The sequence below is a fragment of the Phalacrocorax carbo genome, chromosome 1, assembly GCF_963921805.1.
Source record: "Phalacrocorax carbo chromosome 1, bPhaCar2.1, whole genome shotgun sequence".
NCBI lineage: Eukaryota > Metazoa > Chordata > Aves > Suliformes > Phalacrocoracidae > Phalacrocorax > Phalacrocorax carbo.
The window spans coordinates 12,573,631-12,642,100 of record NC_087513.1 but is presented as its reverse complement, the minus strand read 5'-3'; the positions used below and the strand labels follow the sequence as shown (position 1 = coordinate 12,642,100).

At 38.7% G+C, this 68,470-nt stretch overlaps 1 protein-coding gene across 1 annotated transcript; it reads left to right on the top strand.

Moving 5' to 3' along the window:
• The first annotated feature begins 11,488 nt into the window (after window positions 1–11,488).
• Window positions 11,489–47,849, top strand: GNAI1 (G protein subunit alpha i1). Its single transcript, XM_064444063.1, has 8 exons — window positions 11,489–12,021; window positions 31,075–31,117; window positions 31,196–31,337; window positions 35,737–35,894; window positions 37,699–37,827; window positions 44,038–44,167; window positions 45,375–45,528; window positions 47,052–47,849. The coding sequence occupies exons 1-8, from the start codon at window positions 11,904–11,906 to the stop codon at window positions 47,240–47,242; spliced, it is 1,065 nt and encodes a 354-aa protein (XP_064300133.1). The 5' UTR covers window positions 11,489–11,903; the 3' UTR covers window positions 47,243–47,849.
• Window positions 47,850–68,470: the final 20,621 nt, after the last annotated feature.

The following is a 68,470-nucleotide window of genomic DNA, read 5'->3' as shown; positions in this document are numbered from 1 at the left end:
TGTATTTTTTCAGATACATTGTTGATATTTTTCTGTGAAATTATTGTTTTGGTGTAAGAAAGAGCAAATAAGTATTAACACAAAGCACTAAGCAACATTTTTTGCAGTGGGTAAAGCAGGAAGAAAAGCAGAAGCAGCAGGATGCTAGCAGTGAGATAAATTATTTGGATTTGTGAATTCTGGAATTCATTTCTGTAACTAAATTTGCCTATAGCTATTTTAAAGGCATAGTAAAATATTTCTAAATAAATAAATAAAAATACCTGTATTCCATGTAAATCAATAGCATATATGATTGCTAATCTGTAGTTTCATAAACCATTTAAAATATATTACACATTGTTTTTGCAAACAGGTGTGTCAAAGTTTGAAGACCCGCCCAGATTTCTTATTTCAGCCTTTTCCAATCTTCCTATTAGTATTTTGCTTTCAGACTACAAATAAATATTTCTAAATGTGAATTATTAATTAAGAAAATTGATCAGCATACTGAAAATGAAAGCTTTTTTGTCTGTCTTTTTTTTTTCAGTTTCAACTTTGCTAAATGTGATTCTCGTTTTGCACAATGCTGAACATTCCTGTGCTGGCTGATCATGACCCATCTGCATTATGTAACTGTCAAAAGCTGTCTTGGCCTTGGATCATGTTGAAAGCAACTATTGTACAGAGGGTCGCTTGCCATTTTAATGTAATTGTCCAGAGAATGTCCTAGTTCACATTTAAATGACTCTATGATACAAAATTTCTCCCAGCATTCAATCAGGCTTTTGTCTTGCTCTGAATAGATCCTATTAAAAAGCAGAAATGTATGAATAGAGAGATACCCCACTGCCTGCTTCAACCCACTAGAAGCTGTAACATGCTTGTGAATAAACAATGTATGTACATGTATAAAGAGGAAGTTAAAATAAAAAAAGTTTGGTGTGAAAAATAACATTTATATTTGGATAGGCTAGGCTGGTGTGGCCAAGTCGGTGCTGTAGCACCTATTCCTGAGAAAACTGCTATGTTTCTATGATACCTTTATTGTTCCTCGCCCCTGAAATCTGGGTTATTTGCTCTCTTATTATGTTATTAAATAGGGCATAGCAAGCAGTGGACACTAGCAGAGGGTGTCTGGGTCACACAGACACTTTCAAACTGCACTGAGGAGCCAGCAGAGCTGGGGAGCCAACTCTGCGGTTTAGGCAAGGTACTGCAGTATGCCTGGCCTTACAAGCCCTCCTTGAAGCACAGTAAACGCAAAGAGTTTTTCATGCATGGCTCTGCTAGCTCAGAAACTGCCATGCCCCTGACCACTGCGCAGTGTGGGCATTCCCTGCGTAAAATCAACTCGCTGTCAGTGCTGTCACACAAACTGCTACAGTGTCCTTTGTCTCTGTAATCTCCATGGTCAAGTCACATATTCACATCACATGTTCACCCATGATGCCATAACTGGAAAGCACCATCTGTTCTCTCCCCAGTTCTCTTTGTCATATTTATCAGTTAAATATATTCTATCCTGTTTAGATATCAGATGAGAGACTGAAGAGTCAGACTACTCTGTGCAATAACTACAGAGGTGACTTTTTAATGCCAAGACCAGCTTCTTTTTTCTGAAGATCAGAAACTTCAATAAGAATCAAAATTCAGCAGCCAGATCCAGTAAAAGGCTTGGTAAACCCGGTAGATGGACCCGTACCGCATACTCACATGCCCATACTTTTCTTTCCAGCAGCTTTTAGATGACTTTTAATCAGTAACATAAATCAGGCTTTGAGCTGTAACTGTAAGGCCTAGCAGCCATTAGGCTAGCAATGAGCTAAAAAGGAGTTCAAAGGAACATGAAAGTTGCCAGGTATCTCCACCATGTTTCATAATGAATTAAAAGGTTCCTTTTATTCAAATTACAGAAATCTGTATCACAGCTATCAGTGGCAAGTCACACAGCTTTAATTTAACTAAAGGACAATTGTGCTGTTTTGAGAATCCACTTCACTTGTGGGATCTTTCACAAGATCACACTGAGGCAATTTGTCATCTCTGATTAGAAAAGATTTGCTAGAGCTCATTCCTAAATTATTTTATCATTGGTATACTGACGTTAAGGAAGTATAAATACCAGATTATCTAGTTTGATTTTCCATCTATCACCGACCCTTAAATTATGCACTTGTTATTTGAGAGAGGAAGTTTCAACCGTCTCCTCAGTGCATTGCCCGGCATGAGGCGACTGCTCTGAACCCCCGCCTTCGTCTCAGTACAGCACAGACGCGCCATGCTGTCGGAAGGGACTGTCCAAGTCGCTGCCAGACATGGTGCAGCCAAGCTCCTTCTGTCGCTGCTCACGTGCCTCATCCTTTTTATTAGCGAATTTTCCCTGGGCATTTTTTATGATGATTTATACATTGACTGCAGATTGTCAACTTCCTTTTTTTGGTGCGTCCACACTAGGTCTGTAAGTAGTACTTCAATATTGGCCTCATTAAAACTTCAAGAAGAGGTAAAATTGCCTCCTCATACACTTATTCTTTGTTTAGCCGTATAAACATCTTCCCCCTGCCAGTGTCCAGTAATAGAGTCATTCTAGGTCACTCTCTATAACTGCCTCAGCATCATCATTACTTAATGTTTTGTTGGCCTGTGTGTCATATGCAAGTTTGATCAGATATGGTATGATAATTAATTCAAAGTTATCAAACACAGTGTTGAACAAAACAGAAACGTGTCCTGTTTTCTGCAGAACCCTTCTACAAAGGTTAAAATCTGGACATAATATTTACATAAATGTCACAAATGACAAAAATACATATCTATATAAAGATACAAAATTCTATGTATATCTTTAAAAAATCCTCCAGCTTACTTCTCATAAATCCCTCTAAGGTCTGAATCATGGATAAAGCATATTGCTACATTTTCAATCTGAATGTCATGGAATACTTAGTCAAAAACCTTACAGGTTTTCATAAAAAAATAAACATTTATTTTTGGAAAATAAAATTCAGTAAAATGTTGATCGGAAATTATTTTATTCCTACCTTTTAATTCATAAGGAAGTGAATTGTATATCTGTTTTCTGTTACCCTGTCTCAGGCTGACCAGCCTACTGGAGCAGGGCATATCTCAGCAGCACTATTTCAATGTTAATATCGTACTTATTTTTTATAATATTTCTGTATGCATAAACTCCTTACTACTTTTTAATAAATAATACAATAACATCAGATCCATTTTTGTAGGAACAGAAACTTGTTGTAGGAACCTAGTCTTTATACATTACTTGAACATACATCAGAATACCTCTGGAAGTGATACAATACAGCCCAAACTCGTGCCAACTTTGCCTGGCAAAACCAAAGGTTGTGATGGGACTTACTCTTACTTTGCTCCAATATGCAATGGAAGCTTAGACCAGTGAGAGAGAAGGCTTATTTAAGGTGAAGGAAACCTACCAAATGGATCCGTTTAGAACGTATGCGAATGTTAGATGGTTTTTGGTTGGTTGTGTTTTGTTTTTGCAAAAATGGAATTTGTGGATCCCAAACTGTTTTGCTCACTATCTATCTGGTTTCAGTCCAAGGCAAAGTTCTGGGGGAAAACTGCCCATTGCTTGCCGGTCTGCTCTGAAACCGGAGCTCGGGCTCCCTCCCAGCCCACGCAGCCTGCCTTGCCACACCCCGGGGAAGGGCAGCTCTTGAGTCACGCCATAAGGCACGCTACCATGACGCATTGAAACCATTGCCGCATCGAAACCATTGCCGCATCTTCCTTTTTTTCAAGGCTTTCTGCCCTGCAGACAACGACCCATTCTGTGTGCCAGCCCCGTACCTGCTTGTACCTCCATTTGTGATCAGCTCCCGATTACTGTATCTGTGGTACTGTATTACTCTGTGCCAGCTGGAGCTCACTGCTTGTCTGGACTTCGCAGCTTGCCTCTGGCTTCTCTGACCCTAGCTGCAGTACTTTGCTTTTAGAGTGCCCCAGATCTTCTTCTGATCCTAATTCTTGTTTGCAACTTGGTCCTACTAACTTAGGGGATAGTTTGACTTCTGACTCCCTTGCCTCTGTTTCCATTTTCAGCTTTTTTAAGCAGCAAAGTCCCTTGCGGACCACTTCGTGCTGCTGACCTGGATTGCCTGACCTTGGACTGAGTTTCTGTTAAAGCTCTAATCATTAGGGCAATGGTCATTCTGCACACAGCATTAGCATTCTGCAGTAACAAACTGTACTCAGCCTTTCCTGTTTAAATTCCTGACAGCAGTTTCTCATCTAAAAACATTTCCTGTTTTTGTTCCCTTAGACAGTTTTATCAAGACATAGTTTTCTTAATCTGGGTTCCTCAAGTTCTTGCAGCAAAGGCTCACAACTCAGTTTTATAGTGCTGTTTCAGTTAGGGAACTATCTGGATCTTCCAAATGCCTCTCATGAGAGAAGCTGAAAACAGCATCTACTTTCCTGGGAATAAAGCCTAGATACACTAGCCAAAACTCAACATGACGGAATAAACTGCATAGAACAGTCTGCCAGATTATCTAATCAGGTGATCTCATGACACAGACAAGGAAAAATTATTTTTGCATACTGGAGAGGATAAAAAAATTATTTTGTAAAGCAAGGCTTTTATTTCTGCAGTCTTTTAACACTTCCTTCAGCACTGTGGAATCCAAAGTTACAACCAAGTCTTAGAGATATTGATGACAGCATTCTTCTTTCATTGCAGTGGATCCAGGATTTGGTATTAATAATGTTGACAGTATTTAGCTAACATATATTACTTCTATTGCTAACAAATAACAATTTTAACACAAAATATTACTGAAAATATTTTCTTGTTATTTTACAAATAGATTTTATGCCTGTTTCAACATTGCATTTTTATAAAAAAACATTGTGTTACTTGATTTTATTCTGTTAACACAATTGATTTTACAAACTTTATTAAAGAAAAAATCTCCCTCTGTCAGAATCCTCCTCTGGTACATGTGATTGCAGTTTTTTTGTGAGATTTAAACAGCTCAACAAAATACTCCAAGGTGAAATGTCTTAGCTTTCAAAAGGAAGATTATATTCAAAATTAATTTATAATACCAGGCACCATTAGACGTAATGTATTATTCACCTAAACACCATAACGGTATTCAATTCATGATGAAAATTAAAAATTAATAACTTTGCAACCATTGATTTTCTGTATTCTGCACAGATACTGAGAAAAGTGAAGTAATCTATTCGAAGAAAGTAGCAGCCCATCATTACTACAAGGTATAAGGGCATTGGACACGCAACCGAACAACATTCAGTCACAGTAATAGAATCCCAAGGTCTTGTATTAAGCTTTATGTCATCATGCCTGGCAAAGAGACGGAAAGTCCACTTCAATATATATATATTTCAAAGTAGTTTTACTTGGTATTATTGGTCAGTACTCACAGTTATGCAACATTCTAATCTAAACATTCTAATCTAAAATCGAAAGACTACTGTCATAAGCCACATGTAAATGTTTGCAAAAATGAAAAGGTCCACTTGTTAAGAAATTATTTTTTCATTTACATGTAATTTTCCAGAATATCTCATTTAGTATATCATCTTACATAGTTGCTTCACTCACTATACTTTTACAAACCTTGACTAAAGACGTTTATCTTTAATTTAAAAAGACATCAACTTACAATGACCTCGCATTTCAAGAGTAAACATTATACTTTTTGCATAAACACTGATGCTTACTTCCTACAATTCAAAATTGAAACAGTCACTACAAAAATGGTTTACTAAAGCTTTACACAAATAGAATGATATCCACCCTGCAATTTTTGTCGACAACTGCACATGAATATACATATTCATGTATCTAATTTTTACTCATATGAAATAACATTTATAAACACAACACTGAGTGGTTCACAGTGCTGTTTCACACTTACTGTGAAAGAATTTAAATTTATCCATACCTACAAAGGAACAAAAAATAACTGCCCAGACCATGTCCCAAAGAGGCATGTATTTCATAATATTACATGTTTACCTGATTTTTTGTTGTTTATTTTACATGTAATTTGTTTCTACAATAATAAAGGCATAATGTTCTGAAGTTCTAGATTTTGTGCTGGCCTCTTAGCACTATGGAAACAAATGTGTATCTGTGTGTGTGTGTCTCTCTCTCTCTTACAAATTAATATAACCTTTATTAATAGCATGCTCAGTTTTTCAAGGAGTTCTTCTTTTGTTTATTTATACTACAAAGTCCATATCATGATGAGTTCATTTGCAGCTCAAGGCTAGAATGGAGAGTAGATTATATAGTTTCTTTTGCCACAACTATTCAGAAACAAATCTAAGGTAATCATTCAAAAACATGCAGACTGCACAAAAAGAAATCCGCCTTGCTAAACATTTGCTTCAGGCTCTATCATATTCTAGCAGAGGACTTATTGACAGTGTTTTGAACATTAAAATAATCAATTTACAGACTTGCACAACTTGCTGGAAACCTGATCTTTCGGAAAGGTTAACATAATATGAATGAGATGTCAAATTCCCCTCTGCCCCATTGCTGAGCCTCTTCCTAGCAGAACACATGCAGTCCACCTTCAAGGACCTCTGGATTACACTGTATGCATACACAAAGCTGATTCTCCTCCCACATCACTGTAATTAGCACTGCCTTCATTAAAATTAACAGAATCCTCACTGTGTATTTCAGGCCAGCAGTGAGTACTGGGTCATGCCCAGCACTCACTGACTTACATGACATACATCTCCCCTCCCTCCCAACAGCACCATCCTCACACAATACACACCTTGGAACCTCCCAAGGGACTGACATTAATTGCTTACATCCACCTGAACAAGCAGTATTGGTGTCAACATGCTGCACAGTTACAGCTTAATCTATTCAGTATTGTTCAGCTATGGTGTTAGGAAATTTTAAACCTGAACTTGTTTTGTTTCCAATAAAAATTTCATTTTGAATTAAAACATACAAAATCTCTTATTCAGGAAGGCCCATCACAGAGGTGTTGCACATGACATCTGAGGTCTGCCCTGTCATTAGTGACACTGCTGAACAAAGACATTATTATAGCTAATTAACACTTAAAGTATCCACTGCCTATTAATTAATCACACTAACATGAGAAGAGATCAACTTTGGGTATGCGTACAGTGTAATCCACAGGTCCTTGAAGGTGGACTGCACATATTTCACCAAGAGGAGACTCAGCAGTGGGGCAGAGAAGCAGCTGACGTTTAATTCATATCATGGATTTGTATTCGCTAACTACCTTTGATGTCTCTTTTACCATTTGCTCACCTCTTTAAATTTCAAATAGTGTAGTACAGCTTCTTACCATTGGTAATGATTTAGATATGGTGCCACATGGGACGATGACATCGCATGGGAGGACCCTAGTTAACCTGGGAAAAAATGGGCGTTACTAGAATTGTAAAAAATTCAAGAAGCTGGCTAAAGGGAAAACTGCAATATACACACTCTAAAAGTGAAGGAGTAATATGGAAGAAGATGCCTTGCATTGAATCTTGGTAACATCTTGTTTTCTTAGCACAAAAACAAATTAAATATATTAGATAAAATTTTAGCTTAGGCATTGAGTTATAATTATGCATATAGTTACATGCTTCATTCAGAAACTATTTCACTTTGCTCTATTCACTTTTTCAAAGACAGAAATTAAAATTCTTTCCATGATCCTCTATTTATTTCATAACAATTACATTTAATTTCTCATATGTGATTTTGTGTACTGTGTCTAGTTAAAGACGAGAGCAAGTAAGGAGGCTGAATCAGATGATTTAAATTAAAAACTGGAGAACAACAAACTAGAAAGGTGAAGGGTGATAATTATCTGCACACAACACTGTCTATTCCACACCAAACACAAGAAATTTTATCTATTAAGCCGATGCAACAGCAGCTAAAGATAATCTTGCAGAGAAATGAGCCCAAGAGCAGGTGCTGGGGACTCAAAAAGAGGTCATATCAACCAACAGCTATTTGTTGTTAAAGCAAGCAAAACCACAAAATCTAAACAATCCTCTCTCGGGAATGAGGCCGCAAAACAGACACACAGTTTCTGAGCAACCTCCCAGCTTGTCAGATGAAGGGAAAAGCTGTATAATTCTAACTATAGGGATGAAATACACTATTTTATATAACCATACTATTGTGAAGCAACTCGGACCAATGAGTTAGAGCAAACATAATTCCTGACATTCTGGAATAAAATCGATAGATGGTGTACTGCCCAAATATGGGCTATATTTAACTATTTAACTACAGTTTCTTTTACTATGGAGTAGAACATTTTAGGTTATAAGAAAATACTTTTAAGATAGCAGAAGTGAATGTCTGCTCCCACGTACAGATCTATACTAGCTCCGGATGTAGATTCAGGCCTCCACTGCTCTACAACTTCACATCATGTAAGACATTATTTATTGTAAAGCACTGTACTGACAAACTTTGTTTTGAATATTGCGAGTTTCTTGGCCACAATAGTTAGCACGATCATTCTTCAGCCTTCCTGAGCACTGTGAAAAGAGTATGCATTATTCCATGATCCTGAGAACTTCTACTGATGTGAAGTAACTATAGAATATAAACATTAATCACCTGGGCCATTATTCCATAAGTAAACTAAACAGCTGACATTGGTGAATACAATTGAAAAGCTCTTGTTATTTCAAAGCAGACTGCATAAGGAAATAATATTGGTGAATCATATATAACCTGTAACAAGTATTTCCTGTAAAATTAAAAATCAATACAAATTGCCTGCATATTTCAACACAAGTAACATACATGTCAGAGAGAAGATATGCAAGCATGTCTTCAGGACTAGCCCTGTTTTTGATATTGTTGTCTGTGTACAAAAAGGCACACCTTATCCACAGGATTGTAATAGGGAAAAGGTAGTAGAAAAGTCCCTAATTATGAAAGAAAGTGGTTTTAAGATAAACACGGCTAAAAAGAGAAACAGATCTGTTTATGCTGAAAACTAGCTAAATGTGTAAAAAACCCCAGACACTACACAGTTCTGTTTTCCTGCTACAGGGTGATAAAAAGGAAAGGAATTCAGGCCTATTTCATGTTTTATACCTCTGGGTGTAGTGACAGCGTTAAAACGGCAAGGACAGAGACAGAACCATAGCAGACACTCTTAGTTAAAAGTATAAAAATGCGTGTGCTAGACAAGATTAAATGAAACAAAATCCATGGAAAGTTGGAGCGTCCTACTCGCAGTATCTCCATCCTTATAACATCTACATCTCATTATCACTTATTTCCATCCACCCTAATCTCTGTTTACCTCTTTCTTATCCCTTAATCCACACACTTTCACTTGCCAATATCCAAACGACGTGTTCATTCTTTATCATTCTTTATCCTTTATTTCTAAACCAGAAAACTACCCCTAAGCTTACTGATCTTCCTCTCCCCTCACTCCATTCCCTCCCAAGTAGCAGTCTACATCACTATGTCTGCCACTTTGTCCCAGGAGACGCCAGGTACCCTAAAACAAGACTAGGCTCCCATATGTGAGCTGAACTGTTTTGTAAAAGCTCTTATCCCATGGTACCAGTGTGGGAGTCTGCACAAGAGAACATCAAATGGACTGTGTACACGAACCATGCAGGAGGGTGAATGGCTGGTGGCAGAGCAGCGAGTCGCACCTCTCAGCTGCCACCAGCCATGCTCCATAGCGGCAGCACGATGAAGACGGCCAAATAAAGTGTCTCAGGGGTCTTATGAAGCATTAAGAGTTGATGTTGTTTGGGGTTCCTTTAAGAAAGGATTTTATACCATACTTTGCTAGTGTTAAGTGCATGCTTACCAACCAGAAAATGTTAAAATTATTTAAATCACAGTTTAATTGAGCGCTTTCTACTTCATTTTATAGCATTATGGTTTATTCAGCATCAGCATTCAAAGACCCCTGTAAAGAAGAAAAATCCAACATGTCCAATAAAAATTGAACATTTGATACACTTTTCCTTCAAGATTAAGTATTACAGGAAAAAACTTTTAATTTAGAAAGTATAGTAATAGCTGAGTCTAACTTAAAGTATTCATACTCAAATGCTAAAACATCTCCTGTATCATAAAACCCTGCTCTTTTTGAGCTCATGCTGGGGGCAGAAATTCTTGACATCCCATAGAAACCAAATGTCCTGAAGACTCCCTGAGGAAGACGAACCTTAATTTAACAATTTGCCTCGTAGATCCTTGTGTCATGTGACATTTTGACTGAAACTTTTCCTGAGACTCACAAAGTGTTATCTCCTGTCCAGGCTGTTCATCTAATAAATTCTGAGAAATGTACTGTTTCAAAGTGACTGTGCTTACATCCATTGCTCTCTCACCCCCTTCCACCCCCCCCAACTTGTAAAGTCACGCAGAAGCTCAGCTAATCCTGCTTTGAGCAGGAGGTTGGACCAGGTGAACCTCTGAGGTCTCTTCCAACCCAATTTTTTGCCATTCTTTTGTAAGGTACTAGGATCTTGCTTTTGGAATCCAAACAGCTCAACAGGGGGAAAGAGTTGGAGACTGTGCATGTAGTTTTCTTAGGGTTTTATGTTGAAGAACAGGCAACAACCCACGGATAGGACATGGATATGCAGGCAGCCCGACACTTGAGCTCTGGGAGGGCATGCCAGCGACACGACGAGAAAGTTGACTGAGTAGTCTTGAGCCGCGGGGTGGGATCACGTCGCCCGGCTTTCCTTTCATAGGGGAAAAAACACCGCTGCCCCGCGAGTCTCGGGAGGGCAGAGAGCCCCGCTGCGGCCCCGGGTCCCCTCCCGGCACCCCGCTCCTGAGCGGACGATCGCCCGCAGCCGCCAGCCCCAGCGCCGCGGGAGGAGCCGGACCCGAGGCCCTCTGAAAGACCGCGGCAGGGGGCGAGCACAGGGCGGGCGGGGGCGGCGAGGGATGAGCACCGGGCGTACCGGGGCGGCGAAGAGGAGCGAGCATCGGGAGAGCGGGGGCGGCGAAGGGGAGTGGCTGGGACGAGCACCGGGCGGGCGGGGGCGGCGAGCGGGAGCGGCTGGGGGCGAGCACCGGGATGGCGGCCGCTCGGTGGGGCCGTGACTGAAGCGGACGCTCCTCCCCGCCGGCCGCCCTCCCCGCCACGCCCCGGGCGACCTCAGCCCCCGGCACCCGCCCCACCCCGTGATGGGACCTCCCGCACAGGACCGTTTAAATTCGAACCCTCAACAGCTGCCTCCGCGCCACCGGCGGGTGTCCGCGGCTCGCGCGTGATGGCGTCACACAGATACAGCCCGAACCAAGGGAACTATCGCGTGCCCTCCACCGCCCCCTCTCGCGCCCGTTTTTAACCTCATTCGCGTTTCGGTTCCGTTGCGCGCCCCCGCCCCCCCATCAACGGCTCGCTGATGCCGTGCGCACGCGCAGTCGCCCCGCCCTGCCCGCCGTGCACGCGCTCCCCCCCCGCCCCGCTGTCGCCGCCGTGTGGGCGGTGCGCGCGGCCGAGCGCCTCTGGAGGGGCGGGGGCGGTGCCGCGGAAGCGCGAGGGCTTCGGCGGCGGGAGAGGCAACCTCTGGACCGGCAGCGGCCCCCGGTGCGTGTCCCCCGCTAGCATCCCACCGCCGCCAGCGGCCCCCCCCCGCGCCCCCGGGACGCCCTCAGGCCAGCCTCCCCCCCGCCCACCCCCGGTTTTCCTCCTCTTTGCCCGCTTGCGTGTGAGGTAAACTCGGCGCGTGGTGCCTACGCCGCCGTTGCGTTTCAGGTGAGGGAGGGGGAGAAGGAGAAAGAGCGGGGCGGCGCTCGCTCCCCCTCCCTCCTCAGCGCCTCTCCGGCGGCCGCGGGCGCCAGACCCCGCCGCTCCCTCGCGTCTCTCTCCCGGCGGAGCCGAGCAGAGCACCCCCTCCCCACCATGGGGTGCACGCTGAGCGCCGAGGACAAGGCGGCGGTGGAGAGGAGCAAGATGATCGACAGGAACCTGCGGGAGGACGGCGAAAAAGCGGCCAGGGAGGTGAAGCTGCTCCTCCTGGGTAAGGGTTCCCCTCCCCGAGGCGCGGTGCCCCGTCGCCGCCCGGCCCGGCGGGAAGGGCCGCTCGGCAGGCGGCCGCCGAGCCCGCTCGCAGCCGTGTGGCACGACGGGTGGCGGAGGAGAGGGCCCCGCTTCGCGGCTGGCAGGGCGGCGGGACGCCTCCCGCGGGCGGCGTGGCGTGGCGTGGCGTGGCGGGGGGAGCGCCGCCCGGCCCGAGCCGGGGATGTGCTCATGGCACCCGAAGGTTGCCGGGGTGAGGGGAGGCACGGCACCCTGGGCGGGCCGGTGGGCGCCTCGGCCTCCGCCGCGGCTGGGGGGAGGCAGGGCTGCTGTGGGGAGACGGCACGGCGCAGTCGGTTGGGACCCCGCTTCAGGGCGAGCACCAACTTCTATACGAAGGGGATAACACCTCACACTTCTGACGTAGATTCCGTGCACCTCTGCTCAGAGGAAGGAAATTTTCGGTTGGGGGATGTGTGCTCTTAACGTTTGTAGACCCGACCACTACCTGAGCTGTTCCCGTAAGAATAAAGTGCAGAAAGCGTCAAAGGAACACAAGGCAAAGCACTGCTTAACTTTCTGCATTGTTTTATTGTTGTGGGAGTTGCCTATGTTGCTGAAATGGTACAGCGGGAAGTGCAACCTTGATGGGGGTTCTACACCTATAGTATAGTGACTCACATAACATGCTATCGTGTGTTTTATGCGTTTTGCTCACAAGTACTTGAAGCTAGCTGCTTTTGTGTGTTTTAAGTGAAATGATTGCATGTAAAAATAAATAAGATTAAAAAAAAAAAAAAGAAAAAAGGGAGCAAGGTTTTTAATTAGAAATACCTTTGTGCAGGACTAAAATGACCGCACAACTTGCGGAGAGCTGAATGTGGCAAATTTGCATTGTGTTAATGTTGTAGGGAGTTTTGCAGTATATACCATAGAGCTAAACTAGACTGGATCCTTCTAATCAGGAGGTAAAAAGCTGTTGACTTGCAGCTCTCTTCATGCTGTCTTTCTCCTCCCAGAGCTACACTTTCAGGCAAACTTTTTAAACAACTGGCCAATTTGTCACTCTCCTTAACATTGATTTTGCTAGATTCCTCATCTGCAGTGCTCTATTCACTACCAACACTGCCATAGATCTCTTAATTAACTTCTTTTTGTTGCTGAATTCTAAAATAGCTCCAGAAAGGTACAGAAAGGAAAGTGAAGCACTCTCATGTGCAGATAAAGAGATGAAACAAAAGTCCTAAAATGTGCTTATAGATTTAAAATTTTTGCTTGTGAGAGAAACAATTAAAAAAAATTTTTGGTTTATTTTCCAGAAAGTGTTAGGCTTTTGGTTGGTACTGTGCCTAGTCCTGCACTCCTTTGGAATCCTCAGATTGTTGCGTGGAAAGGTTATCCCCTATGGGATCAGCAGCGATAGTTCAGAAGATGTTACCGTCTTTTTGGAAGGTGGCGAAATAATGCTTTATATGTCTTCAGGCAAGGCATTTAAAATTATTTTTTCAGTATTTTTGCTGTTCCGTATGGAACTTCTAGTACACCTGGTTTGGTAGTTGTCTTCATATCTTTCATCGTATTCTGGGGATACAGATGAAGTCCACATCTATAGAAAGACACTTTAAACTTGAGAATGCATTTTGTCACTATTTTCAGTTGTTTAATGCTCTTTTTATAAAACTTAGAAACTCAGAAATGTATACATTTATTTTTAATACAGAAAAGCTTTTGAGGAAAATATTTTTTTTTTTGCTGGAATCTCATAAAATCTTTGGATATGGAACAAACGCTCAATTACATGTGTGTTCTTATAGTGTTCTGAGCTGTAGCTCAGTTGGTTTAATATTTCCCCCTCCCCTATTAAAAAGAGGTGAGAGAAGTAGCAGGCTAACTTCTTTTAGGACCAGTGTTTGAATTGTTATTTAAACAAAAATCACCTAAATGTTTACTGAACTCAGGATGAGGTTTTGTATATACACTCATGGATGTGTTTGTGTATTTCGCATGTCTTGGAATGAAAGTTTTTTCTGTTACTTTTCCTTGCAACTGTGTCAGATGTCTTAAATGTTATGTCAGTGCTTTATCTGATGGCAAAACTATTTAAAGTTACTTCCACTAGAGTCACTTTCTTCTCACTGCTCACTTTCCCATTTGCTTGTTCAGCCCATATGTCATAGTTTATCATTTCCTCAGTTGTACTCCTACATCTATTTATGGGCTTGTTCTGTTAAAAAAGATACTGAAATAAAAGGAAAAGTACAAACTGTGGTCTGCTGCCAGGAAAACACAATGCGTGACAGGCATCTAAAATACCTTGCTTATGTAGAGAAAGAGCATGTAGCTGTATACCTATTGAGCCAATAAGGCAGATTAATTTCAGTACCTATAAAAACTATATTTTTGTGTGGTGATTAGAGAATCCTACTGAAGCTTGAGCTAGAATGCTCAGTTGAGGGAAGATGTGTTTATAAAATCAGTCTATTTCTAGCCTTTAAATTTAATTTGTTCCATTATACGCTTTTCTAAAGTTTTTTTCAAAAACAGGAAATTGGAGTGATTTAATTAAGAGATAGATGTGACATTGCTGGACTTAAACCATGGCTTTGTGAACAATATAATTGATCCATGTTAGATTTATATTTGGTTGTCCTGTCTCTAGGAAGAAGCAAACATTTAAACTGTGCCTGGATTATCTAACTTCTTTCGTCATATCTGTAAATTGGTGCATGATTCTGTACAAATTTGACTACGGGTCATTTGGAGTAAAAATACAGGATTCTGAACATTATCCATGTATAAGATTATTTTAACCTTACAGTTCTATGCACTTCAGTGTGCTATCCCAACAGGAGGAGAGTCTTTTCTGGAAAATTTGAAAGCTACCCTCATTATTAGAAGTAAGCTGAATTTGAGCATGTAGTTTGTAAGCCAAATGGAAAATGCTTGTTTACACATGGACTTTGGTGATTTTATTTTTTAAAATCATTAAATAAACTTCTTTCACTTAAAATTCCTTTCCATCAATGTGTGACAAAGAAATACTTAAATTTCATGAAAATGCAAGTGCAGTCTGGTATATTGTCCAACACTAAATAATTAACATAAGTACTTCTCCTTAAGCACTTCAGTATTTGTGTCAATTTGACAGTTCCTAAACTTCTGTTTCCTAATTGTTTGAGGTAATGTTTTGTTCTTTTCTGTTGTTAGTTTCTTATAGATAAGCTCATATACTTAGTGTGAGTGATGTTTTTGAAAAACAGTGCATATTTTAGCTGGCTTCCAAGTAGAAAAAGCAGTAGATCAAGTTGTTTTTCTCTTCCATGGTTCCTAATCTTAACTTTTACTGCTCAATAAATAAAAATTCCAGTGATGCTTGCAGAATGAATGTAATTCTACTCATGTTGGGAGGTGGTAGTTCTGTGTGACTGATCTGTGTGCTGCATTAATATACATGTGATCCAGATCAGGTGTGGATTTGCAAGTACATTTCTGTTGAATTAGCTAAAGCACATAAGACTGAATTCATGCCAGCTGCAGGAGAACAGGCAGTACCTCATTTAGTAGAAAGCCTTCTGGTATGAGGTTAACTCATCAGGTTTCACGAATATGTTCAAACTGGCATCATGAGTTTATAGGATTAGCACTTTGTCTTGTGGATTATCTCATTCTTCGCCTAATATAGGAAATTCAGCATTCAGGTTCTTAGTATCTTGAATGCAAAAGGCAATAGATATGTCTTAAATGTTCTTTAGCAGTGGATCCTGGGATTCAGGAGGTCACAGACCATGTGTTTGACAACCGTACTTATCTGTCTTCTTTCTGGATAATCATGTTCACAGATTTAACTTCAATGGATACCTTTAAACTCATAGAATTGTAGAGTCATTTAGGTTGGAGAAGACCTTTAAGGTCTTCAAGTCCAGCTGTTAAGCTAGCACTGCCAAGTCCAACTCTAATCCATGTCCCCAAGCATGACATCTACACATGTTTTAAATACCTCCAGGGATGGAGACTTCACCACCTCCCTGGGCAGCCTGTTCCAGCACTTGTCAACCCTTTCAGTGAAGAAATCTTTCCTACTATCCAATCTAAACCTCCCTTGGCACAACTTGAGGCCATTTCCTCTCATCCTATCACTTGTTACTTGAGAGAAGAGACCACCATCCACCTCGCTACAACCTCCTTTCAGGTAGCTGTAGAGAGCGATAAGGTCTCCCCTCAGCCTCCTCTTCTCCACACTAAACAAGCCCAATTCCCTCAGCTGCTCCTCATAGGACTTGTGCTCCAGACCCTTCACCAGCTTCGTTGCCCTTCTCTGGACACGCTCCAGCCCCTCAATGTCCTTCTTGTAGTGAGGGGCCCAAAACTGCACACAGTACTCGAGGTGCGGCCTCACCAGTGCCGAGTACAGGGGCACCATCACCTCCCTGCTCCTGCTGGCCACACTATTGCTGATACAAGCCAGGATGCTGTTGGCCTTCTTGGCCACCTGGGCACACTGCTGGCTCCTGTTCAGCCGGCTGTCAGCCAACACCCCCAGGTCCTTCTCCACCAGGCAGCTTTCTAGCCACTCTTCCGCAAGCCTGTAGTGTTTCCTGGGGTTGTTGTGCCCCAGGTGCAGGACCTGGCTCTGTCGGTCATGAGTATGAGATTTAACAAGGCCAAGTGCCATTTTTCTATTCCCAAATAGGTCCTTGTGATTCATACCAAACATTGGCATCTTGAATTCTTAAAAGACAGGTGTTTTTTAATTTAAGACTGAGTATTCTTCGTGTTCCTTAAGGCAGTAACAAGAGCAATTCTGTGTTGTTGTTCTTGTAAATCTTCACATCTCGGGCATCTTTTCTGGCTGCTTTTCTTTTCTTACAGACCTCCATCCTTTGCTCTGCTCAATCAACTGCCTCTGCATGCTCAGTCTTTTCAACAGCATGATCCTTGCAGTCTTTGGCAATACCTGCCTTCCTCCAGGCCTGACTGCACATTGGACTAAAAAAAAAATATATATACACACACACTGTTTGTACCATTACTTCTCTTGCCTTTCCTCCAGAGTATTCTCTTTCTTCACACTTGCAGACAAAAAAGACTTTAGAAGGCTGAATTTATGGGAGCTCTCAGAAAAGCCTTATTCTCACAACAAGCATTGCATATTTCAGAGACATTGACCTCATCTTTGTAAGTTATACCAGTCTAGTCTAAAACATTTCTGACAAAATATTTCCTGTCTCGCTGTGAGACAACTATCTATTTATAGATATTTACAAAGTTCACCTCTTACTTAAAAGCTGTTTTGTGATACCTAAAAAGTGTTTATGTTTGGAGGATTTTTTTTTAGGTTGGTTGGGTTTTTTTTTTTCTTGTTGGTCTTGTGTCTGTTGTATTGTTGTCCCCGTCCTGCCCCCCCCTCCCCCCCAACTTTCTGCCTGTCTGCTTAGATTTAGTGGGAGTTCTGAACTAGGAACTCTCTTGTATTTTAATATGGTACAGTTGGACTCTGGCAATCAGGATGTTATTTATGTGGACTTTTATATCTGACTTTATAGTTAAGTCAATGAAATCCTCAAGCCTTTGTACTGAACATAACAATTTCAAAGAACAAAGTCAAAATTACTAGATTGGCACAGTGTAATAATCCCCCTTGCTTTGTGAAAGAGGCTCATGGATGTACAGAAAACACAGTCATTCAGTCATGGTTGTGTTTGGATAATTGCAGTTTGGGTTCTTTTATACTTGTCACTTTCTATCTGTTGGTATAATAATTTACAATATTATAGGATTGGTCTTTAATGTGCATATAGACTTTACTAAAATACAAATTATCTTTAGTGATTTCAGGTCATCTGTTACACTACTATTTTAAATCTTGATTTTGGAAGTTTCTTCATAAAGTTACCATTTATGATTGTATCATGATTTTAATTCTTTAACAGTCTTAGGAAAAAATTTACTTAAGTACATGTAGCTTTAGAAGAGGCTAAAGAGAAACTATACGATTTGTACTACATCATGGTACCAGTTATGGTGACTTTGGTTTTTTTTGTCTTTTGATTAAAAAATACAGTTACAGATATATAAAAATCACTTTAACTTATCTTTTGCATTAGGCATTAAGGCTTTTTTATATTATATTTTAAGGGTTAGAAACATTTTAAGCTAAAAAAATTATTTTTCTTCAAACTGTTTTTTAAAACCAATGTAATGCTTCCCACCTCCTGAATTAGAGACCAAAAAGGCTCTGGTGAGGTACTTTTTGGTAAGCTGTTTGCTCCCATCATCAGTGGTGCCTCAAGACTGCACATAAGTTCTGTAATACAGTGACTTAATTACTTTCTTCCTACTTTTTCTGGCAGTACAGTTTATTGTATCATCATTGTGCTGATACAACAGCTTACTTCAGTCCTATAGATTATATTACTGAAATTATAATGTATTTAAGCTAACCTCCTTTTGTGAAGTTATTTTTAACTCACTTCAGAACTAAAGTCTACAGTATTATAGCTCCTTGCATAGTTGTGGTGGCACAACTTGCACTTTGGCTTTGTCCTGTAGAGAGTTAGACTGTGCTGATTTATGTAATTGTATCGCCAAAGTGAATTGTTCTTTTGCTGCCACATTTTACCCTTTAGTTGTTTTGGTCCGCTGAGAATGAATAATTGAGTAGTCAGGACATCCTAAAGTCTGGCTAAATATTTTGAAATCAAGCTGTGAGTTTGGCTTCAGAGAGCATGAAATTCTAAAGTCAGTTTTGCTGTTGAGTTTAATGGATGTCTGCATCTGAATTATCAAGTCAGCTGAACTGACTTGATAATTAGCTATTAAAAGTTTTTTTTTCTAAGGTATGTATAGTAGAACCTGTATTGATGAAAACTTGGTATTCTGAGGTTGAGTCTTAGTCATTGTCCAGCTTTACTGAAGTCAGCTGTTCTAGTTATTGTCCTTATTTGCTTAGTGTCCTACTGTTAACTCAGCCTATATGTAAATCACCCATTTGTTATTCTGTAAGTGCAACTTAGTTTGCTTTACCTGAGGGATTCTGTATCCAAAAACTATTTCAGTTGGTAAGGTATATAGAGAGCAGTTGAGAAAATCAGAACTTTGAACTTGAGAGCAAGAAGTTTTGAATGCACTATTCAGAAAAATGCAATTTTTGAAGTGGCTTCTCTTAGTGATATATCTGAGAGAAGGATAATTAAGATACTGAAATTTATTAGATGATTAAGACAGAAGTAAACTTTTTGCTGAGACACTTGTGTACTAGGAATGTATGCTTTTGCAGTAAAAGATTCGAGCTTGCCTCTTCCTAATGCTAAACATATTTTATTGTCCTTGCCCATTGAGTAGGAGCAGACAAGACAAAATAAGATTTTTTTTTTTAAATGAGAATCAGGGTGGGAAACGAAGGAATGATATGATGTTGTAGACTAATTATCCATGTTTGTGACTGCTCGTAACCCTCTTGCAGTGTAGCTATAAGAGCTATTAGAGTTGAGAATTTGGAAGATGTTTCCCATCATCGTGGCTTTGCCCTTGGAATTTGCAAAGCTGTGGAGCCAGCTTCAGAATCTCTGGGATTATCTTATAGCTTGAATATGTAACAGGAGGTAAAGTATCATGTGTCTGTTTATACTGTCCCAGTAAAATGGCCTAAAGATCACCTAGTGTCACAGATAACCCGTATGCATTATTCCTTGATTTGAAAGTATGTTATCTGTTCAGGTCAAACTTTTACTTCCCATTTAATTTTGGTTTAGTTAACGGCTAGGACCTTCCTTGAAAATCATATTTCTGTGTAATGTCTTAAAATTTCTCTTAATATCATTCTTTCAGGATCTCAGGTGTTGGGGGTAATTGACAGAGGGCATTTAAGAACGATTTCTTTAAATACAAGATTTGTTGTTAGACATATGATAGGCAAGTAAATTGCTTTCCTTTCCTGGCTTTGGTAATTGAAGAGTCACTGAAGCTCTGAATAACACAATTTCTTGTATGTTCAGGGATCAACTTAATAAATCAAGTAGCAGTGTTGACATATATCTATATGTTTCAATGGGCACTATGTATTTATATTTAGAGATACATGTAAACTGCAATATTATATGTACCTATATAAATTCATATTGAAATTAGAAAATACTTTATGTAAAGCTACTTATTTAAAGGAATCAACACCATTCAAATATACAGTGCTTCAATTTATGAAATAAACTGTACCTCATTACTTTTTTATATAGGCTTTTTAGAAATGTAGTATTGCATTTGAAGTGCATAATATACTTAGCAAAGGTACCTGATTAAATCTTTAGTGAAATATAGCAGTATCTAGGCAACCAGAATGGACAGGAAGTCTTTACAATCATTGCTCTAAATAGATTGCTTTTAAAGAAGAAATCAATGTACTGTAATGAAAATTCCTGTTGAAGCTGTGAAGCAGGTTTATAATTCTTATATATTCTCAAATTTAATATGGTATGTTTCCTGAAATGAAAATACTGTTGGAATGAAGTGGATACCATCTTCCCTTTGCAGAACTGATAAAATAATTTCTTGCATGCAACTCTATGTTGAGTTTTTTACATGGGTGTAGCTGTTGTAGCTGTTTGGCTCATATTATGAGTTGTTACCCATCCTGATCGTAAGGACATTCTGAATCTCTGGGGTTTTTTTAATAGTTTCCAGTAAAACTCAAGAGGTTCTTGCCTACTTTCTAAATCTGTATCGGAATGCTGAAAAGAAGCAGTCTGTGTTGCCTAATAAGCAGTTGAGCCATTCTAGAAGCTCTGTGTTGCTAAAAAGGAGAGTGCTCTTGCAGCATCTGGCTGAATGGTTTTGCCCTCTCCCTGGCACTTCTAAATGCTTAATTCGGTTTTGTGCTGGTTTAGAAGTCAAATGGGCTGTCCTGTTTGGACTTTGTTTGCTGCTAGAGTGGTAAGTTTAACGGATATTTCATAGTGGTCTGGTGAGGACCTGAATAAAAGCACGATGAGGAGCAGAGGGATACTTGCCTTGTGCAAATGGAATACTGGAAATGCATAGCAGCAGGTGGAGGGGAAAATGGGTACAGAAGACGATTCTTTCACTTTCTGCATTTCTGTGTCAGTTTACTGTAGAATTAGATGAGGAATAATGTGAAATTGTGTTCACTTGTGAGTTCCAGTTGATAGATATATCAAACCCTACTCAGAACCCACTTATTGTAAAATCTGGAATAGGAGGTAGTGCCGGTCCCTCTCACAGAGTGTGTTGATTCAGGCACTTGATTGGAAAATGGAGGTCGGAGTTTGTTTTCGTTCCAAGTCCAAGGAGTCTCAGACCTATCTTTCCTTATGCTATTCTAACTTACAGGTTGTATACTTGACTGGGAAGAATCCTCTTGTACCTAGCACTTTGTGAAGAATGCAGGATGGTAGTGCGCAAACAGCATAATGGCCAGCTTAGTGTCCAAACAGAGAAGAGAATGGAGACATTAGTCTCCAGTTAAAACAGTAAAGTTGTACTAATATTATAAACAGAATACAGAGTGAATGTAGTACTGGAATGCAATTTTAAAACTTGCTGTGACTGGAGATAAATGTCTTGCAATAATAAAATTGGAGTAAACAAGCCAATTGTCTTGAGTGTTTATAGGTTTTATTTAATTAAATATTATTTTGAATGCTCTTTGAATTCAGAATCTACCAGTGAGGCACTGTACAAGAGTGGACTGAAAAGAAGCTGCTACCTGTCGTTTAAGTGTTGTCTGTATCCCTGATGTATTAAATATTTCTTGAAGCATTCTGAAAGTGGCTTTCTCAGCTGTATGCAGGTTCAGTTACTGATCCTTAATAAATCCAATAAACTCTTAGCAAAACCATTATATGCTTTCTAAAGCTCTTAAAGATGTTGACAGGGATTCCTTCTAATATGCTTTAGTGCCTCAGTGTTTGCTAGCAAAGGCTGTAATTTAATTCCTAGGTTAGAGACTACTTAGGTTATTTTCTGTCTGCTATTCTGGAACATAGGACCTTTTGGTTAGATTAGATTGGGCTTTGACAACATACTTGTTTGAGGCCCAACAAGCTGCTCTTTATGTAGGTATCTATCTTATTCTTTGCTTCTGGTCTTGTTGGGTGCAGCTGCCTGTTTGAATTGGTTGAAATTTTAATTTACTTCAAAGCTTTCTCAATTTAATTTGAGAGCAATCATTTGCTATTAGTGAAGTTCCATTAGAAACATTAAGAAGTTTTCAGACTTTAAATTTTGAGGAGATTCCCAAATCTTCTGGAGGATAGTAGTGTGGAGGTTGGCCTTTGATACATTTAAATAGTCAACTGATAATCTTACCAAGCTGCTGTCAGCACTGACATGTTAGATAAACCCAGAGCCACAAATGTTTTAGCGGTTGGTAGTGTGGCATATGGTTGTCAGGCAGCAAGCATGATTGCTGTGTAGTTTTCATCTCTAAATGTGCATCCATTCCCTTAATTTCTGGCATAATAAGAGGTTTATTTCCAAACCTTTGAGGCTCAATTTGTCATGGTCCTGCTGGGTTTGGCACCTTACACAAAGGAAGCTATGCCTACATCTTAACTGAGGAAGATACTTCAGATTTTGAAGTACAATGGCACTGTCCCTCTGTAAGGCAATGATACTGTTTTTTTTAAAGAGATCTCATGTACATTCTCAACAGATAGGTCTTTTTAAAGTAGATTCAGTTCCAAGGTACCATATTTCCTTTTGAATGTCTCACAGAATTTCTGAAACATGACACTTGGCATTGTACTGGTGCTCTCCTTTATTGTGAGATGATGAGTCCACAATATGGTTATGGTGTAAGTGATGCACATAATGATAAAAGCATTCCTACTATATAGCAGTAGCTGTACAGGCAGTAATCTGAAACAGTTGGGGAATACAAGAACAGTTTTGAAGAACAGAAACAATTTGTATTCAAAACTGCATGCATTTAAGTGGACATGGTTTAAGTGGTACATAAAATTGCATATAATAAGCAGACTCCTAGGCAGAATTTTTTATCACATGCATCAAATTCTAAGCAAAAAAGATATAAAACTTCTGTCAAAAATATTAAGCATTAATAGAAAATTTGAAGTACTTCTAAAGATAAAGATGTGAATAAAAGTTACCTTAAGGTTTGCAAAATGGAGTTTGTGCTCTGTTCATTTCACAGTAAGCTTTATTTTTTTTAATTCATTGAATTCCAGAGGTTATACTGAATATAAACCCATACTTTTTTGTTGTTTTAATATTAATTAATACAGTCTTTATCACTTGCTTATGCATTCACTATAGTAATAGCCTAGGTATCTAAGAAACTTAAAGCAGTTTATTGGAGGTCTAGACCTGAGTAGACATACAGGACACTAATGTGAGTTAATATGTGATTGTATGTGTTATTTTGCATCAATGGTTTTCTTAAATGATGTTTTATATGGAATTTATTGACTATTTTGTTGTGTACTATTGATTTCAAGCACCTACTAGGAGTAATACTGAAGACCTAGGAAATAATTAGTTGTAATTACTTATTGATAGGGAATTTACCAAAGTGACAGTGGCTTATAGATTTAAATGGTGCTTCTTCTGTAGAACTAAGCCAGTATGCAGCTACTGAAACCCTGAGAATCATCTCAGATTTTTTATCTGAGTCAGCGTCACAGTTTTAGAGTCTGTCACTCCTGTGGTTTCACTAGTGATGTAATCTAGGATTCACACTATTACTACATGGCGAAGTTACTGAAATATTTTCTTCCAAATATTATTCACACAGCTTCATTCTTAACTCATTCAAAGTTTCCTGGCACATTCAAATTCCAGTAGCTACAGAAGTTCCAAGACTAATGCCACCGTATGAGTCCTGTCAATCTTTGATTGACTACATGAAAATAGTTGGGAAGGGGAAAAGGGGAAAACTAAACTCTTGTCATTGGCAGCAGCTACCCCAGAATTAGAAGAAAACAAGATGGTGGTAGATAAGAAGCATAACTGCTGTGTGGCTCCAAAAAGGGGGAGTGGGGACAAAAAAAAAAAAATTTTGCAGGGAGATAGAGTGGTGTGGGTGCTGGTGTCAGAGGACGTTTCATTTAGTGGTCAACCTGTCTAGTGGATGTGTAGCAACAGTTTCCACTGTTTATGGGTTCCTTGTACTGAATTGGTATATTTCAAATATAATAAATATATTAGTAAAAGTGATTAGCAGCTTGCATTCTAATTTAAGTCTCATGCCTGGTAATTTGTCATGAGGTAAGAAATTGAAGACATTATACTTCCAAGCTGTTTGCTTGCCATTTCCTTTTGTAAGAGATTCCTGGCCCTGTAGCAGAAACAGAAGTCAGGGCATTTAGCTTGTGCTGTGACCAGTGTCAGATGAGGAGAAGGCACCATTCATCTTGTGCCTTCTGTGAAATACTAACATCTGCCAGAAGACTGGATAGGAGGGTTGTGCGGAGAGGACTTTACAGTATGAGAACCCAACAATTTATGACCCAATGTGTTTTATTTTAAATTTTGCATGTGTGTCTATGTTTAATTTAATCTGGTGCAAGTCTCCTGTTTTACAGTCTGAAAAGCTGACAAGCATCCATTGAAAGATTTGTATTAATTACTCTTGTCCATACTTGAACTCTCTTCTGGCAACATACAAGACTATTCTACTTGTTTGTGGGTTTAGTTCCTGTCCGACTTAGTTGGTGGTTCAAAGGCAGCCCCATTCTACTCATCAGTTTTTATCTAACTCCTCTTCTCTTAATCTAGGGGTTTTTTTCCTCCACAATATTTAGTCTATGATCTTTTCTGTGTTAGTGTTGTGAGGAGCATATTTGTGCTATTAGGAACTGTACTTCACAGTTGGTTTCTTCCAAAGAGGGATACTGTGAACTTGAAGTTTACATTGCTTTTTTATTTTGGTATTTGATTAGCTTCCTCAGTAAGTGATTAGCAAATGCTTCACAAGTTAGAAAGGTTACTATTAAGATCTCGGCACCTGCAAACAGCAGTTTCTGTGCTTGGGTGCATAAAACATTTGCTCCAGAAATTTGTAGTTCTGGAATGCTTGCCACGTAGGCAGTGTGTGGGATAATAAATCATGAGACACTATGAGTAGTTCAAAGTAACATTTTTGCTGACCTGTTATTTTTAATCGTTATAAAATACTTACTTCAATTCTTTTTAAACACAGACCTGCTCCATTTGGAATGTAAAAGAATATTGAATCTGTATAAAATGATGTTTGCTACAATTTTGTAGTAGTGAGTCACAGGATCATAGAATCATTTAAGTTGGAAAATACCCTTAAGATCATTGAGTCCAACCAAGTCTGTCTTTTTAATATTTTTTAGTAAGTTCTTGAGTAACTGGCCAAATAGTAGCTTGGAAGATTGAATATTGCTTTAGCCATTTCTTAAGTTTATTTGAGCTTTGCTAGCCCTACTCAGTTTGTTCAGAGGTTGATCTGTTAAATGTTTTTTTAATTGTTCTTTTGAACATGAAGATGCTTTGATTTTATTTTTTTTTTGTTTCCAAAGTTGAAAGTTGACTTTGAAAGAAAAATTGTAATACAAATTTAGACCATTATTTAACTGAGCTTTAAATTAACTGCCATGGATGGTGCAGCAGGGTTCATCATAGGCCTGGGTTTATGTGCAAGGTAGGAATTCACCGAGTGCTGTCATAACTCATGCTGGATCTAGGTAAACAACTGCTTTGGATAGCACCAGTACTAGCTGTGGAAGTATTGACATGTGAAGGTAGAGCCTGATTAATAAACTTCGAGGAAAAGACCCTTCAGATTATAGTAGAATCTATTGGGGAGAATGTGCTTCTGCTGTTTCCTCTGTTAAATTGTGCTGATTAAGTTGGACGTGCTTTGCTTCCATGCTTTGTCAGTCTGCATAATGAGGCATAAGGATCTGCCTGCTTTCTGGCAAGCAGGTGTAATAAGAGACTTAGCTGAAGTTATATTCCTACTGAACTATGTGAATAAAAGCTTTAAAATTCTGTGCTTTAAATTGGATTTTCATAGGATGTGTTGTCCTCTTTTTTTTTTTTTTTAGGCAAACATAGAGGATGCAAAATGTGCAAGAGAGAAAAATATTCAGCAGTTATTGAAACTTTCTTTTGTAAAAGTAATGACCTAACAGTTAGCTTAGACTTTCATTTAAAACTAAGCAAAGAAAAACCGCTCATGATTCTTTCAAATTCGGAACTGATACATTGCTATTTTTCTAGTCTGAGCAGAACTGTCTAGTCTTTTTATTAATATTTTTGTTACACATAAATAGTAACTGAGCCAATAAGACTGTTCAGATTATTGGCAGTAGTGAGGCTGAAATTGCATCATTTTCTAGATGACTGAAGAATATACAATCAAGTCTGTCTAAATTTGGGTGGGGTTTGGCTGTGACAGTACAGTTAGCTCTGACACTTGATATGCAGCTGTCACGTGAAATATTTAATACTGCTCGCTCCTGTCTAAAACTTTGTAGAACAGAGTTAGTTGTAATTTTGCTGTATGGACAACTTACTCTGAGATGAGGGAGGAAATTTTGCATATACATCCATCAGAAAATCTGCCTGACCTCTGCATTCAGGAGTGCAAAAATAATGAACCTCCTTTCAGTATGGGACAGTGAGTAAGGTGTAATTTTCTTACATACTTAGTAAAGATTGTTAGGCAGGCTGCAGGCATTTTAGCATGCAGTTAAAGAAAAAACCCAAATCAAACACAACCGTTTCTATTTTCCATTAAATAAAATAGGTAAATGCATCTTCCAGGAACTCACTGCTGATTTTAGGTACTCTGTAAGAAATGACTCAATTATTTTTCATATGTATTATGAGTGTTTGATTATATTACTGAGAGGACTTTTATGAGAATTCTAGGTGTTTGGTACATGTGAATTCTAACACCATAGAGAAGCACATGTATCTAACTCGGGAGAAACGGTAGAAAGTGTATTACAAAATAATTAAATTTCGATACTGTGACTAGCCCTGACTTGGACCTGCTTGGTTTGCCAAGTGTGGCAAATCTTTACCAGAAAGAGCACTTCACAAGGTTATGTATGTTAAATGCTGTAGTAATATTTCTTAAGATCTCTAAAATTGCTGTTGAATGCAGGGGTATATACTTCCTTCAAATTGTTTGAATAAAAATGTTAACCCAAAGCAAATTATAGTAATTTAATTAATAAAGCTAATCTTTAAACTTTTGTATTCTATCTGTCCGTAAGTGCATAATTAGGTATTTACAGCTTGTGTTAATTTGATTTACAAATGCTTCAGGTGTCACAATAACAAATTACTTTTGTACTGCCATCTCTCTTTTCTTACTGATACTGAACTTCCATGGCAGCTCAGAGTCTGAGGACTATTGCTACAGGTTTATCAAAAACATCTTTTACTTGGGCGTTAGCTAAAGATGGCTTTTAGCAATCTTAGATTGATGTTGACAGGCCTACTCTATTCCTTAGCTACTTAATTCTGCAGCACACTAGCTCCTGTGGGTGCTAACACTCATTCTACTGTCTGTTGGAGGAAGGGAAGTCTAGCCACATCAGTAGCAGTGCTGGGGCGGAGGTGGGACAACTTTTAGCAGCCCCACTGGCTTGAGCCTGTCATGAAGCTACATATTTGGTTTAATAGAAGGAATATCCCAAAGGCATCGCTATACAATAGTCAAAGTATAGAAATATTCTGTTACACTGACACCAAATAATATTTTAACTTGGAAGAAACCTTTAGAGGTCATCTAGCTCAACCCTTTGCTCAAAGCCAGGCTAAGATCAAGAAAGATAAGGCTGCTCAGAGCCTTGTCCAGCTGAATTTTGAAGATCCCCAAGGCTGAGTTTCTACTTTCTCTATGCACAATTGGTTCCAGTGCTTAACCTCTTCCATGGCGATAGGTTCCCTGCCCCCCTTAATATCTCTGCGAAATTGCCTGTGCTGCAGATTCTTGATTGCCTCCCATTGTTTTGTTGTGTACCTCTGAGAAGTTCGCTTCTGTCTTCAGCTGTCTTAAGCGGGTTTTATGGAGAGGACAGCAATTGGACACACAGCCCACCACACATGCCCTGCCCCCCCAGTAGTCTTTCCATGATTAAAAAGCTCAGTCCTCTGTAGCTTTTGCTTCTATGCCATGTGCACCAGCCCCGTAATCAACTAAGTCGTCATCTACTGGTTTTTTTGTCAGTTTATCAGTATCACATTTACTGAGTGCTATGGGGGGAACAGTATGCAGTACTTGGATACGGTGTCACTAATGCTGACTGCTGGGGAGTAACAGCCTCTTTTGACTTTTTGACTACAGCTTTGCCAGTGACTGTTGGCTGGGGTCAACCCAAACATCCACACAAGCTGCTTGATCACTATCCTCTCCCTTGGGATAAGGAGAAAATGGAAGGCAAGAAGACTAGTGGATAGAGATAATGATGTTTTAATAGGGAAAGGAAAAACTTGCATGCACTCACAGAGGCAAAACAAAAGGAATTAATTCCCTGCTTCCCATTGGGAGGCAGATGTTTGGCCGATGCTTGTCCACTTCCTGGAAAGCAGGGCCTCAGCCTGCATAATGGATGTGTGCAAAGAATTATAGAATCATTTAGGTTGGAAAAGACCTTTATGATCACCAAGTCCAACTGTTAACCTAGCATTGCCGAGTCCACCTCTAAACCATGTCCACAAACACCGCATCTACATGTCTTCTAAATACCTCCAGGGATGGTGACTCACCCACTTCCCTGGGTAACCTGTTCCAGTGCTTGACAACCCTTTCGGGGAAGAATTTTTTCCCCACTATCCAATCTAAACCGCCCCTGGCACAATGTGAGGCCATTTCCTCTTGTCCTATTGCTTGTTACTTGGGAGAAGAGACTGACACCCACTTCTCTACAACCTCCTTTCAGGTAGCTGTAGAGAGTGATAAGCCTCCTCTTCTCCAGACGAAACAATGCCAGTTTCCTCAGCTGCTCCTCATAAGATTTGTGCTCTAGAGCCTTCATCATAATCACCCTTCCAAAGCTTATGACAAAGATTAAGACAAATGCCGTGATGACAAATGTCTACCCTTATTCTTTCCCTGAGCTTTTACTGCTTAGCCATCCAAGGCTAAAGTATGGAATGTCAGCTTGGGTCAGTACTCCTGGCTATGTCCCTTTTCAGCTGCTTGTCCACCCCCAGCCTGCTTGCTAGGGGTGGGGGACGGTGAAAAAGAGAAAAAGCCTCAATGCAGTGCATGCACTTCTCAGCAATAGCAAAAACACTACGCTGTTATCTGCACTGGTTTAGCCACAAATCCAAAGCACAGCACCATATGGGCTGCTGCGAAGAAAGTTATCTCTAATCCAGCCAGATCCAGCGCAGCAGCCTGATAATGTGGTTGACCCTCACTGCCACAAGGGCCCACTACTGATTCTCCAGGTTGTTGATCCCCAGAGTTTTCCTCAAGGTTGTTCCCTACCTATTAGTCCCAAGTCTGTATTGTTGCATGGCTTATTCTATGCCACTTGCAGGACTTCACATTTACCTCTGTTCACTGTCATGAGATTCCTGTCAGCTCAGTCATCTAGCTTGTTGAGGACCCTCCGAACAGTACCTCTGTTCTCTAACACTGTGGCCACATCATGGCCTCCCAGGCTGGTGCTGCCTGCAGACTTGGTGTGGGTGCCTTCCATCCTGGCTTTCAGGTCATTGATGAAGATGTTAAAGTGCATTAGCCCAGTATCATCTCCTGAAGATTGCCTCTTCTAACTGGCTTCCAGTTAGATTTTGAACTGTCTTTAAGTCTGTGTGTCTAGGCAGATTTCCCAGACACCTTGAGGTTGATATTTATCCAATTTGGTGCAAGACGCTGTGGGAGGTGGCATTGGAACCTTATTAGAGTCAATGACATCTGTTGGTGTCCTTCATCCCCCAAACCAGCTGTTTCCTCACAAAAAGTTATCAAGTTAGGTGCAGTTTGCACTTTGTAAATCCATGCTGGCAATTCCCAGTCACCTTCTTTTCATTCATGTGCCTGAAAATTACTTCCAGGAGTATTTGCTCTATAGTTAGTCTGATGATCAAGGTGAGGCTGACTGTCTCACAACGCCTCAGATTTTCTTCTCACCCTTTTTTGAAGCTGAATAAACACAGCCTTTATCAGTGGCTTCCTGTGGTCACAGTGACCTCTAAAGAAGAGAGATTTCTGTGGTTGTATTGGAATTGGACAACTGGCGATCTGTTTGCATTGGAAACACCTGTAGACTCTGTGAAGATTATACTAATTTCTGCAAAACCATATTGAGCGAGAAGAAATGTAAAAGGAATAATTCAGCACAAGTCACAGACAAACGTGAAGCGTGCTGTCTAAAGGCGTTAGATCACAGCTCTAAGAGTTCCATAATTTTTTCAGAGAAAGAAACAGACTAAAGAAAGTGGAGGTAAACTAAGGTTGCTGAGACAGCAAAAACTGCTTTTTTTAAATCCCCCGTCTGCTGACAGGCATACTAATTGTTTTTATAGCATAGCATGCTTTTTCTTTTTTAATTTGTTAGGCATTGAGAGTGGTATTAGGATGTCTGGCAAACCCCATGCAATCTGTTCCAACAAAAAGTTGTCTGTGTGTGTTTATTCTTGCAAGGGCCAAAAGATGATTGCAAAGGCTAGAACCCTGAAGAGTTTGAACATGTTCTTTTGCAACACTGAAGACCATTAATACAGTGTTGGGAACTTAGAACCATGTTTTTGGTTAGGTGTTGATTAAAAAGGCAGTTAGAGGAACTGAGCTTCAGACCCCTTTGAAGTTGAACAACTGATCATCTGTTTGCATTAGAAACATCAGCAGACTATGTAAAGATTATTTTCACCTCTGTAGAAAGAGAAGCAAAGACTTTAGAGCTGAATGATTTGTTCTTAAAATGTCTTGATTTTGAAAATTCCAATATTAAAAATTAATTTTTAACAAATGTATTTTTAACTATCAAAGGTTTTTATATTACTTATTTGAAGTGTAGAAACTAAATGTATTTTCAAAGATTAATAAAAGTCTGCTCTAATGAATTTTCACACATTTATTTTTCAGGAGCTGGTGAATCAGGGAAAAGCACAATCGTCAAACAAATGAAGTAAGTATGGTAAAATACTATGATAGAGAAATATTTTTTTAAATTTGAGTAGAGAATTTATTTTTTTTCCTTCCATAGGATTATCCATGAAGCTGGTTATTCAGAAGAAGAATGTAAACAGTACAAAGCTGTTGTCTACAGTAACACCATTCAGTCCATTATTGCTATCATTAGAGCAATGGGGAGGTTGAAGATAGACTTTGGTGATCCAACCAGGGCTGTGAGTATTGAAGTACACACAGAGATATACAGCTGAAATATCCATTCATTTTCATTTTTTTGTCTGTTACTATTTCCTGAAAAAATCTCTTGATATCCAAAAATCTTTTTGTAGGATACAAAGTTCGATTAAATGCCATTGGTCTTTACCTGGCAAGGTGACCTACAGAGCAATCAGCACTGGGCTGATTCACAACTACTATTCATTTTAGATACAGCTTTCCAAATTCTATCTAAATTTTGAGAACTAAACATCTGAGTCTTAGGGATTTTTTGAATAACATTAAACTATGCAGGCATGTCTCTTTATTTGAATGGACTTGTGGGGTGTTCTGTAACTCATTTAAGTTAGACATCTTCACGTTCCTTAAAAAACACAGCTTAAGTAGGTAGGCATCTAATAGCTACTGTCTGCACTTTTCTACTATGTCATAGGCACAGCGGTGCTTCAAATGTTTCCAGCCTCTGAGCTTGATCTTGTTTCATACTGATGTCCAGTGTGGAGGATTTTACTTTACTTAAAGCAGAGACATGGGCATAGCCCTGCTGCTGGTATCCCATTTTTTCACGATACCACATGGATTAAGGATTTTTCCCAAGAAACAGGAGGCCTTTTTCTAAGCTTTTCTGCACCTTTTCCATCTCGTTTCATCTAATGTGCCATATACAAACCTCTGATGGGTCTATTTGCCATTCCACCTGTTGAAGCTGGTCTGCAGAATTGATTCTTTTGGCTTATTGTTTCTCCACTCCTAACCCTATACTCTTACATGTGGTGACCCTGATTACACTCTTGTCTTGTCAGGAGGTTAGATGCTTTGAATCTCTGTAAAATGCTTAGCTTAAGTGTTTTTGCTTGTCTTCTGGCTACAGGAGTACACTCTGTGCTGCAGTGCTGAAATTGATCACCAAAGTTGTTAGTCTGAATAGTATAGAAACTTAGTTTGGGATGTTTTATTTTCTTTCCACAGAAATCAGTGTCAGAATACGGAGTATGTCTTGCAGGAAAGATGAAGGAAGTTCTTTTGCTTTTCATGTATTGAAATAAGTATGTAAGGTAGTCAGAAGGGTATTCTGTCATAGTTAAGTTCTTTCCATCATGTTAAGGTTGAATTACAGTTTGGGAGAAGAGAAGGGTCTTGAAAAATAAGAAATGGTATGTAAATTCTTCATTCATTACAAAGTCTTGTGTTCAAGCTCTTATTGCTTAAAAAGCAATTTATAAATATTAGAGCATATACCTTCGGTAACCTCATGTAATGCATTATGTATGGTTGTTATAATGAAGACAAATGCTCGTTAGATTACATAAAGTGGGTCATAAAGTTGTATCTGAAGTCTAAATCTGATTGGCAGTCATGAATTATTAGTTAATTTTCAGTTTACTCTTTGATAGTCCTTATTTTATGTACATATGTTAATTCCACCTGAAACCTCTTCAGTTGTAAGCATAGCTAGTAAAAGCCTCTTTTTCATTTGTTAGTCTTCTCCACATTTGTTCTCATGTTTCTTGTTGTCCTTCCTCAAGGCTAAAGTTTTCCAGGGCAGCAACAGTATCTTATCACATGTTAGTTCAGTATTTGTGCAGTGGAGTCCTCTCTGGAGTCTGGCAGTTAGTGTTGGAAAGAGGCAGATGGTAGACTCATGTTACTAAATACATAGTAAGAGAAAACGGAGGAGGAGTAAATTTAGGTGTTAGCAGATAAAATGACTAACAAGATTTTGAGGGCTATTTTATATGTGATATCAATTTGAAGTCATCTGAGTTTCTTGACTTCAGAGAGCTATATAAATGATGAGGCAAACGTTTGTCAGGGATAATCTTAAAATAGGTGTCCATCCCTTTGCACTTCGGCAGGTCTTGGTGGTCCAAATTCGTTTTTCAGAGCAACGCTGCTATGGAACGTCAGTACTAAATTTTTGCCCATTGTAAAGTCAGAAATGGAAAAAGGAATTCAGAGCTTGTGTTATATATCAGTCTTACTTTAAAATAAAAAAGTATGGTTACTCTTCGATTATTGTAGTATAGTCTTTTTAGTTTTATTCTACTTTGTGGTAATTTTTTTGGCTTCTTGGGGGAAAAAAAAAGCTCAAAATTGTAACACCTGATGAAAACTGTTACATTCAGACTCTTTTCCTTAAATTTCCAAGGGGAATTTCTTAGGGTTTTACTCTAAATGGGGTAAGTTTCTTTAGAAAATTATATACTCTTATTTCTGTCATAAGATTAATGGTAAAAGAGTGAGTTGAATGTTTTCTTTTTAAAAGCTATTGAATCAAGGGAGCACAGATTGCACCAGCAGCTTCAGTAATGGTCAGTCTCAAGACTGGTGTATCTTCTTCTGTCCTGCAGGACGTTTTGGTACTAAAGTAGAAACCAGGTTTTGAGAGACATTTAGTGAATATACTTTAAAGTACTATAGACAACTTTCTGAATGTGAGATTTGCTGTAATTAGCTAGAGAGATGGTTAAACTAGTTTCTTTATATTATTGAATTTATGAAATCTGGTATAAAAATAATGACACCTAGAAAGGAAGCTGCCCCATTCCAGTAAAATTAAAGGAAAGTATCTAGAATCGGGTAATAATGAAAATAGGGCCTGGTCATGGCATACTACCTCACTTGTGGTGTCTGTAGTACTTGCCATCCTTAGAAAAGGGAGTATGGGATAACAGAGACAACTTCTATTTTAATGTTTGGGCTTTTAAAAAGCTGAAATTGATTCTCTTGTTCCACCTCCCCTTTCCTCTCCCCCCATTTTAGAGCATGTAGAGGTTAGAGCAATTTGAAGCAGGATAAATTTTGTGTGTTTGAAAGTCAGACCAAGTTAGGTATAAAATGGCGTAATCGTTCATGACATAATTGACTGTCAGTTTTTAAGCTGTTTCCATCATGTGTCTTAATATATTGGCTCTTGTTCAAGATCTGCTGCTTCTGTGAGTTGTAGGTCCTTGGCATTTGCATCCACAAAGAATATTCAAGACTGGAATTGTCATTTAGGTTTCTTCTATGCAGGCTTATCGCTCAGTCTGTGAGATCTGACTGTCTAACCCCTTGATATTAACCGCTCTGATTTTTATGTAATTATGAATGCAATCCACTGAATTTTTATTAGTTGTCCATAATTTGTCCTATGCATGCATAGTAATCAGTACTTGATTAATTTGCTTGACACATGTTCATTTATAGATTTTTAACTACTCTAGCTTTCAAAAGACTACTTGAACTATATACCTGTTGTTCATATGTATAACTACATATGTATACATATATAAAAATGTCTTCAGGTTCGCCTTGAGTTGACTGAACTACAGGGTTTTTGTTGCCTTTTTTAATCTTTCTTGAAATACTTTCAGTTCCCAGCTGATGTGCGTAAGTCTCTTTTTTTCTTCTTCTTCCTTTCCCATATCATCTGTTCTCTTTTTTTTTAATTATTGGACAAACAGTCCATTCTGTGGGTAGTAGTTACAAGCCACAAGTATGCTTATTTTTCTGGCTGACATACCTTGGCATTAGATCACATAGAGCTAATAACCAAGGTCAAGCAGTTACCCACAGGAGAGTATTAATGTGAATCTATTTCCTCTAGCCAGCTGCTATCTTCTTTTTCCAGTGTCTTACAGGTCTAACATTTTTTTTAAGTTTCTTTCCTCAGTCAGAATTGGATGAAGGTAGCCAACTGGTCAAATTCTGTTAAAGGAGATTGGTGGATTGGCAACTTGTGCAACATTAGCCTCGCTCTCAAAGACAGTCTATATATAGTCTTAAAATCCAGCATTTGCTCTTTAAAAATCTTGATGTTTGCTTTATATTGCATCGCCAAGAAAATGTGGTCTCTGTGGAATAATTAAGGTACTGGCTATCTGTAGCTGATTTATCTGGAAAGGTTTTAAGAAATATTTTTCTGTTTCCTGATGCATGATTTAGGAAGAAATGATCATTTGTCACTTTCGGAGAAAGTTGGTTTTTGAAGTGTAAGTGGTCAATGTGTTCAGTCAATCAATATACATCTGAATTTATGAAGGTTCTAGTACGCGTTGTAACCATTCTTTTGAGTTGTGGAATCTGATAAGCAAATAAGGTTAGCTTTAGACTTGAGCACAAAATGTGTTACTACAGTTTATAGAAGCTTAGTTCAAGTTATAAACAGATCAGAAGACACTTTATCATCTAATGAAAAATTTGGTTTCCTAGTCTTTTTCTGTTGTTGAAATATGTGGGAATTAATATCATATGCAGAACACTAAAACCAGTTATTTTCTTTCACATTTTTTTTGTTTGGTTACATTCACGTTTGCAGGTTAACTCATTCATTTGATGAATATAGTTCTGAGGTGATACTACTTCTGTTGTATTTTTCAATGTTTGTCTCTTCACTTTCTGTTTACATCCTTAAAGGATGATGCTCGCCAACTTTTTGTGTTAGCTGGAGCAGCAGAAGAAGGATTTATGACTGCAGAGCTTGCAGGAGTTATCAAAAGACTGTGGAAAGACAGTGGAGTTCAAGCTTGTTTCAACAGATCCAGAGAATACCAGCTTAATGACTCTGCTGCCTAGTAAGTACCATGTGACAGACAAGATTCTCTTTGTCTTGTCATTAGTAACTAAAGGAACATAATGGAAGTATCATCTTTTGAGGAATTTTGCTTCCATGTAGATGGAAAATTTAGAAGTATCTCGACAAACATTTTGTCTACTTGGGTCAAAATGCTCCAACTAGTCTTCTAGGTTGGAAAGGAAGAGATGTGGTGTAATTATGAATTTGAGTCGTGTTCTGACCAGTTGTTTCATCATCTTAGGGAAGACAAAAATTGCTTTAAGGTGTTTTGACAGCATTTTTATTACAATAACATGACTCAAGTACCTGTTCAGTATCTGAATATGTCCAGGAAACTTGATTACATGATGTGAATTTGTATTACCAAGGATACTACTTTCATGTTCATAATAGAGTTTCTCCTGTGGTTCAACATTGCGGCATTTTCTTTGTTCATTAACAGTCTCTGTTAGAAATGTGTTGAGCAAAAGTAACAGTCAGGATGTATCTTCTATGCTAGGGTACTTCATTAAAAAATGAAACAGTAAGGAATCAAGTGTGTGAGAAATAAAACGTGATGGCAGCAAGTAATGCTAAGTCAGTCAAGGAGAAGAGCTCATCAAAGGAGAATTCTTACCTCTCCCGTGGTAAAGAACAGCATAGCAGTGATACTGGCCTTATAGGGCATTTTTTTTAAAGCTTTATCATTCTGAATTTGTAGTGTTGGAAGTTGGTTTTCACATTCCTTAAGGTACTTTTGTTCTTTAGAGTAACTGTACGTAAATAAACAACATGCAGGTGAGGTAACTGAGGAGGCTACAGCTGGAGTAATGTAATTATAGACTTGCTGAATGAACAGAAATGTGATCCAATTGTATTGAATTAGCACTGATACTTCCAGCATGATTGTTACTTGTCTGCTGAAGTTGTTCTGAGGGTACAGAAGGTAGATGGCAACAATCTGAGCTCACGATGACAGATCTCTCGACTTAGTTTATAGAAGAGCTATGTCTTTTCTTCAGGATGAAACACTTAATTTGGAGGATTACTTACTTTCCTCTGGTAACCTCCTCTGTTCTATTTTGTTGTTGTAGATACCTCTGCCTCCAATTTCATAAGAAAACCGTTGTTCTAGCCATGCAACTGTATTCTTAAAATTGCTAACTTCTGGTTACACTGGAAGAACAACATAGTGCCTTCCCTATTTACTATGGGGAAAAGCACAAATAAGATTTGTATGTTTTTTAGAAACGCTGGGCTTCTTGGCCTGCATCACAAGAACTTTGGCAATGAAACTATAAGATTATAAAAATGTGCAATTAGAAATTCTTAATAGAAGGTTAATTGTTATGTATTAAGCATTTTCTTAAAACACATTAATTCTGGGGAAAACACTGAGTTGTTCTTTTCATACCTGTCATCAAATCCAGGGTAATTTGGGTCTTTGGTTATATTTCAAAGTACCTTGTAGTTCAATAGGTTACAAAGGTGAAGGTGTTCTTATACTTAGTGCAAATAACATGGGTGTACACGGAACCTTGTTTACATTTTAGGATTTCAAAAGAATAATTCTTGCTAGTGGAGTCAATTGCATAAGTTTTCTTTCTTCGACGATGAAATATCTTTGTGTCTTTAAAGCTTATTTCAAAAAACCTTGTAGAATTGAGAATAATGTGTCTTGGTGTTTGTCTCATCTCAGAGAAAGCTATTTTATACAAGTGAAGCACAATATAATGAATGGACCTAGAACTTCTGTAGTTCTTTGTAATTATCCTGTTACTGTTTTATGAATAACTGAAAGCAGTATTTATTTTTACCTTCAGTTACTTGAATGACTTGGACAGGATAGCACAAACCAGCTACATTCCAACCCAACAGGATGTTCTCAGGACCAGAGTGAAAACTACAGGAATAGTGGAAACTCACTTTACTTTCAAAGATCTTCATTTTAAGTATGTAAATCATGCTGCATGTTTCTGTTACGGTTTCTGTAAAGTTCTAGAGATGGACTTTCAGTGATGTAATTTAACAAATTTGTCTTTGATCTGCCTTCCCCCTCTTTTTTTCTTGGGAGGGAGGAATTCCTCATGCCTGGCTTAATTTTTTGAAGGGATGTGGGAGTCTTCTTCTGTGATAACTCAGAATAAATATGCAGATATTAAGTAATAAATGCTTTGGTTTTATTGGAAACTTTTTGTAAATATATTTTATTTGTAAATTAAATTTTAAAATATTCCCTTTTCTGCCATGTTAAATAGCTGTTCTTCTATTGGATTCTTCCCTTTAAATTCATTTGGAGATCTTATAAATATTTGCTGGTATTGTATGAAAGAGTAAATCCATTTTCCTGAAGAACTGAATTAAAATATGTGTTGTACTTTAAGGTAGTACTTTATTTAGTGATGAAAGAATGTGACTTATGTTTCCTGTGATGTAGGATTTACAAAATAACGATAATATTCTGAACATTTTATGTCCAAAGATGTTCATGGTGAAAACATCGGATAGTATATATCTAATAATATTCTACCTCCTACTGATCAGGAAGAATGAGAAGCAAATTCATTAAACTTGCATTGTATCTGCATTTAGATTGTGTAGAGATTGTTGTCAGCGTATCTATACTATATATCTCTTTAATATCTTCAAGGGAAATATTTTTTTCATGTAAATGCATAGCAAGTACTGCAATGTGGATGCCTCAGGACCATCAGTACTGTGGAGATACTTTTTGTTTCCTTGTTTTAGGGTTTAAGTATACAGAATTTGTATTCATCCATAAAATAATAGGTGGTAGATGAGAATGAATCTCTTGCAAACCTAAGGAGAGTAGTCCTTAGCCAAGCCTCAAGAGAGATCTTCGGTATTCTGAGAGTTATTCATTTTCTCACTCACTTTCTCATGTTTCTTGTTCAGTTCCCTATTGTAGGTGGGTTTAAAATCTTCTACAATCTCAATGAATTTGTATGCAGGTAGCTACTTCCAGTCTGCACTGATTATTAGGGCTGTTATAAGGACCATATGATTACAGTCTCTATAAAGTCCATTATAAGGAACATATGATTACACTTCTATAAAATGTGCAACTTCAAGACAGGTCTTTGGAAGTGTTTAGCTGTAATGTTGTACATTTAAACACCTATAGAGCAGGTGTTTAAATTTTAGGTGCCTTAGGAGATAGGCTTAATAAGTTACTGGAAGGCTTGAAGAAGTACATGCTTACATAACATTGACAAGAATTTTTAAGATGAGCTAAAGGCATAAAAGGCTCGATTATACCAAGGTGAGGGTGCATAAACATGACTAGCTGTGCAATATTGTGTACATCAGTTTTTTTCCATTATCTTTTCTTCCCTGTTTTCACGTGTGTGTTTAGATTCTTTGAGGTTTAGTCTCATTTCAGCCTTCTCTGTAAAGCATTTAGCATAGCTTTGATTATTGGTTCAATCTAAAATGCAAATAGCAAGGCATCTTCATCCTGTTTCTATAGACTATTTCAGAAGCTGAATCTGATTATTTACTACTTTTGTCTTCAAAGAACACCTTATTTTGTAGGAATATTATTCTGATAATTTAACAAATTCTTATGGAAATTCAGGCCTTAGTATAAAATTATAAAACATTAGCATTAGAATTGACATAAATAATGAGTAAAGTTTAAGATATTAATTATTAAGGTATACAAGTACAAAATATATTTCTATGGGTACAGCCCTCACTAATTATTTGAGAACTAAGTAGGAGTATGTGGCTGACTTGCAGTTGTGTAGGGTGATATCCAGACACTTCCCCTCAAAGATATCTCTGAAAGTAAGGAACACTTCTAAGGAATACTTTTTTTCATTTTTAAATTCTAGCAGGAATAATTTTTAAAATGTTCTTAAGATGGCATTATTCCATTGTAGGACATTAAATGGGCAATGAGCATTGTCACTTGCATGATAGTGGACCGAAGTAGGAGACCTCATTAGAGGTTATGATGTTTTTGATCAGAAAACCAAGGGTCTTTGTTTTATTTCTAATTTGTTTCCTCTCTACTTACTTTTACTGCATTTGTTGAGGAAGAATCTAGCAACTCAGAACACTCGAAGATTTCTAAAAATAACAACCATAACTGAATCGCTTCTACTGCAATTTACCTACTCAGGTAGTACACAAACATTAAATTGGTAGGTTTTTTAATCTACCTGGCCCCTCCCCTGGCCCCTGCAATGTTACAGCCCAGGCAAGACAGGAAATGGGGATAATTAAAAATACAGGTCAGTTTTAATAAGTGTGTGACATGTGAGACTTTCTAAATATGTATCATATTTTTGTAAACACTCACCCTACCTCAAAAAAATATTTGTCAAATTCAGTCACTTTTGCAAGGCTTGTGCTGGAGCAAACAACTTGTATAACCTTAAAAAAAGAACTGAAAGCACTCATAATGAATATCTGGTGTCCTTTTGGCCCATGTTACATTTTGTACGGCTACTGGAATCATGTTCTTTGCTTAAATTTCTGAAAGAAACGGAACATAGTATATCTGGCAACATTAGCTTTTAAAAATGTATTGTGCTAATGAAAGGGCCTTGCATAAGTCCTTGAATTTACACAACTGCAGACAAACCGTTCAGAAAGCTACCCACTTTACTAAACTGTGTTACATAGCTATACTGAGTGATGACTGGAGAAGTGTCTTTAATGCTTTACATCTAGTGCAGCGAAGAATTTTGTCTTAATGTGGCATAGTCACCTTGTAATCTCATTGGAGAAGTCTGCTTTCTTTAAATAGTGAAAAGTCATCAAAGCATTTCTCTAATACCTTCATTCTTTAGATAAGGGGGGTAGATTCAGCTGTTAAAACCTTAAGTTCTTTCAGCGATGCTTTGTATTTCTTTTTAATTGTACTCTGTCTTATAGACTCTAGCTTACCTTGCGTAAGCAAAATACGGTTCTTTTGAGTAGTCTAACCATGGACAGGACTGTGAATTTTAGCGCCTGAAGCAAGTGCTTAAAAGATAGAATCATAGCATGTCCTGAGTTGGAAGGGACCCACAAAGATCATCAAGTGCAACTCCTGTCCCTGCACAGGACAGCCTGAAAATTCACACTGTATCTCTGAGGGCATTGTCCAAGTGCTTCTTGAATATTGGCAGGCTTGGTACCTCCCTGGGGATCCTGTTCCAGTGCCTCACCACTCTCTGGGGGAAGAACCTTTACCTTATACCCAGCCTAACCCTCCCCAGCACATCTTCCTGCTGTTCCCTTGGGCCCTGTCAACGGTTGCCAGAGAGGAGAGATCAGCACCTGCCCCTCCTCCTCCCCTTGTGAGGAAGCTGTAGAGATGTGCTTGCACACAACCCTGTGTGCACACCCTCCCATGTTGGAAGGTGGAATCTGTAAATCATTCTTTTAAAAATTTTGAAAATTTGTCTGCAGATTAAGCAGCTTCTATGAGTGTTTCAGTCTTTTGAGGCTGTGACCTAACAAGTCTCAGTGTGACTTCTAACAGGGCAGATGGAAAGCTTATGAACTTTTAAGACCACTCTGTTCAGAATATCTGATTTTTCTGAGAGATACTTACAGCCTTATCTTTTTTAAGAATTTTGTGTGGCAGATTGTTGGGGGGGTTTTGTCTGTTTTGGATTTTGTTTGTTTTGTTGGGTTTTTTAATTTGTTTGCTTTTTTCCTGTATGCCTGTATTTCTCTGCACTGATATCATATGGAGAAGAAGCTTCATTACATAAAACAGTCCATCATGTTCTTACTACTTGCTGTTGTTGAGGTGTTCACAGTGAAACTGTGGTGCCAAAACTTCATCCAACGCTGGATTTTAGTATATAAAAATTTCAAAGATGAGTGCAGAAAGATGGTTTGATAAAGAACTGGGAGTTTGTTAGGGAGACTGTTAGTTTGTTAGAAGTACAACCCCAAAAAGAGACAAACATCACTGGTGAAATACACCACGGGGCAGAGAGGCTATTCTGAACTGAAGCAGACATTTCTAGCTAAAATCAATATCTGCAAATACAAACTGGAAATTACACTTCTTTTTATGTTCTAGAAGTTGTCAGGCTTCTGCATTTCCCCTCCCTTCCCAGGATACATGCTGGCAACATAGTCTGAACAAGCCAAAATTATCCACTGCCTGTTGTGCAGACCTGTTTTCTTTACGTATTTTTGCTGTTCTTGGAAAGAATAGATTTACTACTTTTTTTTATTAATATGGGAAGTTGTGCCATGTCTTCTTATACCTCTCGGTTACCATCGTAGTAGTAACATTTTTGCATTGAGCAGTGCCCTAAGATGATATTGAAACAAGTGAGATCCATGCAGCTTGATATTACAGTCCTGCCATCAGTATAAAGCATTTAATTTCTCCTGTTCCTTAGAAGCTGGTGTCCACAAAAAATGAAAGGAGCAATTTTCTTGCTCAGTTTCTCAGTTAAATTTTCTGTCTTGTATTCTGTTCTGTCCTGCAAAGAATGAGATTTGTTGTTGTTCAACCCTGCATGCCAACCGTCTACCAAAAGCCCTTGATGTGATAGTCGTATTACTAATAGAATTCTGAATTAGGCCATGCTGGAATATCTTCACAAGAATTATAACTATGCATCTTAACAATTGTTGTTCTATTCTGGATTTCTCTTCCTGTTCATATTACATTTTTGCCCAAATAAGGCTTTCATGATACAGTTGGCCATTCTACTACTTACAGGAAAGAGGATGGAGATGTAGGAACTGGTCTGTCCTCTGTTCTTTCTCTTCTTCCTTGCTCCCATTTGAACATTTTTATACCTACTGGATTCTAAGCTTTTTTTTTATGACAATGTAGAAAAAGGTTAAAATTACTTTTGAAGACAAAAGTCAGGCCTCTTGTAAAGGGAATAATTGTATTTACTTGTAAATAGGAAGAAAAATAAAATTTTTGCAGGATAGAATATTAACTAAGCCGTAAGTCACCGCAAGAATTTGAGACCACAGACTACTTTTGCTGTGATAGTCTGTGTTCCCTCTGAGGAGATCCTACCATGTATGTATCACGTAATTTCAGGATACTACTGTTTGTAGGGTTTGGGGGTTTTGTTTTTGTTTTTTGTGTGTGTTGGGTCCCCACCATGATTCACAGTTCATTCTATCAGGGTGGTATTTATCTGGCTTGCAGAATACTTGAAGTTTCTAATGATGTCTAATGAAATTTCTGTCTTTAAGAGTGGCTGTAGCGCATAGTAAATGGCCATTTAAAGCACATAGATAGCAGAGGAAAGCAAACCCATTCATATCATGCTAATTTGCTGATCCTCTGCTGTTAAGTTCTGGAATGTGGTCTTTTCCTGTTGCTCTATTTTTGCTAAGCTAAGAATTAAAAAGAAACAAGACTCATCTTTATGGCTCAGTTTCCTCACTTCACTACATTTCCAAAAAAAAACATTTATTAGAGGGGAAAATTAATATTGTTACTTGTAAAGCTTATTTTGTCTTTTAAGAGAATTTTGAAAATAATTTTAGGGTCTCTTAAAAAACTTCCATTTAAACATGGACAGCTGAAAATAGATCAAGCTGCACTTCGGTTTAGGAGAGAGAGGAGGTGAAACTCAGCCAGGATTCAGAGATTCCAAAGTAAATTTGAAAAAGTGAAAATTTCATTTTATATATTCAGAATACTAAAGCAACAATAATGAAGTCAGTGTTACTTGTATCCAACTTCCTTAGTATTGCCTTATTTCAAAGTATTAAAACAGTCACAGCTCTGCTCTTAAAGAATCTTATATTGTTGATCAACACCTTTTATTATTTTAGACTTTTTATTTATTTGGACTAGAGGTTAAATAACTGTTTCATGTAGTTTTAGTAAAGCTAACTGTATTTTTATTTTTTATAGGTTACAATTAACTTTGTTAATGAAATACAGTATTGTAAATGATAGGCTTTGTTTAGCTTTCATCTCACACTTTCTCATGTTTTGTAAAATGTTGCATAGGAAGGCTTTCAAGCCTGTATTAAAATTGATTTTTTATACTGAGACATTAAATAGGAACAAATGTTGCAGATATTTATGCCTTTTTTAAATTTTGTGATCATACATACACAGCAGATACTTTCAGATTGTATTGGTTAACATTCAGAAAGCTAGACATTCCAAAGTTCATTCCCTGCTTTGCACTTCTGTTTTGCAGAATGTTTGATGTTGGAGGCCAAAGATCTGAGCGGAAGAAATGGATTCATTGTTTTGAGGGTGTAACAGCAATTATTTTTTGTGTGGCATTAAGTGATTATGACTTGGTCTTGGCTGAAGATGAAGAAATGGCAAGTACCTTAATGCTGAAGAAGGGAACGGTTGTTGGATAGAAACTAAATAAGTTTGAAAGGAAAGCTATAAATATATCTTAAGTGTATTCCTGCTTTATGAGATGTATGGGTTTTGTGTAAAAGGTCTGAGAAATGGTGATAGAATTAATGTTTTCAGGTTTCAAAGGATTTCCTCATTCTCAGAAGGAATACTATGAGACAAGTATTCTTTTCAGCTACACTCTTTCATGTTTTAAAGGAGGTGTAAACTAGTGAGGATAGATTGTCAGTAATACACATTTTAGACTCTTTATGGATGCTAGAAATATATAATAAAAAATTGCTTAGCTGTTTTCTACTTTACCACGTTTTTTTTTCCTGTCCTGCCTCAGTCTTCAGTTTTTGTTTTCTTTCTATTTCTCTGATCTCTTTCCTTAGTTGCAGAAATTTTGCTCTTCCTTCTCCCTTGCGACCCACTCTGCTCCTTTCTGCTCTTTCAAGATGTGACTCCCCCCATATCAGTACGCACAGAGTGCATGCTTTTTATTATCCCAATGATCTAAAGTGATGCTTATCTGTTGTTTGTGAATCATTAACAAACTTCTGTGCTTCTGTGCTCTTCCTCATGATCTGCAACTTCTTATAAATATAGTTTGGGCAGGAAAGAGAAATAAAAAACCCTTTCAAGTGAAATGTAGTCAAAGAAGGTCATAGATAGCATCCTGCTACTTATAATGACTGGAGCTTGGCCAGAGTACTCATATGTTGGGTAGTTTGCCAACAGACTTAAAAAATGAGGGTAAAAGGAAAAAAACCTACATACTTGATTTTCTGGTTCTATAGAACTATTTTTTTATGCTGGAATCTGCATAATTTAATTTTCGATTTCCAGAAGATCTAATCAGTATAAAGCAAATTCAGGTAACTCAGCAACTCTTGTAGAATATCTGTACTGCAAAATGTCAAAACTCACAAAAAAAATTTTAAAATACTAAAACAGCTTAAGCCTGGAAATGGGTGGGGGGGGAACCCTACTCGTGAAAGTGTTCTTTGAAGTGGTCTTGGCCTCTCTGTATTTCCTATGGTAAAATGTGATTCTGTATGCTAGAAACTTAGTTTTGTAACTTACCTGGTTTGTTTGTAACTAATCAAAAACATGTATCCTGATTTTACTACTGAAGTCTGATAAAATATAACAAGGTGGGTTTTTTTTTTCCAAATACAGAATCGGATGCATGAAAGCATGAAATTGTTTGACAGTATCTGCAACAATAAATGGTTCACAGACACTTCTATTATTCTTTTCCTGAACAAGAAAGATCTTTTTGAAGAAAAAATCAAAAGGAGTCCTCTCACTATTTGCTACCCTGAATATGCAGGTATTGGAGGGGGGTGCAATGTCAAGTAATTTTTTGTTAAATTACCTCATTTTTGATGCACAAATGAGAATGAGTTTAATAACTCTAGGTGTCTAAAATAGTTAAATGAAATAATGTTTAAAAAGGGGGCGTTGGTTTTACACATCACAAATAAAATAGTGCTAAGTCAGATTCATCTTTTTAACCAGGTGAAATAATGCTGGTCCACTGGTAGTATTTGCATGTTACTGCTGCAGCTCTTTTCAGCCTAATTTATTTAGCCCATTCTTTTTTCTGATGTCCTCTTATTTTTATACTTGGGTGTAACTTTTTTCACTAGCATGAATCCCTGAGGATACATGAGAGTTTATTTGAACAAGGGAGTGTACATGCATGTTAGAAGTAGGTGGCTTATTCAGGAAATATATAGCAAAAGAGGATGATTTCATTTAACAGGCCTTAGCCTTTTAAGTATCATTTTCATTGTAACTTCAGACTATTTCCATTGTACTGAGAGTAGCAGGTTGGAGGTAAAAAGCTTAGGAGAAATATGTATGTCAAATGTCTTCAATTGAGTTTGGAAAAATTTCAAAAATTTTAAAAACATAAAACTTCAAAGCGAATAACCGTGAATGATGGAAACAAAATATCTGATCTAGAAACAGTGATGGGTCATTAATTACTTGCTGTGTCTGCCACTGAAGTAGATGGAAAGACTCTTCCTGCAGCTGGAATTGAATTGAATCACAGAACCACAGGCTGGAAGGGACCTCAGGGATCATCTAGTCCAACCTTTCTAGGAAGAGCACAGTCTAGACAAGATGGCCCAGCACCCTGTCCAGACGACTCTTGAAAGTGTCCAATGTGGCCGAGTCAACCACTTCCCTGGGGAGATTATTCCAGTGATTGACTGTCCTCAGTGTGAAAAATTTCCCTCTGGTGTCCAATCGGAATCTCCCCAAGAGCAAGTTGTGTCCATTCCCCCTTGTCCTCTCCATGTGACTCCGTGTAAAAAGGGAGCCTCCATCTTCTTTGTAGCTACCCCTTAAGTACTGGTACATGGTGATGAGATCCCCTCTGAGCCTCCTTTTCTCAAGGCTGAACAAACCCAGTTCTCCCAGCCTATCCTCATATGGCAGTCTTCCCAGTCCTTTGATCATCTTGGCCCTTCTCTGGACCCCTTCCAGCCTGTCCACATCCTTTTTGTATAGCGGGGACCAGAACTGCACACAGTACTCCAGGTGTGGCCTGACAAGCGCTGAGTAGAGTGGGATAATGACTTCTTTCTCTCTGCTGGTGATGCCCTTTTTGATGCAACCCAGCGTCCTATTGGCCTTTTTTTATTGGCCGTTTTTATTTTTAACAATATGTCCAAAAGTTTCCTTTAAGATTTATTTATGGTATCTTAAATCAATGGCTGTGGAATTACTCCTCTTCAGATTTAGGTTAACTATTTCCAAAACCCACTTCTTTCAGAGAATACAGTATGCATCTTGTTCTTTCTCAGTCTGGAAGCTGCTTACTGAGCAATTTTCTCTTTCTAGGATCAAACACTTATGAAGAAGCAGCTGCTTATATTCAATGTCAGTTTGAAGACCTGAACAAGAGAAAAGACACAAAGGAAATATACACTCACTTCACATGTGCCACAGACACAAAAAATGTGCAGTTTGTTTTCGATGCTGTAACTGATGTCATTATTAAAAATAACCTTAAAGACTGTGGCCTCTTCTGAGAACAGATGAAAGGTGGTTAAATGGTAAATTACATGCCTGAAAACAGGATTTAGGCATTTGGAATATGCCCGTGCTGTGTAAAACCTGCATAGATATACTTAACTCTCTTTTATTTTATTTCTAGGTTTGGAGAACGACTTCGGACAATTCTAATCTGATTCTTTTCAAGGTGAAAGAAATACAAAATACATTGTGCTGAACGATAGATCAGTACTGTACTTGCCTGTTTTAACAGCTTTATTTATGTTTGTCTTGTAAATTTAAGTAATTAGTTAACACTGAGATGTCAGTTGATTGTATGTAAACTTATAATTGTAGTAATGTATTTGTATAAACGTTGAACGGAATATTTTAGTAACTTGATGTCCTCTAAAATTTCCATGTTTTATTAAGATACTCTTAGAGGAGACGGACACTTTTTGCCCTTGGATTATTTAAGCATCTTGTAAAATTAAATTTTCTTTTCATCTTAAGGGTGCATGCTGCCTTATTCTTTACTTTTGTTGGTAATCCTGTGTATGGCATTAGCTTTTTTGATATTTCAACAGCCTCGTCTCCTGCTCAGATTTAAAGAAATGTAACCAATAAAACTTGTTTTTGCCTTAAGTTTTGAAAAAAATCTTTTTATAAATCTAAGATAAATGCAAAGATTATTTTTTAAATTTAAATGAAATCCACAGTTTATGAAGTCTGGGCTTGCAGTCTTTGCAGTGCAAATATGGCAACACTGAGAAATTGGATTTTAAGGTTCAACTATTATTGAAGCTGATGGAAATGCAAACAGGAAGTTGTTAAAACCATTCATACCAATGAAAAAAAAACAGTTTGAAGCTGTGATTTTTACTCAGTGGAGTGAATGGCAAAAATACTTTCGGGTGTTTGTTTATAGACCATTAACAAAGGCTGGACTTCAGAGTAATATGGGGGGTTTTTTTCCTGCTTAAGAAGTAAAATCGTGTTCTCCTTAAGCTTTTTGCTATTTTCTGGTAATGAAACTGGTTTGATAATTTAATAACCACAGAAATACCAGGTTCTCCCACAGGACATGGCACAGTGGCTTCACAGATTAAAGCAATTTCCTGTTGCATATAAAAAGAATCCAGTATTTTGGGTATGTTGTTCTAGTGACTTGCAAATGCTGATTCTTTAATTTCCTCTTTAATTATAATTAAAGTCTCAGAGTTTCTTTAAATAATAAGTTAAAAATACAATTTTCTTCTGGTTATGCTTTCATTATATGATTTGCTATCTTAGGTACATATCATCCATTGCCTTATGGGTAGTGCCAAAACTGATTTTTTTTAATACAGATCTTAAAATGAATAAGCTTCTATTTGTAAATAAGTTGTTGGATGGTTGTCTTAAATGTATGTCATCTAGAAAACACAAACGTACCAAACTTGGAAATACGATTTTCTATAATTGTTAAAATATTTCAGGCAGCTACAGTACACCGTAAGTTCTTTGAGAAGTAAATAAGTCTTTGAACCCATTGCTATTTTTCTATATTATCTTAGAATTTCTGTTCTTAGAAATGTTCAACCAAAATATTTAAGTCATTGTTCTATTATTTAATTTTTGATTGTGTATGTGTTTCATTTAGGCCTCAAATAGCTTGAGTAAAACTTACACACTTCTCATTCTTTGATGCTTCCTTTGTTAGGTACAGAATTGCTAAATGCATTTCAAATGAAAGATTAGAAAGGAAATAACTCATTACTGGAGGTTATTAAATATATTAATACATTATGAGCTCTTTCAGCACTTACGGTAGCAATCTGTATATCCTGGGCTGCTTTTAATTCTGCTTTACAGTTCTGGATACATGACTGATCTTGAATCTCATTGAACTACTTTGTGGAAATTGTATTTACACCTACATTCAAGATGGTTTTTGTACTTAATGTAAATCAAAAATTGGGATTAATCAGATTACATAAATAAATCTAAATTTTGTGCCTTGCTTGAAAGAAATGTTTTTCCTTAAATGTGCTGATGGAAATTTTTTTGCATCCATCCAATGGAGACAACTAGTAATAAAAATGAGAAGATACAAAGTCAAGAGTAAATTCAGAAACTATGCAAGAAACAGTAAAATGAAAATGAGCATAAATTAATGTTTATTGAATAATTCATAAATAATTTTCCTTTACCATTTTTCCTAATACCTTCAGACAGAATTTTTGGAGTTTCATAACTGGTGTTTTCTAAAGTATTTACGTCTTAAAACAGAACAAAATTGTGAACTGCTTTCGCTTGCTTTTCGAGGCAGATGAGCTTGCCTCTTTTGACTTGATGAGTGGATAGCAGGTATGTTTCCGTATAGTTGCTCTGTACTGGTTGATCAGTCTTGGTCCTGGGATGGAAGGCCACTGCTCTAGGAAAAGCCACAAGAGGATTTACGTGCAATAGTGGGAGTCGCATACTCGGTGTTTACTGCAGTTGTAATAAGGCCGCACTCCATCTCTGTTCTGTCAGGGTGCTGCTTCTCAGTCCGAGCACTGCAGAAAACAGAGGAAATCCTTTGCTCCGCCACTGTCTGAGGAGGACAGTCTTGTCCCTCAGCAATCTGAGCCTCCGTTCTCTTCCAGTTTTTCATTCCTCTCATTTCTTCATGCAAAGTATCCACACAAACTGCTTTTTCTGGTCTTACACAAGGAAGCTCCCTCTACTAGCTTAGATATTCTTTCAGATTATTTTAAATATTCTAAATTTAGTATATGTAGGGAATTATAACCTTAGGGAGGCTTGTCCAGCCCCTGTGGTCTTGTGAGCATATTGTCTGTGGCTGAAGTCTCTCAGTAAAATGCAGCTATCATTAAACAAGCAGTTATTTTTAAGGGGCTTAACTGGGAGAAAGTGTGGTTTGGAAAATCTGGTATTTGGCTTTGTAATGCTACCTATTGAAACTGGAGGAAGTTTGATGTTAAATGTAGTTACTTCTTAGTAACTAAAACAGGGTCCAGGATCGTAGCATGGGAACAGCATAGCATTTGCTGGATTGCAGTTTCTGTTTCCATTTACGCAATTAGCAGCTTGATGATTTAAATTCTACATGAAACCTTAGGGAGCAATCTGCAGCATGCTGAACAGCATGATGGCTAGCATGCATTTAGAATTGGGGAAAATGAAAAGATAAGTTTCTATTCTAAATCAAGCAGAAAGGAAACCCTACCAAGATACTGGCTATCCTACTGCGTGGAAAGTTATTATACCATATTAATAACTAAGAGCCTGTCGGTCAAAGAGTAGTGCTGGGGTTGAAAACTTCAAATCCTTCACTACTTCATTTTGAAAAAAAGTGCGGAAGGTGCAACAAGAGGCTGAACGCAGCTCATCCTCAAATAATTCATAGCCTGTGAGAGAGTGTGCTCACAGGCTCTGAATGAGGAAGGTGAGACTGGTAAGAGAGTAACTTAATTCCCAGTTATTAGCTATATCAGAACCTGGTGTGTTCGCAAAAATTTAGATTTTTTTGGACTCTGAGGAACAGGAATGCTAAAATTTCAGTTGCATAGGTGCAAGAAAACAATTTCCAGCTCTGTCTCTGGAGTTCTTGCAAAGAAGCTGCCTTTACATAGAGGAAACTAGGAGCAGAATTTCAAGCAGTTTTGTTTCCAAGCCATAAAGATACGCTCTATTTAAAAATGGCTGAGTTAAAATGCATTTATCAAGGTTTTTTATCCATAGCATATCTAGGAGCAGTGTTTTTCAAAGTTGGTCATGATTTCGGATAAGGAGTTTCTGGTTGGTTTGCTCTGTATGTGGTTTCTTTTTTGTGGTAGTGGGAAGGCTTTATGACTGTTACCTGACACAGCAGAGATCAGGGTTATTGAGTAGTTTTATTTTAGTAATAAATTCCTTGTTCTAAGGCATAATTGAGATTATTTTTTACAGTGCAGTCAATGGGTTGAGATTCATATAGGATAGTGTAATGCTGTACTATTTTTGTTGTACTCCCTTCTGGATTTTAGGAAGAGAAAGAGTTGAGCCTACAGTGTAGAAACATAGTTCTAGAGTAGGACCATATTTCTGTAGTGCTGTGCTGCAATTTCGAAAGGAATTCCGGAGAGGCTGTTACAGCAGAAAGACGTATGTATGCAAGGATGTACTGGTCAGAATGTGCTATCTGAAATTTGACTCGGTTTTTAGTAGCAATGGAACAAAAGATGTTTAAGACCAAACACATTGTCAGCAGAAGTCACTGCAGGTTTGCAGAAGTAGCTGTTTCCTGTTAACGTCCTTATTCTGCCTCCTCTTCTGTCCTTCCACTAATAGAGAAGTTTGGGAGGAGGGGTTGTCACTGTGCTTTCCCACTCACAGGTTTTGTTGTGTAGATATCTAAGGAATGGGTACCTTGAGTCCTATGGATTATGCTGATCTTTAATTTCTTTTGCAGATAAAGAACATACAGGTGTCTGTATGTGGTGTATGATTGTTATTATTGCAGTAATGTAAAAATACACTGACTGATTAGAGAATAAATAAGTGTACTTAAAACTGCATATGTTTATGTTGAAAAGCATGAAGAAAAGCTTAGGAATCCGGGAGCTTGAGCAGGTGAAGCTTTTCAGTTGTGGAGCTTTTAGTTCCAGAGTGATACACAGTCCGATCAGAAGTCCTCCCAGTACGACACAGAGCACATCTCAAATAGTTCTTACAAATAAGAGTCCTCGTTTCTACAAAATCAGAGCGCGCTTTGAGACTCCACAGTACGAACGGCTGAGTGGGAGGCTGTCGTGGTTCAGCCTCAGCTGGCAACTGAACACCACGCAGCCGCCCGCTCACCTCCCCCCCCCCACCCCTGTGGGATGGGGAAGAGAATCGGACGAGCAAAAGAACTTGTGGGTTGAGATAAGCACAGTGTAATAACTACAATAGAATGATGATGATAAATGATTATGATAATAATGACAGTAATGTTAATATAATAAAAGGGAAAAGGAAGGAAAGGGAAGACAGGGAAAAAAAAACGCAGAAACACGAACGATACAACCGCTCACCACCCGCCGACCGACGCTGCCCGTCCCCGAGCCGCGATTGCTCCCTCCCTCCCCCGGCCAGCCCCTCCCAGGTAGCATACTGGGCATGACGTTACATGATATGGAATATCCCTTTGGTCAGTTTGAATCCGCTCTCTTAGCTGTGCCCCCACCCCTCCCGGCTTCTTGTGCACCCAGCAGAGCATGGGAGGCTAGACATGTCCTTGACTAGTATCAGCGCTGCCCAGCAACAGCCTAAACATCTGTGTGTTATCTCAACAGGTTTTTTTCCATGCTAATTTCAAAGCACAGCACTATACCAGCTAGGGTGAAGAAAATTAACTCTATCCCAGCTGAAACCATGACAGAGGCACATTTCAAATAGCTGCCAAGATACTTCCAGAAGGGTTTGGCCATTTGTCAAAATGAAGCAGCAGTCAGCTAAAGTACACCAAATGAGTAATTCATCAGTTTTGCACATAATCCCAAAGGTGTAACTGTTTACCTCAGGGACCATAATGTCTTACTCTGAAAAAAATATGCTGAGGTATAGTCGCAAATTCTCACTCTTCATCTGTTCCAGTGTGGAGATTCTCTTAGAGTGTGATAAAAAACCCCATGAAGTCTATTCTAAAAATTTTATGAAACTATAGGCATCCTGAGGATGTTACGGTTTTGATTGAAAAAGGCTAATACTTGTCCTGTATGGCAGGATTTTTTGGTAGATTAAAACAGATGCAGCTATTCCTGTTTTGATTCCATAAATCACTAACTTAAAACGCTTTGTCTAATTTTCCTTGAGACCTTTGTTATTAAAGATAATTTTCTAATGAGAATAACAGTAACTTTCAGTTGGTGTAAATTGCCAAAACTTACCTATCTTTAATAAAAATTACTGGTGGATTTATTAGAATAATTAAAAATCAGAAGTTGTCAACTGGATAATTTAGAATATAAAACTGAACAACAACCAGAAAAAGCATATCCACATTATATTGTGACTTTATGGTAGCAAACATTCGAAAATGTGTTCAAGATGTGATTTTGGCCTGTGTATTATGTCTTGAGATACCTGTAAGTCATCAAGGATAGTTCATCACATCCAGTTTCTAATGATGATCTATCTACTATTTTTAATCTTTAACAAAAATATGGGTTTGATCCTTCATATTCCTAGAAATGTTACTGGAAAAAAAAGTCTAATTTGTTAGATACTGCACAGGGAGATCTGAGTACATTTGATCAAATTCTGTAGTTGTTGCTTACAGATACTGCCGGAATCTTTCATAGCCAAGTTATGTTGGTTTGGCTTAAATGTCGTTAGTTTGCCTTGTTTTTCTATTTGCAACTTAATTCTTTAAAAATTCTCAGTCTTTGGCCTTCTGACTCTATTTAAGGGGTAGAGGAAAGTCATAAACTATATCATCTACTGAGACAAAAAAACGCTTCCAAGATGTTTGTAGTCAGTCAGGCATATGCTGATATGATAGACTGATACTCTGGGAAAGCTTTAAAGAAAATACTCCGTGTTGAACTTCACAGCTGTGTCCAGCGTTTGAAGAAAGCAACTTTGGGAGATCAGTGTGGCTTAAAGTTGGTTTTTGTTTTGTTCTTGTGTGTTTTTGTCTGGAGCTCTTAATTGTGAGGAGATACAGTGAGGTATGTGCAGTTGCTCAGCTACTTACCCCTTTCCCACGTGGGGCTGTTAGTTGTTTGCATGTTCAAGGCCCAGGTAGCCTGATCTTAAAAATACTGAGGAAAAGGGTTGTGAGCTGCTCGGCAAAATCCAATAGGCTGGAGGTACCCTGATTGTCCTGCAGAGGAGAGGGGGAACACTCCCCAGAGGAGGGAGTAGAGATGGAGGGGGAGGGAGGTGGCTGCTCTTCTGATGTCTGTTAAGTTTGTATTAGAACGCTCTCAGGGTTTAATACAATTTTACAAGAAGAGATCACGTATTTGGGTGCTGCTGAGAGAACGTTGTTGGTATATTGTAAGCTTAATCTTGAAACACCTTGTCCTATCCCAATTCTCAGCCCTTGATGATCTATCTTCCTGTAGTTAAAAGCCGTGCCAGAAAGAATAAAATGCTAATATAGCTGCAGAGTGGTAGTTTGTTAGTCTTGAATGAGTTTTTTCTTCAAAAGCAGAATTTTTAGTGTTGTAGATTCTCAAAGATAATCTAAAAGATAAATCCTGATGCTGTTAAATGAATTTGATAATGTTTCAGATATTAAAGTGCAGAGATAGGGACAAGCTATTTAATTTAACTTCATTTTTTCCCTCTAGTAAATCTGTGAAAGGAAGATTAATGGAACACTCAAATTGCTCTGTGTGAGCCTTCCTGAGACCAGTGCTGAAATACAGTGCTTCCATAGGCTGTAAGAGAGGCAGAATGAAGCATTTGTATCGCCTGTGGAATTGCAGCAAAGAACTGATAGTGCTTCCTGGTAGTGCTAATATTTTAATCCAGTACATTGACTGTTGACATCCTTGACAAAGAGGGAAGAAATATTAAAATAGTATCGATGATACAGGGCCCTAAACTACCAGAACACAAGTGCTAAGGTCCTTTGAGGCCAAACTGCAATGACTGCTATAGAAGGGTTGTTTACATAAACTTTCAGTGAAAGCTTTAAAAGGAGTTAGCTCTTTCATCACTTTCAATAGGACTTCAGAAAGAAATAAGCAGTTCTGTTAGAAATGGGATAATTTGCCTCACTTTAATCTTCAGCATCTCGAGTTAAAACAGTTTGTCAAGTGATCGCCTATCAGCTGGCATGTGGTAATGAGTATGTTAGCCTTTGACAAACACAATGTAGTTCAGCTTATTTAAAACACAAACTTGTGCATCTAAGAAGTTGGGAAGACATGATCACTATGGAAGTAATTTGCAAAATTAAAATTACGCAGATTAGGTAACCAAGGCCTGCCTTCTTCCAATAACACTTGCACATACGATCACATTATGTCAGCATTTCAGAAACTCATTTATGAAGTACGTCTGTGCCAGGTTTTTGGAGATAGCACTTCTTATTGTCATGCTGTATACAGAACTGTGGGGATGATGGCACCTTTAGTATTTTCTGTAATCCGGTTGCAAGGCTATTCAGCTGTCAACTGGGATGCTAAGGTTCAAACTCAGTCTGATGTTTGAAACACATTTGGCCTGCTCAAATGTGAGAAAAGTGCCCTGACCAATGAGCCTGTAAATGCTCTGAAATGGTTATTTTTACCTTGTCTGGTTAAATTGATTTTGCTTTACATATAATGACTTCTCATTTCTGCAAGGACTAGAGTCTGTATGTATCAGTTACCAATCCTAACCAGTCATTCTTTTGCAACAAATGTCTGTATCTTGTACGAGGTAAAATAAGTTCAATAGAAGATCTCAGAGTTAAGCCTTTACTCAGAGCTTCGCTCTGAACCAAAGCAGATAGCTGGACTTATTTGCCTGTACCCTGAAGGAGTACCCTAGCCAGCTGTATTGTTGCATGAGACTACAGCTAAGTCCCTCATCTTCACCTTTGAATGGTAACAAAATCATCCGTTTAGACCTTTTTTCCAGATACTATCTTATTTATAATAGTTTACAATGTCTAATTCAATTTGAAATTAATCATTTTTTTAATTACCAGCGAACAAAAAACTTGCAGAGCTCACTTTAAGGTGGATCTAGTCATCCTTCGGCTCTTTCTTTGTTGAGCTGGATGGATTCAGCCTGATGAGACCTTCTATACAACCCATGTTTTTTTAGTCCTTCATTCTTGTAATTCTTCCCTGCATCAGCTTCCTTTTCTTCTTGTGTATCTTGAATTGCAAAGCTATTTATAAGTGAAAAGGGTTTAAAAGTGGAAAGCTATTTTCAAAAAAAATTTCCTTTTGGTAGAATGGATGGGGAAAGAATACGAAATTAGTGTTTTACCAAAAAATATCAGTTTGAATCATCTCAACAAGCTTCAAATTTTTCCATTCCCAAAGCTTAAATATTACTTGAGAGGTTTGTAGATTACTAAACAATTTATGATACACTTTATTTTTAAAAAATGCAGATTGAAAGACAGAAAAATACATTATCATTGGCTGAAATATCAAAACCCCTTTCTGCCTCCATGCTGTTTCTGGTCAGACTAGAATAATTAACGGGTAACTTCCAAAGGACAAAAATGAGAATACAGTGTTCATTCTGGGAGAATTCAGGTAGCATATTGAGGAAAAGCCATCAAGGAATAGAATAGAATCATTTAGGCTGGAAAAGACCTTCAAGATCCTTGAGTCCAACTATTAACTTAGCACTGCCATGTCCACCACTAAACAGTGTCCCTAAGCACAACATCTACATGTTTTTTGAACACCTCCAGCGATGGTGACTCCACCACCTCCCTGGGCAGCCTGTTCCAGCGCTTGTCAACCCTTTCAGTGAAGAAATCTTTCTTACTATCCAATCTAAACCTCCCTTGGCACAACTTGAGGCCATTTCCTCTCATCCTATCGCTTGTTACTTGAGAGAAGAGACCACCATCCACCTCGCTACAACCTCCTTTCAGGTAGCTGTAGAGAGCGATAAGGTCTCCCCTCAGCCTCCTCTTCTCCACACTAAACAAGCCCAATTCCCTCAGCTGCTCCTCATGGGACATGTTCTCCAGACCCTTCACCAGCTTCGTTGCCCTTCTCTGGACACGCTCCAGCACCTCAATGTCCTTCTTGTAGTGAGGGGCCCAAAACTGCACACAGTACTCGAGGTGTGGCCTCACCAGTGCCGAGTACAGGGGCACCATCACCTCCCTGCTCCTGCTGGCCACACTATTGCTGATACAAGCCAGGATGCTGTTGGCCTTCTTGGCCACCTGGGCACACTGCTGGCTCATGTTCAGCCGGCCGTCAACCAACACCCCCAGGTCCTTCTCTGCTGGGCAGCTCTCCAGCCACTCCTCCCCAAGCCTGTAGTGTTGCCTGGGGTTGTTGTGACCCAGGTGCAGGACCCAGCACACCTCAGACCATCAATCCAGCCTGTCCAGATTCTGCAGAGCCTTCCTACCTGCGAGCAGATCAACACTCCCGCCTGACGTGGTGTCATCTGCAAACTTACTGAGGGCGCACTCTATGCCCTGGAGAAACAGCACTGCAGGAATTTAACTGGATAGCAGAACACTTTGCATTTCTGAATGAGGGCATGCAGCTTCCTTGCAAGGTATTTGTCCCTTGCCTGATTTGATTTTGACTAAGGGCTACTGCCAAAGCATTTCTTTGCCTCATTGCCAACCAGAAGCCTGCTCTAGAGCCATTAGTCCTTGAATACTGCATTCAGAAAGAGATTCCTAGGAAGTCAGTTTTCTTTTTTGCTTTAACTCTCTTTACTCCTACATTCTTAGGTGGCCAGTGGCCAAGGAGGTTTTAGCTGGACTTTTAAGGCAGATCTTTCTGATGAGCTGTATTCTGGAAGGCAAAATAGTGGAGTCAACCTGCCTATACAGGCTTCTGTGCTTTAAGCACAGCAAATTGATGTTTATAACTTTTCATTATACCAAAATAAGGTATTTTGTTACCCATTGTATCAGCACAGCTCTTCACTTGTGTTCTAAGTAGGTGCCCATTGGTGCTGCATTCTGCCTCTGCGCTGAAACCGTTGAAAGACACAGGACATGAGAAGTATGGTAAGAAGCTACCATCATTTACTTTCCTGTATCTATTAATCTTTAAAATCTGATTTATTTTTTTATTGCTGTCAAACAACATGGAGGGCGTGCTGTGGAGCACAATAATAATGAAACAGCATAATCAAAATGTGTTCTGAGTTGCAAAGATGAATGTTTCTAATGCCAAAGGCTGTAGGTAATGGAGGAGTGAAAGCCAAACGACCAAACTCAATCCTTCTGTGGGGTATTTGAATAGTTTTGCTTAATGGATCTTTGCTTTAGATCTCAGCTGGCTGATGCTCATTGGAGGCTCTTCAGCTCGAGAGGCAGGTCGTTAGTTTTGTGGCCTTGGTAGTTTGTAATCCTTTGAAAAAAACATACTGTCTTTGTTGCAAAGTGTTCCATCATAACTCTGCTTCTCTTCCAGAGCCACAATCATATGCAGTATATGGAAAATGCCTCAAATAGCCGTCCTTCTACAGCTCTATTCTCATTGCCCTATTATGGGTTTAAATATTTCATGGGGATTTTTCCATCTGTGTTTTTTTTCTTACTCTTCTTTGTTGTTGCTCTCTTTTCTGTGTTCTGTAGCACTCCTACTGTGCTAAAGATATTGAGAAGAAAAAACACAGATACTTATGGCCTTGGTGATACAATGATTACTGTGGACCACAAAGATTAAATGCTTCCTTCACAGTTTAGAAATGTCATGCATGTTTTCTTTTTCTGTTTTGGAACTCCACTTGAAGCTTGGAGTGTTTTTTTCAAATTACTTTTTAGTATAGGCTGCCTGAAATCTCTCTGTAGCCTAGCTTGGGCCATTAGCTCATGAAACAGACTTCAGTGAAAGCTGAGTAGTTTAATTAAGCTGTGAGCCAGTGTACCTTTCTACTTACTGACAGGGGTTTTTTCCCCTCTAGTTATTTATCTATGGCTGCAATAAATGCACTTGCAAAGTAATGCATTGATTTAGGGGGATTTTTATTAGCAGGAGGAGGTAACAGGAAAGGCAGTGAGTGGATCTTGGGGAGGAGGAAGCATCTGGGGATGCCAGTGGCTGTGGGATTTGTTATAGCTGAAAAATAAGACTTCAATGTTGCTGTTGTGAGTGCTATTTTTAATGTTCTGGAGAGGAAGCAGATGGAAAGAGACTGTCAGATCTGCACAACATGGAAAGATAAAGAATAAGCCCTTTTAAAGCAATATATAGTCCTTATGGGTAGATCTCTTCTGTAACAATCTCCATATGACGATCATACGGACATAGACACAGCCTCTGGGTGACTTCCATGCCACTCCTGAGCTCCATGCCGTATGTATGATCAAAGGAGGTTTTGGCACGTGTTTCTGAGCACCTGCTGTGTTGTAAGTGCTTTGTGCACAACTCTCAGTTGTATCATGGGTGGCTTTATTGGTGTTAGTACTTCTGAAAGTACAGTTCTCCGTCACTGTTACCCTGCTGACAGAAAAAGAGAACTGACCGGCTGCTGGTTTAATGGTGGTAGTCCCAGCTGGTCAGTCTGATCCAAGGCAGTGGAGTGCTACGTATGAAGCCATGCTGAGTTAGGGATGAAGCGGTGATGGTACAAGAGGATTTAGAGGACTGCCAAACCCAGACTTTCTAAATCTTTCCCATTTCAAGTGAATGAACTCATCCTGAATTGGAAGCTGCCTCATTTTCTAGACAAATTACCTGCAGTAACCAAGGATGCAAAATCCTTTTGGCTTTGATTCTGTAGATGATTGTTTGAGGTGAACTATCTGAAATAGTATTTAGTGGAAATAAGACACGGGTAAGATTCAATTCCCCACAGTTAGGCGGGACACATAAGTCATTCCACAAAGTGAATTGCAGCCAAATGAGTCTCCAGCATGTGCAGGTGACATGATTTACCAGTCTACCAGATAGGATTTTACTGCAGTAAATAAGGGTGAGAGATTAGCCTAGTTTTGAGAGGGATATGAATCCTCTTTAAAAAAAAAAAAAACAACACAAGCATCAGAACACTTATCACACTTCATTCCCCCGTAAACAACATTGGAGGTAGGGAATTTCTCTCAAGACACTAGCAAAAGTTACAGGTACTAGAATACAGCAGTAAAATGTACCTGACAGCGCTGCTCATTGCTTTGCTGCCAACACAGGCAGGAGTTTTGTGTTCACCATTGTCCACCCCACACAACTGAATTCTGCTTCCGCTAAGGTTAGAGGATGGCTGGCTAACATGGTGCTGACTTACCTGTGGTGACCACAAAGCCCCATGTAGGCTAGTAAGTCAGGTGAACAATCGCCTTCTAACATGGCTGTTCTTTAAATGGACGTTGCCTGACGCATAATGGTTTCGTAGCCGCAAGACATTTGGTGTCCAACAGCCATTTAAGATGGTCTCTGTTCAGGCTAATGCAATTAGATCCGAATGCTGTTATAAACAATAATTGTTGTATAATAACTAGCAACAAGACTTCCTGTATTAATACTATGTTTTAATGAACCTAATTATACTATGTCTTTAAAATGCTACTTTTATTCTGAATTCAGTTGCTTTGTATTTATTATGTGTGAGTATATAAACAATGCCATGTAGAGCACAGGTGAGGATGGTTCTTGTACCTGTGAAACAGACCCTTTGCAGATTGTAATGTGCTGTTTTGTGTTTAAGATATTTTCTTTAAGAACAAACTGGAAGTTCTTTTCCACTAATGGAAATGACATGGGGTATTACTCTATTACTGAACACAAAGGCCAAAACTGACTTCAGCAGAACCTCTCAAAGACCATTTCCTGGCATACCTGATTCATTATAGTAAATGTCTTGCTCTAAGTTGCCCATGAAGTCTGTGGCAGAACAAGTGAATAAGAAATAATTGTATTCAGCCTTACTCTTTAGGATGTCTCCAAAACTGCACTACTATCCCTCAGGCATTTCTGAGATCTGTTTCTCTGGGCTGCGGTGATGGAATACAGACAATTTATTTAGTACTTAGTTATCCTTATGGCCTGGAAAGCTACTGAGCCTTTCTTTAAAGGCGTAGGTTAGAAAAGTACTCTAAACCTTCCAAAGAGACAGGGTAAAACACTACTTCAGAAATTAGGTATATAACCTTTTTTCTTGGAAAATGTACATTTATGTCTTTTTAGAAAGCATGTTTGCCTGAACCTTACCTTAGATTAGTCTATTTTATCATGTTTTCTCTGCTATAAAAAATAGCTGAATTCAGAGTGGGATTATCTTCTTGGAAATACATTCCATACCTTCTCTTCACATTTTGTGTGCTTCTCAAATCCAGTTGTAAGATAGCGAATGTTAGGTACTAACCATATTTACAATATGATCTGTCAGCAATCCTGTTAAAGTAAAACTGAACCTTTTTTCAAGGATTCATAAAAACTGATACTAAAACCAGTTTGTAGCTGAAACTGGAAGTGCCAGACCTGTTCAGGCATGATGTGCTTTTTATATCCATTAGAGAAGAACAGAACACTGCAAACACACCTTGAGTATAGAAAGAAGCTGAGGAAGGTTGCGTCTTTACTAACTTTAATAGGCATTATGGAGTGCATGTATCAAAGTCCTTCTCCCGGGTCTTTCAGACTCGCTTCTGACCGTACTGTTCTGTCTTCCTGTGCTCTACAGTGGTTGTGCCATGGTTCAACTGCAGCACAAACTGTTGCTTCTTCTGGAATGTCTCTCCAGTGTTCCCCGTGCTTGTGGATCACTTGTCTGACACTCACCTTGGCTGTACCTGTTAGCAAGCAGTGCAGACCAAGAGAAGCAGACTGGCTGAAATAGAGTGCCTGTTGCTGAGGCTGCAGTGCCCAAGCTCTGTGCATTTCAGGGGATTTTACTCTAAGACAGCTGTAATTCACTCTTTCGGACTAAGTGCCCCTTAGCAGCTGGAACATGGTAGGTGCACTCCTGTTTCAGATGTTGCAGGACTTGTCCACAGTGGGAACGAGTGAGGCTGACTAGGAGGTTTCCTTTGCAAGTACATTCCTGATCAAAACTAAATCTAATGTAGACACACCTTATGCTGTTCATCCTGTGTAAGAGCCTATGCACAGATGCTCAGCCACTGTCTACCACTGGCATAAAAGCAGGCAGCAAACTGTCTACAATGACCATGCCCAGTGCTTTTATTTCTGCTGAAGGGGCATACAGTCTTCCGGGAATTCATTCCTCTGGAAGAGAGCCTTGCCATTGCCCTGTGGATCTTGGAAATCCGTCACTTGCACTGGTCAGTGAAGAATCAATTCAAAGATGACCATCTGCTGGTGGCCTAAGCTTGTGATGCCATATTTCACTTCCAGTGTATTTTGGTCCATAAAGGTTGCATACCTGAGGTTAACCAGTACTGGCTTCTGGACATTCCTCCTTACTGCTGCCAGCCTTTTATCCATGGAGATAAAGTGTTCCTCCATAATATCTCTCCTGTCTAGCAGTCTGGATTTCTGTCTCAACCTTTCTATGTGGGCTGCCTTCTTGGCAAATGTTTGCTGTTTGGGAGAGGAGTAGGAGCAGAGAAGGCTCCCAACAAAACATTGATGCAAACAATTTTTAAAGATTTAGTTTTACAATTTTGGTAAATATCCAGCCAGCCTGTGTGTGGGGAGGAGACTGGGAAGAGATTGCCAACTGCCTTGGTGGCAGCCTATTTGGCCTCTGCCAGGGCAGTTGCTTCCTGGACACCTGCTGTTCCTCTGGGGCCAGAGAAGTGCCTTGCCATGGGGTCTTCTGGGGTTGGAGGCTCAGATTAGAAACCATGATCAAGGAACTGCTCTTTTCTTGGTATCCATGACCTTCCTTCGATTGCAGTCCATGAGACAATCTACTTTTGTGTTGTTCCTTCTCTTGTTTGCAACATTTTGACAATGAACCTGCTGCTGGATCACCCACTTTGAAACATGTGTGCCAGCTTGGGAACAGGTGAGGCTAAATTCTCAGATGTTTTTGTGATGAGGAACTGTCTTAGTCCGACGACACACGCTGTTGTCCGTATCTGTACTTAGCTTTCTGGGTCCTTAGAAACAGAGTTTTTAGTAAGAATCTTCAGTTTGATGAACATACCAGAAAAAGACTTCTTGGAGAAGGGCCTTTACTGAGATGACTCACTAACCACTGCTGAACATCCTTCAGCATGGAGAGGGAGTGGATGGCAGTGCCCTGTGTTCAGTCTGGACGATCTCTCTGTTTTGGTAGTAACCTAGGGATGAGAACCTGGAATGAGCTTTCCTGTAACTGTGGGAAACAGCTGTTAAGATGAGAGTGTTGGTCTGGGTCTGCTGTGGGAAGGGCTTGATGCTAATGGTCCATCCTTGGTTTTCCCTTGTTGCCTGCTCTCGAGGGTTTGGATTGATTTCTTTGCACTGTTGTAAGGATTTGCTCCATCATTAATCATGATAGCCACATCATCCTCTGGGGAGACATCCTATTCTGCTGGGTGTTACTCTTAGTCTTGCTGCTTCTCAGCCAGGTCTGGGACTGACACTGTGTGATCTGCCGCTTTTCCTGGTAGCAAAATACCTGGAGTGGGCACTGCAGGAAAATCTGCTGACATTCCTTCTTCTGAGGAGGTCAACTTTGTGATCTGTATCACAGACAGGCTGTCCTGATAGAAGACAAGCAGTCTTAGGAGCTTTGAGTGGTCTTGTGGAAGAAGGTGGAGTGTGGAGGGCGGGGAAGATGGGAGTGGGATAGTAATCGGGGCGTCTTCCGTACTAGATGATACGTGTTTTATGATGTCCATCTTCTAGGTGCCAACAGCTACTTGCTTTCAAACCATACCGTATGTCCCCCAGTGTGCAGCCTGCGTTGGCACTTCCTCCTGCCCCAAGAAAGCATAATCAAAGCAAAGCAACGTAGCAGGGCTGTTTCTGCATTTTACCTTACCATAACGGATCTGGGGGTGAACTGTTTATGTTTGAGGCAGAAGGATGGGTGATGATGTTGTAATTAAGGCCTTCTATGGCCGTAGCGCCCTCAGGGGTTGTGAGTCCACGAAATTATAGAATATGGAATACTTAGGATTTCCTAAATCCAAGGAAAGCTACCATGGAGCTGTGGATTCTGGTACTCTGGGATGCCAAAACAGCAAACCTGAGGATCTGCAACTTCTGCTCTTGTCTCAATTCAAGGAATATTGTCTTAGAACTGACTGGGGTGAAGAAAAATCCAGTCAAATAGCACAGAATTCCTGTCAGGAATTTTCTGGCAAGTAATATGGCAGAACAGATGCTGCTGGCACGAGGAGAAAAGGAAAAGGGCAGGTTTGCTGCTGGAGGTTTCTGAAATCAAATCTTCTGAAGCTGGTGTGTATCTCTACCACAGGACTCGATTGCAAGGTCTGAATTTTATTATGTTTTCAGAACTGTAGATGTGAATCATTCTGTTTGGAAAAATAAGCTGTGACCGCAATTTGTTTTCTTACTTCTTTTTTGTTTTTTAAATTAAAATGTTAATAAAAAAAAGAACATAAGATGATTATATTTTTCTTTCCAGTCTTTGGTGCTTGATTGAACCATGCAAATCCACCACTGTAGTCTATTTAACTTTGTTCTTCAGTAACAAAAAATCAGTTGGATCAATGAGATTTAGCAATTTTACTATTTGTTGTAGATCTGTTCACTGGTAGAAACATTCAAGGATGTTGCTAAAAATAAACATCCTCTTCCTGAAAGGCTGTGAACGTGGACTGTAAAATGCATCTTTAAGGGAGGTACGCAAAGTAACAGGAAATCAGCTCAGTCTTATTTCAGTTTACTAGTGCTTGGTAATGATGTCACCTTTCTAAAACAAGGGTTAGGTCCTGAGAACAGCAGTAATTTTCCACAGTCCTATGCTTGATTATAATGATCTCTGGTTAGCTTCCCGGCTGAGCCAGTGTGCAGTTAAGAACAGGAAGGCAGGGTCATTCGAGCTTTCTTCTGGGGCCTCTACTGTCCTCTTGGAAAGAAGTATATATAGTCATATACACTTTTTACTTAGGTGATAAAGCCAGTGATAAAACTTATGTATTTAATGTTGTGTTCCTTATGCCAGTACAGTTAATAAAGTTGTGTTTTTGCAGGTCCTTTTTCCCTTCATTTCTTCAGTTAATTAAATCACCTGAAAATATGAGTGACATAGGTTAGCACTTAAGTTGGGCTGTTGGAATTCTTGTTTGTTACTTAAAAATGGCAAAAAGAAACACGAAAAAGAAGAAGAGTTATTCTATTGTCCCAAGAAAGGAAATGCGGAATCTGTTCAATTACATTCTCTCCTACTTTCTAGAAAACAAAGATAATGGTTTTAGCAGATGAAAGCTTTCTTTTGAAGTGCCTTGACTCAAGCTAAAGGTATTGGTTTCAAATGAAACTTGTAACCCATGAGCCTATTTAAAGTGGTTACTTTAAAAGCCAATGGATTTTTATGTTAGGAGAGATTTGCAATTATAACCTATATTCCAGTTTTCAATGAGTTTTTTTTTTGCTGGGGTTTTTTTGGTTGGGTTTTTTTGGTTGGTTGGGTTTTTTGTGGTTTTTTTGGTTGTTGTTTGTGGGTTTTTTTGTTTGTCTGTTTTTTGCGAGGGGAGTGCTTAGGTCTGTTTAAATGTATTAATGGCTGCACGCTAGCCTCCTAACAGAAATCTAAGAATTGAAGTGATTAAATTTCAGTGGAGATTCATGGAGAATCCCATGTTTTTTCTTCCTTCCTTTATTTAAGTGATAGAAATTTTTGTTAGTGTTTGAAGAGTTTGATGTTCATGTGTGCTTTGGCACTCGGAGGAGAGATTCTCCTCATTGCATTAATAATTTTCAAAAATTTTGCTTTGTGCCTTTTAACACTTTTGTGAAGTGTTTTGCCTTAGTGGAAACATTTCATCAAGATTCATATGAGTGGCATCCTTGAATTCTTTATAAATAAATATATGTTGCAATTCTTATGTTACAGAAATTATTCATAGTGCAGTGTTACAGAATTTATTCATACGAATATATTATTATTCATTCAAAGTGCTTTATTAAAAGAATTCAATACAGTTATTCCCTTCCTATGAGTGGGAAACTGAAAGAGAGCGAAAAGAGTTGCTGGGGCAACGCATCAGCCTACTGTTAAAATCAGAAAGATTCTCCTGTTTTCAGAATTCTGTTTCAATGCATCCCATACCATCCACATAGGTAGTATATGTACCTACCACATAGGGCACATCCAGCATTCATAGGCAAAAATAATATGTTCAAATATTAAGGGCTGTCACTGTCCCTACTCAAAAGACAAAAATCCTGTAGATTAGGGCAAGTTTGCAGAGCAAAAAGCCAAAAGCTGAAGTTTCCGTATGTGTGTGAGTCTCTTTAGGTGGGCTTATTTTATAGTTCATATTTTGGATACTTGTGCAGTTCATTAAGTTATCTGTGTCCTGTCATGTTGAATATGGTCAGGTGTCATTATATGTAATATTTTTTCCTCTCGGGCTTGAAAAGTGGACAGTGAAGCTCTGACTTTGTTCTGCCTAACACTGGGACTCTAAGGGTTTCTGCATGTCTGACACCAGCTCTATTCATCTTGTTTAATGAACTACTTTGGCTCTGAGTGTCAAAAGCAAGTGAACATTTACTCTTTTAGAAACTGCAAGAATGAAACAGATGAAGAATTTCCCAGGGTTTCAGTGTTCAAGTCTTAAACAGTGGAATATTCCAGGTGTGTTGGAAACTTTCTACACTCTTTGCAGCCTAATACTTTCAGCTACATTCAAAGGTGACATAAATATATGTGCTCTTCATTGCCAGGCATCCTTACTACTTTCAGTTAGGTTTGCTTTTAATTCTGTCCTCAAAATATTATACTGGTGTTTTCAGATGAGTCCGAGGGCGGACACTGCATGACTAAATCACATAATGAAATAGGCATCACAGCCAAAGTCTAGCGAGAAGGGTTCCCAACAACATATTTCTGTTGCTTGAACAATGCAAGCTGGTGGTCTTCTTTCTGTCCTAAAGATAACACTGTCTTGAAAGCAATATGAAAACACTTAGCTGTTGGGAGAGGAATAAAATTATTTTTTTGCATTTCGAGAGTAATAAAAAATGCAAAACCTTTTAAAATGTTGCAAGACTTTCAGTAAAGGAGAATTCTAGCTAAACAACCTCAAAATTGCATCACTAATTATGACTGAGATCTATAAGGTGTTATATTTTTTTAAAGATTAGTGTATCAAATCACAGACAGAGTCTTGAGAACTTTTCATCTTCTTTTTCCTGTGAAAATAGAGATGATCTAGCAGAGAGGGAAAGACAACCAGTAGACAGCTCTTGTACCTACTGATGCTTTTTGATCTGGCTGAGCTAGTACATAGACAGTGCCATTAACAGCTCAGGCAAAGGGCTACAAGCTATAAAGGAAACAGCTGAATAACATACAGATTTTGTGTGTACGACCTAGGTTTGCTGTATATGTGCTTATAGGTGTCTTTGGGCTGCCGTGTGTAACAAACAGTAAGGGAGGTGAGGAAAAAATGAGGAAATGCCCTTCCAAGACCTCTTTGGCATGTATCTGGAGTTGAAAGTACAACAAATAATGTTCAAATGATTACATTATTCATAATGAACCAGTTCAATGGCTTTCAATCTAAAAACCCAGGCATACAGGGATACCTTTGTTCTCCAATAAACAACTTTAAGGCCTGATGTTAAGCCTACTAATGTTATTCAGAATGCTTGAATTGACTTTTGTATGCTTCGGATGTAACACTTTATAAACAGAGTAATTCAGAGGTGATGAATCCTTTTTCTTTTAGGAAAATAAATACAGAAGTCACTTATGAAACATTCATATATGTGACCAGGGACTTAAATATTCCTCAAGATTTTATTTCCTTCAGGAAGTAGAGAGAAATAAACACCAAAGATACAAGCCTGTTACAAGAGTCATTTCCCTGGTGTTTAAGCTCAACCATGAACAGATTTGGAAATATAAGTGACCTTTGAAAAACATGAACTTCTATCAGAATATGCAATTTTAAAGAGATATCTCAGTGTTACAGGAAGGATGGAGATTATGTCAGTAGCCAAGAGACACATCTTCCCTTTAAAGCTTAACATTTTAGGAAGGCAAATTTTCTATTACCAGTGGAGACAGATTTTTATGTCTACACTGACTGGTATATTCTTGCTGTTTTATTTTATTCTGTCCATACAAAGCAAGTGTAATCAGTTTTTTTCAGCAGAGTTTATGGCTGCTTTTCATCTTTGGGGTGTACTATAAAGCAGGTAGGATATGTTAATGAATCTGGACCTCTACTTTAACAAAATAAAAGTAAATACTCTAGGCAAATACTTACCATGCCTGGCAATCAGCAATAAGAGACATAAAATAACTTCTGAAGTTAACATCTTTTCCTTTGTTCAACTGATCACTTGTTTTTTCAAACCTAGATTTGCAGCTGCTTCTGTCTATGGGTGAGAGGGGAAAAAGCAAAGATCAAATGCTCTTTGGAGTATTCTAAATCAGACGTTCCTTAAAATTGGCATAATTACTAATTTTGACATTTCAGGCTTTTGTGAATGCTTGCTTTCTACTTTCTCCAACCACAGCAACAACAAACATAGCAGAAGCAAAATGGCACAACTGCACCAATG

What these genes read in the sequence shown, in the direction of transcription:
- GNAI1 (XM_064444063.1), top strand. Translation starts at nt 11,904, where the DNA reads ATGGGGTGCACGCTGAGCGCCGAGGACAAGGCGGCGGTGGAGAGGAGC. An exon ending in TTGGTGATCCAACCAGGGCT is followed by an intron (nt 31,338 to 35,736) that starts GTGAGTATTGAA and finishes ACATCCTTAAAG; the next exon opens with GATGATGCTCGCCAACTTTT. An exon ending in TTGCTACCCTGAATATGCAG is followed by an intron (nt 45,529 to 47,051) that starts GTATTGGAGGGG and finishes TTCTCTTTCTAG; the next exon opens with GATCAAACACTTATGAAGAA.